The sequence below is a fragment of the Pollachius pollachius genome (genome assembly GCF_949987615.1).
Source record: "Pollachius pollachius genome assembly, chromosome: 19".
Taxonomy (NCBI): domain Eukaryota; kingdom Metazoa; phylum Chordata; class Actinopteri; order Gadiformes; family Gadidae; genus Pollachius; species Pollachius pollachius.
Window position 1 is genome coordinate 16,851,727 of NC_136952.1, and position 59,949 is coordinate 16,911,675.

General features: G+C 43.6%; 3 protein-coding genes across 3 annotated transcripts; all 3 read left to right on the forward strand.

Annotated features, from left to right (window-relative positions):
* Window positions 1–11,135: 11,135 nt before the first annotated feature.
* LOC307090760 (gap junction gamma-1 protein-like) lies at window positions 11,136–12,602 on the forward strand (the record flags this gene model as incomplete). Its single annotated transcript, XM_079757527.1, has 1 exon — window positions 11,136–12,602. One exon carries the CDS (start codon window positions 11,136–11,138, stop codon window positions 12,600–12,602), a length of 1,467 nt encoding a protein of 488 aa, XP_079613653.1.
* Window positions 12,603–14,424: 1,822 nt separating this feature from the next.
* dbf4b (DBF4B-CDC7 kinase regulatory subunit) lies at window positions 14,425–24,358 on the forward strand. The gene is made up of 12 exons (XM_079757178.1): window positions 14,425–14,532; window positions 15,949–16,083; window positions 16,786–16,956; window positions 17,549–17,599; window positions 17,721–17,787; window positions 18,414–18,478; window positions 18,572–18,611; window positions 18,772–18,817; window positions 20,340–20,471; window positions 21,054–21,192; window positions 21,564–21,697; window positions 21,896–24,358. Exons 2-12 carry the CDS (start codon window positions 15,955–15,957, stop codon window positions 23,304–23,306), a joined length of 2,385 nt encoding a protein of 794 aa, XP_079613304.1. The 5' UTR covers window positions 14,425–14,532; window positions 15,949–15,954; the 3' UTR covers window positions 23,307–24,358.
* Window positions 24,359–26,045: 1,687 nt separating this feature from the next.
* Window positions 26,046–55,747, forward strand: LOC307090754 (disintegrin and metalloproteinase domain-containing protein 11-like). Its single transcript, XM_079757518.1, has 26 exons — window positions 26,046–26,383; window positions 27,204–27,379; window positions 28,851–28,927; window positions 29,154–29,223; window positions 37,466–37,548; window positions 38,717–38,780; window positions 40,573–40,636; window positions 41,648–41,733; window positions 42,438–42,512; window positions 42,927–42,998; window positions 43,545–43,711; window positions 44,097–44,181; window positions 44,655–44,745; window positions 45,011–45,062; window positions 46,055–46,154; window positions 46,821–46,892; window positions 48,146–48,238; window positions 49,032–49,112; window positions 49,665–49,715; window positions 49,897–49,960; window positions 50,347–50,452; window positions 51,877–51,996; window positions 53,695–53,863; window positions 54,161–54,275; window positions 54,811–54,901; window positions 55,288–55,747. Exons 1-26 carry the CDS (start codon window positions 26,326–26,328, stop codon window positions 55,334–55,336), a joined length of 2,331 nt encoding a protein of 776 aa, XP_079613644.1. The 5' UTR covers window positions 26,046–26,325; the 3' UTR covers window positions 55,337–55,747.
* The last annotated feature ends 4,202 nt before the right edge of the window (window positions 55,748–59,949 follow it).

The window sequence follows — 59,949 nt, forward strand, 5'->3', positions numbered from 1 at the left end:
TTCCAGGAAAAGTGTTGTTTTCATAATATGTGCCCTTTAAGGCAGAGTCCTTACCCCAGGGACCCGGGTTCGATTCCTGCCCGTGGACCTTTGCTGCATGTCCTCCCCTCGCTCTGCCATTCCTTCCTGTCTATCTCTAAAATAATAAAATACCTTGCAGGTCCCTTTCTTTAGCCCAATACCGGCTGCATGCAGTGCGGCTGCACTGAGGACGCTGGCCGTCTGCTGCGATGCTGCTGATGCCAGCCAGTAGGCTAAAGTTATCCTGCGATTCAGCATTCTCCATGTGGACCATATAAATGAAAAGATGCCTGCTTCATCTCTCCTCTGAACTCGTCAAAGGACATCGCAACAGGCCCAACTCATGTCGTGTTGTCTGTCCGATCAGCAGGAAGTCTGTCGACTAATCTTAAATCTTTAATCTCAATCGATTTGACTTGTGTCTCTCTGTGTGTACGTCAGTGAGTCATTTTGTACTTCAGTGATTGTAGGCTTAGGTCATCCTCTCATACTCATCGGACACCTAATAGTTAGTTTCTGAAATTCTCACTCAATATGCAATAATTGAGACCTCTGCTCATGTTGTCTGTATTTGGGAAAGTGGTTTAATGTAACTTGTTGTCTAATCCAGTACTAAATTATTAGGGATAAGTGAATTGGAGTATAACCTAAAGCAATGGGCTGGAGTCTGCGCGCGCATACGCGAACAAGCGCGTACGCACACACACACACACACACACACACACACACACACACACACACACACACACACACACACAGATTATCGATGATATACATATTTCAGATATGGAATACAGAAAGATATAATTTTTATTTCATTGTGAAATGCATTCACATGACTTGATAATTGATCAATTCAATGATTGCTTGGATGCTCTCCCATCCGCTGATACAGACAGTAGGCCTGTTAGTATGTCCTTCCCTCCGCCCAAACACACGCCTCACAACCATTAAGACACTTTTAAGGGCCAATGTTATCCGATGATTGACTTAGGGGGATAACGTCATTGATTTCTCCCCCATTCAATTACTGGCCGAGGTGAAACATAACTCGGTTAAGACTCTGGGCTATCGAGAGAAGCCAGTCAGTGGCTCCTCATGTCAAAAAGCCTCCATCGTTGCTCACCCAGCTCATCGGCATGCACATGTCTCCATCGGCCTTCTAATTCCCCCTCACTAAATACACGTGAAATAGTGAAAAATATAATAACCGAATGAAAGAAAAGTGGTATTTTATTCCTTCACAGCAAACTTTTAGGTAGTCTGTAAAGGACACACGCACGCACTCATAGACACAAGCACGCACTCATAGACACAAGCACGCACTCATAGACACGCACGCACACGCACACACACACACACACACACACACACACACACACACACACACACACACACACACACACACTCCCCCTCCCTGCGGCTCCTATACTCCCATCAGAGGTTCAGTGGGAGCGGCGGTGGGTTCTGGGTTGCCCACGGTGGTCGGGGTAATACTCACTCACCACTCAGTCAACCGGCGGGTTTAAGCTTCACACTTTGGAGGATTCTCGCAAGTTCACGTTTTAAAGTGTGGCTTTAAGGTAAAACCCTTTCCCATTGAGAGATAGGGGCAGAGAGGATGGACCGTCTCCCCGGACCCTGTCAGGCGGTGTGCTCTGCGAGGTGTTAGTGTTGTCGGGTCCACATGTGGTCGGACTCGGACTCGGAGGAGCCGGAGACACCGTGAGGACGCTGGGGTAAATACACCTTCTCTCCCTTGAAGCCCACGTTTATTCTCAGCGGTCTGGTAAAAGTATATATTTTAAGATGACCAGACCAGTGAAATGTAAAATATAATTGAATATGGTTAATTAATAAAATATAATTGTGTCTAGCTAGCTGTAACACTGCCCTCAGGTCGATATCTCAGGTAACTTTATTTGTTTATTCGTCAGCTTTGCACTTTCTTTTTCAACTTTTAAACGACCCTAAGATTTACATTTAAGATGTGTGTATTAACGTTATTAAGGTCTGACTCACAAACACAAATTCTACAACCCCCCCCCCCCCCCCAAAACATACAGAACAAAGCTTGCAAACTTCCTCATGTCGATATGTATGTATTGTGAACGTGTAGCCTACGCCAAATAGTTTGTTGATTGAATTTTGTTCATCAAATCATCATCAAATATGTTTTTATCTTGGAATAAAAGTTTAAATATTAACTCAAATAAATGTCAGACAGCAACGTTGGTTTCCATTCGTTTCTCGCTGTTTCGTTTTTAATACTGGTTTACTTTGTGCTGAATTGGCAGGTGCTTTAAAATGTCTTCGATTTTTGACCTACAAACACTGGCAACCAAAAAGGCGTAAAGGTAAACAGAACCAGGTAATCAAATGATGCCCTAAATCTCGATATGTCTATCTATCTCTCTATCCATCCCTCCATCCATCCACCCCTCCCTCCCTCCCCCTCCATCTTCCTTCCTGCCTCCCTTACGCACTTCCTATCTCCCCCTTCTGTCTTCCATCCATATTCTGTCCATGGTGCAAGTTACAGGAGTTTGTTTATGATTCAAATGAAAACAGACATCTCACCTTAATACCAATCAAGCTTTGTGACACATCTTAGAAACTCATTCCACAGGGAGTGGGTCACAACACATTGACATTAACTTAACATTACGCAGAAGCACACTTCATGCAAAAAAAATGCACCATTGGATCTGTGTGTGAGGGTAGTTAATCAACATCAATAATTCCAAGCCTTTATTTATTCAGGCTGAAACAACATTGAGAAGGGACATATGATTTAGAGGTGTAGTTTTAAGTGAAATATACAACGGATAAAAAAGTGTCCCTGAGAATATGAAAAGTAAAAGAGCAATGAAATTAGTTGATTTTTTAATGAAAGAACCTATTAAAAACCAGAGCTAAAAACATTTGGCTCCTTGAAATGTTATGTCAGGGTGCCTTAACGAGATACTCAAGTCGAAGTTATGTCATAAGAAACAATTCCCCCATCCTCTGTTACTGTCGGTATAACTGTACCCTCGCATGCTTGAACTCAGGAGAAAAGGAAGTGAAGTATGTGATTACAAGGCTTGTCATTAGCAGTGTAAACAGAGCCCGCACCATCGGCATGTCGTCTTGGCTGGGACATCCCAGCCCTCTACTTTTTTATCTAGCTCTCAAATTAGTCAAGCACCCTAGGCTATAGAAGGTGTTGTTTGGATCTGTTCATAAACACTGGCTGTTTTACTGTATGTGTTGAGATTACCTCAAATAGATTGCTAACATTTTGGCCATGAAGAATCCTGCAGATTCTACTACTGGGATACTGGGACCCTTAATGAATATTGGAGGCCCAGCAATATCTGAACTGAGGAAGAGAACGTGTGTACGTGTGTGTGTGTGTGTGTGTGTGTGTGCGTGTGTGCGTGTGTGCGTGTGTGCGTGTGTGCGTGTGTGCGTGTGTGTGTGTGTGTGTGTGTGATTGTCCAAAATACTTGCATTGACATGAGCCTGTGTAGGGTAGGTTAAGAAAAAACACAAACATAGTCAATGAGAATGATGGATAGAATATGTCATATTGTTCGCTACCTCCCCTTCACCTCTGGTTTCGAATGGAACACATGACAGTCAATCTTTTGTAACCATCCTGTTTGGCTCGTCTTCGCGAGCGTGTGGTTCTTCTTCTTGTTGTATAACTGTTCCGCTTCTGTGGTAGAACACTGGGAGTGTAACCGTTACTGGATGAGTGCCACGGTTCGAAGCCGCGAAGAAGAATAACATTCCGACCTTAGCGTATGCCACCCGGCCCGGTTCTTCAGCCTGCAGCTTCCCACAGCGGGTTGTAAAATAACTTAATTGATGTTTGGACCTTTAAAGAAAACCAAGGTATGGAAAAATGCCTGTCTAAGGGGACGTCACGCTGAGAGAGAAGAGGCCTGGCTTGTTCACAGCATGCGTGCTGATGGAAATTAGTTTTTATTGAATTGTATATTATACAAGAGGTTGTAAAGATATATTCACGATTTTGGCTTGGTCGATTTTGCTGCCTTATGTTTTGAATTGGTGGCAGGATAATCATGGCCAGTGAACAAATGCATGACGAGGAGTGTTTTTTAATACATGGATTGAAACAACATCCTCAGAGTTGTCGAGTAATTGGAAGTGAAAAGAGAGATGCTATATGCTAAAAGACTGATGGGGTGAAAGGGTACTTAACATAACAGGGCTCAACAATAAGGATTGCCCGATGGCCCGGTGCAACTAAAACGCCACGTCGGGCAAGTAACTGTGACAACCGGCTTGCCAGTTCGGGCACGTGAACAACTAAAAGCAAAATAAATAAACATTTTTTTTTTTTTTTTCAATCCTTTTTTCGGAACATCATCGATAAAGTTATCCTTATGTTGGCCCCTCCCCTTGCCCATGTCGGATAATGCTTGGTGATTTTTTTTATTTTATTTGAATATGCCGTCGGCCTATCAAAATCGAGACAGCAAGACTGTCAGCAGGCAGCTGTCTTGTTAGATGATGAAGAAGAAGATGGCTAACTATTTGTATAGGAGAGTTTATAGCCAGTAAAAATGTACTTTGGGCAAGTAGAATTCAGACCCGAGCCTTGCATAATGTTCAAATGCAAAGGCTAAAATGTTCTTCTGCAAAGTGACACAGCGGCACAAACAGAAAAAAAGCAGACGTATACATCATCAGAATCTGAATTAATTTCAGGGGGAAATTGTGCTTCAAACACGGGCAGAACAGTTGCGCAATGCCCACTAGCAATTTTTAGCAAAGAAAACAAAGTACAAAATGTCTGAAGCTGGAGCAAATTGAAGATTTATCTCTCCAGGGTAATGGCCACAAGAGACAGGGGAGGTATCTTTGGTGAGTTCAATCAGACAAAGTCAGGTGTGATTCTAGCTTTAGTGCTGGATAGTGTATTGGCTAGGCTGGATGTCCAGCCGAAGTAGACTGGGCCCATCCGTTATGTCTGCAGGCTACCTGTATGCGTTCTTGAGCACTTTGCCTTAACCCCTACCTGCTCCTTATTAATCTGTATCTGTCTGCTACATTAGGAGGAAAACATACAGTTAAAATGTTTGACTGCATATTTAAGATGATACAATATTTATTAACTGAAGTACATACATTTAAAATACATTTCCGATACTAGAATATCTAATGCTACAGCAGGACTAGGTAATAACATCTCTCCCTGTAGACAGTAAATAGTTTTTCCCTGGTGTGTTGCTCTAGACAGACAGTCCCACAGACTGCTGGCACGTGAAGCGTTGCACAACACGGCCAGATGTGCGCGTCTCGGAGTCGTGCGACCACTAATGATGCTAGTCGTTTAACAGATCAGGCCTCCATGAGCCTTCATTTGTGTATTTATTTATTTTCACCTGACAAAAATGCAGACAGGAAAGCAGGTTTAGAAAACAGTTTGGGGTAGGGCTGAGGAGTCCAGGGCTATGCCCTCTGCTATCCTTTACCTCTCAAGTTTGTATTCTAGTCATTTCTTTGTGCACTGTGCTGAATATTCCTCCAGCCTTTATACCAAAAGTACCACCAGAGGTGTGCAATCATGTTGCTAGCCCTTGTGCACACCTGCTGCTTGTGCTGTGTGGCTAGACAAACAGACAGCCAGGCTGCCTGCAGACGTACTGATGGACAGCCAGATGTGCAGCAAGGCACGCAGACAGATGGATATAGAATGACAGACAGACTGATGGAAGGACAGACTGATAAACAGAAGGACAAGCCAGATGGCAGTCTGCTAGCGAGGTAGGTTGCTACAGACGCTCTACCTCGAGACCTTCATTACCTATCCAGTTTCGATGTCTATCGGGAAGTGACTTACCAACATGATGTCTGTATGTTGGACATCTGGTCAAAATGTTTGCTGCAGATGCTAGTCTAGGCTAAAAGTAACTGTAACGTTTTGGGCAAAGCAAGCTTCAAATCGAGTCTGGTCTTTTCTGATGTCCTCAGTGTTCTCTCCCGTGGGGAGTCATCCTTAATGCCAACCGTTGACAGTTTGACCTCCAAGACACTGTTTGCTTATTCTAACATATATGTTGTCTCACACACAGTGTTGCTGAAACATAGCTGGCCTGTGACCCCATTTTAAGTTCTGGCAATTCTCATGACCCCCATCTTCCTCCCCCCATGGTATTTACTATATCAATAACATCCGTTGATCTCTACGTCTCAGAGATGGTCTGCACCATGGCATCACACCAAGCCAAATAGTTTATTAGCTTGTTTATGGCTATTTAATATTTGACTCCAACCACAGACTGCTAAAAATATGAACCTAGCGTCCCTGACAGCCCAAGTTGGTTAAAGTACAAAGTAAATGTTAAATGGCCTTCATTAATTAATAGCTTTTCTAACAGTGGCCACTCAAAGCACTTAACAATATTGCCTAACATTCACCCATTCATGCACACATTCACAAACCAACGGTAGATTCAACCATTTAAGGCGAGAGCAGTTAGGGTTATGTGTCTTGCTCAGGGACACCTCAACACTCAGCTAGGAGAAACCGGGGATCGAGCTTGGCTCACCGGATGCCATCCCATTATATTCAGCATCCACCCCTAGACTAGCCTCCGCCTACCGCATACCAACTAAAGACTGTTTATCAAGAACTTCATGCTTGTTTCTATCGCCAGAGATTCATCTCACTTGGCTTGGCTTGTTCAAAACAAAAGTTGCAGTGCCCTTGTGCACAACACACCCATCTCCAAGCTGCCTCTGGATGAGCTGTGTTGTGGCCTTGTGGGATGACACAAGCTAGATGGTTAGATGTTGTTTTCCTAAGAGGCATCAATAAAGTTTTCTCACCCACACAATCTTCCACAAGTCCTTTGAACAGTGCACGCAAAGATCATGGCTTCTCATGTCCCTGCCCCTGAACTGGTCCAAGGTCCATCTGTGTGGGGATCTTGATGCCTGGAGTTTGTGAGCGGGTGCAGTTGTCTGTGTGTCAGTGGTGGTTATGATGCTTGTGTTAGTCACACTGAGCCTTGGGCAAAGCGCTGCCATACAGTAGTATGACTGGATAACTCGTCTCTTCTTGAATTGATGGTTGTAGAGAGGTTAACTGAGTGATGGTGTAGAGAGAGTGAGAAAGAGAGAGAGAGGGATGAAGAGAGTAAGGTTCACTGAGTCGCCAAGGTCACATAGTTACTGATACTTATTGTTGAAAACATACAAAAGGGTTTTGAGAGGAAACAGTTATTCCTCGCAATGGTGCACACAAGCATTTACAACAGATGTGTTGCACTTTGAATTAGTCTGCCTTGTTTTCAGCTAGGTAGGCTACAATATATTTTCAGACAATGTATATCGGCCATTATCATCCAAATAATTTGAGATGGGGGGAATAAAATATGTAATCTCAGTATTGTTAGTCACAGTTGTTTGTGCTATTTCATAAAATAATTTAAAAAAGATATTTAGGCAAAAGGTTTGCAGTATTTTATGATTGTTTGTATCAGCCAAGAATATTGACATCCCTAATGTTTTCAACCAGTGGGTTTGTTTTTTTAATGTTTGCATGATCTAACCTATACTAATGAAGTGTTTCAGCTATAGACCATGCCATGGCTACAAAATCACAGTGTCAGCGAAAGGACTGTCTGACAAATCCGTTTGTGTTCTTCATTACATTCTCTGTACAGACCAATCAGTCACACACGCACACGACACTCACACAGACACACACAGACACAGACACAAACACACACACACACACACACACACACACACACACACACACACACACACACACACACACACACACACACACACACACACACACACACACACTTCACACACTCACTCAATCACTCATCTAATATATACACACACACTCACTCACTCCCCCACTCACTCCCTCACTCAATATAATAAACACACACACATAAACTCTCACGAACACACACACAATGCAGTGTACAATTCTACTAGAAAGCCTTTCGGTCCCTAACATTCTCTCACAAATGACCACGGTTACTTTGCATGCCTTGATTGGCTCTCCATCCTAGCCCCCCTCCCCTCCCTATTAAATACAACTACAGTATATTGACTTTGAACGAACCCATGCCTCAGTGGAAGGCCAATTTATCATGTCAAAATCAATTCACTCAACTCTAATGTCTTTGCTCTGAGACTCAGGCTCACCTCCTCAATGTTAAAGCAGTCCGCCTGCGTTTGGCAGCCCCTACAGCCACAGAGGATGCCTAGCATCCAGGCTTGTCTGTTGTGTCAGCATGATGCTTTATTTCATTCCATCTGTTGGTTAACCTCAGGATTTCACTTTAGCGCATGGCTATAACACTTGAAGTACCGCCACCTGGGCAATTGGTTCCAATTACTAAATGTTATGTATGCAATGGATAAGTTCATTGTTGTTTTCCATGCCTTAGGGGGCGCTCTACGGCACCTGTTAAGTGTAACCTGTAACATTGTTCTCCCAAATTTACATTTAGGGCATTTAGCAGACGCTTTCATCCAAAGCGAATTACAATTAGTACATTTGTCAGAAGAAAGTGAAACAATATATTGCTGTCGGTACAGTAAGGATGTACATAGAACCAAGTGCAAAGCACTAACAATCGCTAGGTTAACCCATTCCCAGTATACAACAAAGCAAGCTAGGATAAGACTAAAACCTAAACAACACTAAACAATGTTGTTTGCTTCAAGAAATGAACATGGGTACCTACCTAAATCTCATAGCAGGTTTTTATCACTCTGTATAACCGGACGGGTTTTGGTTGGTATGCTAAAAAGTGCTGAGGTTTGGTACCAAGCTCTGCAGTAGCGCCTGCAGACAATGCTGCAAGACAGGTAGACACGTGGCTGGGAGTGTCTCGCACTGTATGATTTCTGATAATAATATAATGTGGAGCACTAATATGCATACAAGAAAAGCACACTTATGTTCATGATGTTGACATCTGAACAGAAACATGAGCAAACAGGGAACACTAAGTCTCTGTAGTGTGTGTGTGTGTGTGTGTGTGTGTGTGTGTGTGTGTGTGTGTGTGTGTGTGTGTGTGTGTGTGTTTGTATATCTGTGTGTGTGTCTGTGTGGTGACAGAGAGAGCATTCACATGTGCCTGTCTGGGAACAGGCATCCGGGAATTTTTGTGCAAGTATGTGCGCATGCCTGCAAAAGAGAATGTGTGTGTGTGTGTGCGTGTGTGTGTGTGTGTGTGTGTGTGTGTGTTTGTTAGTACAGGAGGGTGGTCTGTGTGTTTCCACAGGTTGATAAGGTGTGGTGGTCTCCTGGCCTTGATAATGGTTAGCATGTGTCTCCCATGGAGGGATGCCTAGTTAAAGACGGAAGTGCGGATCTGTGCGGCACACCAAGGCACATACACACCAGTTTATAGATACACATGTTTATAACACGCACCAAGGCACATACACACCAGTTTATAGATACACATGTTTATATCACACACCAAGGCACAAACACACCAGTTTATAGATACACATGTTTATAACACACACCAAGGCACATACACACCAGTTTATAGATACACATGTTTATAACACACACCAAGGCACATACACACCAGTTTATAGATACACATGTTTATAACACACACCAAGGCACATACACACCAGTTTATAGATACACATGTTTATAACACACACCAAGGCACATACACACCAGTTTATAGATACACATGTTTATAACACACACCAAGGCACATACACACCAGTTTATAGATACACATGTTTATAACACACACCAAGGCACAGACACACCAGTTTATAGATACACATGTTTATAACACACACCAAGGCACATACACACCAGTTTATAGATAGACATGTTTATAACACACACCAAGGCACATACACACCAGTTTATAGATACACATGTTTATAACACACACCAAGGCACATACACACCAGTTTATAGATACACATGTTTATAACACACACCAAGGCACATACACACCAGTTTATAGATACACATGTTTATAACACACACCAAGGCACAGACACACCAGTTTATAGATACACATGTTTATAACACACACCAAGGCACATACACACCAGTTTATAGATAGACATGTTTATAACACACACCAAGGCACATACACACCAGTTTATAGATACACATGTTTATAACACACACCAAGGCACACACACACCAGTTTATACACCCACACCTTTATAACACACACAGGCTCACAGAAGCACATACACTTAACTTGGTTATGGTTCTGCAATGTTTTTGTGGTGTACTGTTTGACCTTCACAAAGCAATTACATTTTGGATCCAAATTCAACATACACACTCTTACCCTCCTTTTTGGTGTATCAGATTTCAGGGACTGTGACTCTCATTCTCTCTCACACACTTTTAAATTCGAAGCTCCCTTTCTCTCCCTCTCTCCCATCATCACTGTCTCTCTCGTCAGTCCCTCTCTCTCTACCATCAGTGTCTCTTTCTCATCATAGCCTCCCTTTAATACTATCATTTCAATTGAATCATTACTAAACAAGTCAGGCTTTTTATTGATCCAACAGTTATTCAAATATTGTACTTCTTTTAATTCCTTTTAAAATCGTCAAAACTTAGTTTTTGGTTTAAATTATTACAATAATTATGTACCAATTATCCAGAACCCATTTTTAGAACTCTTTATCATACGTTTAGTTTTAATTTCTTTCCCATTGGTATATTTATTCCTGTAATAATTATTTATCCATAACGAATTGAGGTAAACCTCAGCCCGCATGACAACAGTAATAATGCTAATGTTAATCCAGATTCCATGCACTAATCTTCAGCCCATTATTTTATCTTCGACAGAAGTCCTGCATAGCGCAAAAACTGCTTCAGTCCCTGCCCCCTTCCTTCCGTGGCTCCTTCCTTCCTTCCCTCCCTTCTCCATTTGCTCCTCCCTTGCCTCCTACTTTAATCTCTTCAATACCATCTCCCCTAATTTCTTCCTTACTTCCCCTCCCCCTGCTTCTTCCCTTGTGACTCTTCCCTCTTTCCTCTCCCCTTCTCCTGCTTCCACCCCGGCCACTCTTCCCTTCTCACTCTCATCCCTCCCTTGCTTCCTCCCCTTCCCGCCACCATGAGCTGGAGCTTCCTGACCCGCCTGCTGGAGGAGATCCACAACCACTCCACCTTCGTGGGGAAGATCTGGCTGACGGTGCTCATCGTGTTCCGCATCGTGCTGACGGCGGTGGGCGGCGAGTCCATCTACTACGACGAGCAGAGCAAGTTCATCTGCAACTCTGGCCAGCCGGGCTGCGAGAACGTCTGCTACGATGCCTTCGCCCCGCTCTCCCACGTCCGCTTCTGGGTCTTCCAGATCATCCTGGTGGCCACGCCCTCCCTCATGTACCTGGGCTACGCCGTCAACAAGATCGCCCGCGCCGACGACCGGGTGGGCGTCGGGGGCGGCGGCGGTGTCGGCGGGGACGGTTTTCCCCAGCGCCGCGCGCCCAGGAAGTACCCGGGCGCCCGGAGGCAGCACCGCGGCGTGGAGGAGGCAGAGGACGACCACGAGGAGGACCCCATGATCTACGAGGTGGCCGAGCCGGAGAGCGACGGCGGAGGCATCGGGGGAGCGGCGGGCGGGGGCGACGGGGGCGCGAGCGGGGGCGACGGGGGAGGAGTCAAGGCCAAGGCGCGCCACGACGGGCGCCAACGCATCAAGGAGGACGGGCTGATGCGTATCTACGTGCTCCAGCTGCTGGCGCGCTCCCTGCTGGAGGTGGGCTTCCTGCTCGGGCAGTACGCGCTGTACGGCATGGCGGTGCCCTCAACGTACGCCTGCTCGGGCCCGCCCTGCCCGCACACGGTGGACTGCTTTGTGTCGCGGCCAACCGAGAAGACCATCTTCCTGCTCATCATGTACGCCGTGTCCCTGCTCTGCCTGGCCCTCAACTTCTGGGAGATGCTGCACCTGGGCGTGGGCACCATCTGTGACATCCTGGGCTCCCAGCGCTCCCAAACACCCTCCAATGACGAGGCCTCCCACCCGTACGGAGTGGCCAGAGGGCCGGCGACAGAGCCCGCATACGGGAACGTGCCCTTCTCCTGGAACACGCCGTCGGCCCCGCCCGGCTACAACTTCGCAGTCAAGCCCCTGCTGGACTCCAACGAGTACCAGGAGCCGGTGCTGCAGCCGCCCCCAGCGGCACTGCCCTTCACCGACCTCACCAACGCCAAGGCAGCCTGCCAGCAGAACCGGGCCAACATCGCCCAGGAGGAGAACCAGTGCTTCGCCAACGACCAGAACCTCCCCAAGACCGGTAGCGGCGGTGGCGGCTTGGGCGACGGCTGCGGAGCCCTGCGGAAGGAGCTGCACCTGGCTCAGAACCGGCTGGAGGCGGCCATCAACGCCTACGGCCAGCAGGGGGACTACAACAAGAACTGCAGGTCCCACGGCAACAAGGCAAACAGCGGGGGCCGCAAGCAGCGGGGCGTGTCCCGCCCGGGGTTGGGTCGGGCCAGTGGCAGGAGCCAGGGGGGTAGTAGTGGGAGCAGCTGCAACAGCAAGTACGGAGAAGTGAAGGGGTCTGAGTGGATCTAGGCAGGAGGAGTACGATGGGCTGGAGGGGGGGGCAAGGCAAGGCTGGGTCCATGGTTAACATGCTTCATTTAGATATCAGTTAGTTCAGTGTCCAGTGAATACTTAGCTATTGGCCGGTCTTATGCTCGGCATTGTTTGGTTATGCAGGACTCGTACTGAAGTGTATGCAACCTCAACTAAGTGTGAAATGATGTTCACATCAAGAAGTGATTGATGTGCCAAAAACAATGCAAAATAAACAATGTTAAGATGTCAACATTAAGCAATATTTTCTAAAATCTTTTAAAACAAATTGTATTATTATATTCTCTTGTTATTTTCAAGGTAGACATGGGACAAATGCTCTTGGATAGTGATGTTTTTTGTTTTTTTAGAGGAGGTAAGTGTGTACAATTTTAAAATACTCCCATTAAAGCTCCCTTTATATTACACACATTTACACATTTAATCAAAACATATTTCCGGGGCATTTCATCTATAACCAAACATTTTTCAGTTACTTATATAGCTAATTGTATTGTAACCAAACTATTGTTGTTAAAATGTTAGGCCATTCAAGGAAGCATAATCCCTCACTGATTTGGTATTTATTATTTTTGTATTGTGTGTTCATTAATGGGAAGACGTTTATCTAGACGTTGAGCTATGCTGTGTTATCCAACGTGCCTTAGGTTACCTGCAACTGAAAGAGTAATGTAATTTGGAAACCGCATCCCTAAAAAGACATACGCTATTTTATTTATGATAAGACGGAAACTTTTGACTGACCCCAAGACAACGCGGCCGCCACTCGTGAGTCCATGTGGTTAAAACGTGTATTATCCAATTTTACATCGTTCTTCTCTTTCGACGTGCAATATAATTGTACATGTAAAACTGAACGTTTATTGTCATCATATGAAGTCAAATGCATGAATAATTCCTGAAAAATAAGTTATTCTTATAACTGCTGTCAAAAGTGCCACAAGAAATGTGTGTTGTTTTGCAATACACAACATATTGTCCATGTTGTTTTGTTTAGCAAGCTATTTTTGCGTGAAAGGCTTACATTTTTTGTCAAAAAATATAATTTTTCAGTATAAGATTCTGTTTTGTGAGTGTTGAACCAACTGAAACCACTCAGTGTTGTTATGTATTGTATTGTAAAAGGTTGACATTGCTGTTATCAAACAGGCTGTTTTTAAATGTAGTATACTGTCCAATGTCAAATAGCTTTTTTACAGTAAAGCATGGAAGTTCGTTCTACTCCCTTTCAAAAATGTTTATTAAGGCCTTGTTTACATGATTGAAACTGAATGCATTAAAGAAGAAAGGGAATAAATAATGATCCAGGTACTTCTGGCTTGAGTTAAGTTTCTCAGATGTCTTTAGATTGTAAACGTTATGAAGGGTTGTGCTGTTTTCAATATAGGAAAGTCATTTATTCTGTTGAAATTAAAACCTGCATGTGTTGTTTTTCAAGGGCATTCATAAATAAATTGAGGAAACAACATGTCTGGTCCTTTGTTGCCCCAACCTCCACGAATTGAATGAGAGTGTTACTCAATCCCTGGTAAACAGATGGAAATTAGGGTATTAACTTAACCATAACAATGGTGTTATTGATTGCTAAAATGTACAACTTTTTCAGTACAGACCGGATAGGACAGTTGTTGTTGTTTTCTTTACAATAAATAATATAACTTTTTATTAGAAGTGTTGTTTACAATCGCTATAAAAATGAATTGTCAACATTCATTTTTGCTTCTTGGTGCCTTCTATTTACAGACTTTTGGGCCGTATAATACCGGATGTGACGTTGGCTTTGGGCTTTTGTTTTTAAAAAGCGGCGGTTGCTCCAAACCAGCCGGGCCGGCTGTCTGTACTGCTTAAGTTATATACTCTTCTTAAGTGAGATAATATACCAATATCCCTTTGGACATAACACGAAGTGAGTACTGTTTTATGATTGCAACGGATGGGTAGGACACCAGACGTCCGTTCCCTTGCTAAGTGAGGTGTGTAACCTTAGCCTTTACAACAGGAGCTAAGCTAAGGGCTGTTCACTTAGCCTTCATAAGGGGAGCTAAGCTAAGGGGTTTTAACTTGGCCTTCATAACAGGAGCTAAGCTAAATGGTGTTATATTAGCCTTTACCAAAGGAGCTTAACTAATGTGTGTTACATTAGCCTTAATAACATGGGCTTAACTAAGGTGTGTTATATTGGCCTTAATAACAGGAGCTAAGCTAAGTTTGGTAGAACTTGTATTAGCCTTCAAAAAAGGAGCTTAGCTAAGGTGTGTGCCTGGTTCGTTGACTACATGTTTTTATCATGTAGGTCAGAGCAGTTTACCATGACCGTGTGCCCTGGTGTACATGATCCTGTATGGTTTATATTGCATTAATAATGGTACTACTGATGCATATATGATGGTTTATGTTATTAAGTTATAAAGGTCTTAAACGTCCCAGCTCTTCAAGAGGGGCTCTGTGTTTCATCATGTATCTAAGGGCATGTTTGAGTCTAAAGCCACGATCAGCCAATCGTAATGTGTTGCATGTTGCAGTCAACATGACATTTTAAAATGTAAAATCACGACCTTTACTATGAATATACAGTTCTTGTATTATTCACAATTGACATAGTATGGAAATGGTATGTGGACTTTGCAAAAAGTATCATAACTACAATTAAGAGACAATTTACTTTAGCGGTTACTTTATTAAAACTTATTTCCACAAGACATTCTCGTGTTCATTCATCTCTCTTTTTTAAACCTTTGAAGATATGTATTTAAAATCTGTCAGACATGGCATTACCTAGCTTATTATGTGAAAAAAACATTAAACATCTATCTGACTTCTAAATAAGAAGCTCCAATGTGCTGTTAAAATAACCCAAATTGATGTTAATGTTTTAGCGCCAAGAGGAGTTAAAATTGTCAAATATAGTTAATACAGTTTAAATGCAGTTCTTGTATTATTCACAATTGACATAGTATAGAAATGGTAGGTGGACTTTGCAAGAAATGAAGATGCAAGAATGAAGATATTAACGCTAAGAGGGGTGAAAATGGTTTCCAAGAAAATGCTTAAAATACAAATGTTACATAACATATTGTTAAGTCATAATGTGTAGTTGTTTCCCAGTGTCTATCAATGATGGTCTTGTTGTATGTACATTTTAAGTGCAAGCAAATACAAAAACTCAATAGCTTATGAGTCAACTACTGCGGCGACGAACCCAAATACATCTCTGATGACCCCTGAGATTTGGAAGAACTGCAATAAGTATGCAAAAGTAGAATGGAAAAGATAGCTTCACATTCACACTGTTCTCCTGCATGTTGTTCCTGTGCTGCTGCAGTCAGCCATGGGAGGAGGCCTCCTTGGTGTCCTGCCTCCTGGGGAGAAGAGGCTGACGGGAAAGTCCTTCTTCCTGGACAACGTCAAGAGACGGGCAGCCGCCCTGCTGGTGGAGGCCATCTTTCACCTGGGAGGGGTAGGCTAACTGCTAACACATAGGCCTGTTCCTTCTACAAGCTACCTCTAAGCTACTAGAAAGGTTCTCGTTGGGTGAAGAAGAAAATCCAGAAAGCTTGTGTGTGATTAGAACTCCTAAACTCATAGATGGAGGCATTTACATCCACACTGGTAAAACCACAATGATGATGATACAAGAACTACGATTTTCTACTCCCATTGCCAGTTTAGAGGAATTAATAAATAAGAGTATATGTCATTTGGTAGAGGGTTTTATCTAAAGCATCTTCCAATTCCATGCATGGATGCCTTTGCATGGGAGGCTCCAGTGGAAATTGAACCCCTAACCCTTCCAGTGTTTACCAGCAGTTGAGCCACACTGGACCTCTAGATTCCAAACAAAGCAAATGGGGGAGCTGGTGATCAGCTAACACCAGGATTGTCTTTTTTTCGGGGGCCATGTGGCCCAGGAAGTAGAGCAGGTTGGCTCCTAGCTGAGTGTTGGAGCTGTCCCTGAGCCTTGAGGTGTCCCTGAGCCTCACCCTGACTGCTCCCGACGAGCTGGCCGTCGCGTTGCATGGCAGACACCGCCGTCGGTGTTTGAATGTGTGCGTGAATGTGAGGCAGTATTGTAGAGCACTTCGAGTGGCCACTGGTTAGTTAAGCGCTTTATAAAGGCAGACCATTAACCGTTTATTCTCCTCTTGTTTGTCCCTGATAGAAGGTGGAGGGTTTCCTCCACAAGGACGTGACCTTCCTGGTGACCGGGAGCCAGGAGGCGTCGCCAGAGGAGAGGATCCAGCCCGCCAAGACGGAGGCCAAAGGCGGGCGAGGGGAGACGGACTCCATGGACCGGCCGTGGCCGACCACGCCCCTCCCAGCGCGCCCCACGGTCTGTCCCTCGCCTGTCTGTTCGGTGTCCGTCTGTTTTAAAACATGGAGGTGTTTGCAGAGACACAAACGTGCTCTTGTCTAAGCATGATCTATGCTTGCTAGTGTGTATATTGCGTATTATATTTGTTTGCTGGGTTTGAAAATACTAGAATGGGTTTGATCATAAAATCAAAGCGCTTCACAGTACACCCAATGTAAAGTACATTGGGACTGAGATGGGTAAGATCTCTTTTGCTGCTCTTTCATCCTGGAGCGGGCTGTAAATAGACCTTAAAAAGAAAGGCTGCTGTGGGGAGTTGTCAAAAATGAGTTTGTATTTGTTGCATGTTCTGTTTTTCGTTTTGTATTTTACCCTGTTATTGGCCAGTTCACCCTGGCAAACAAGATTTTTTTATATTGATGTGTTTCAACCTAGATTAATAAAGTAATTGTTGAATAATGACGTGTTAATGATGTGGTCAGTGTTACGTTGCCGTAGCTGTCAAAACTTTCAGAAATCCGCCTCATCAACTAGTCAAATCTTAGCTTGCGGTGAGTGTTGATGTTTATAACTAGACTGTTTGCTTATGTTTTTTTCTTTTTCTTTTTAGTGTTTCGGCAGTCGTGGAATGGCCTTACTGGAGAAAGCCATTCGCAACAATGTGAGTGGTCCTGTAGTCACAATGGTGGTTGACATTTAAGGTCTCTGTGGTTTGGTATGTCTCCTGTTGATGCAGTGGAGTCCTGCTGACAAACAGGCCTTTTGTTGTTATTTTCTTTCAGGAGCGACTGCAGGGAAGTGTCTTGCAAAAAGCCCGCTCGTGGGGTGTGCAGATTCTCTATGTGGATGGTATCCTATTCGACTGATGCCCCCCTTTTGTCTTGTTTTTTAGTGTTCTCTTGGTGTAGTGGGTCTTCGCTTACAGCAGAGGGCACTGTATTCCTGTTATGAGCTTGAACAGTCGGTTAGAATGTTGTGGTCTCCTGGTTTCTTCCTGACAATAGGTTAAGAATGGTGGGGTGCCAATTCAAATATTCAGTAGTAGTTTTGTTTAATAGACCATAACCATTGAAACCGTCTCTCCTGGCTCCATGAAAGCTTCCTCTACTAATTCGACATGTCAACATTACTTCCATGAACCGACTCTTCTGAAAAGCAATTAGCGTGCATGTGCAAGTGTCACAAATGTGAATTAAAGTGCTGTATCGCTATCTTGGCGTCACTATGGTTGATCCCCCGGAGTGGTATGTTTCTTTAATACGAGGCTAAACAAGGGGTATGTGTTAAAAAAAGCCAGTGTACCTCATGCTAACAGACATATTTCATATCAAAGTCCCATGTTAAGGATAATGGGACTATTTCTGATGACTCCAAAGTCCAAACTATGCAAGCCAATACTGTAGACTTGAAGCACAGTGTGGAGTGGAATGGATGCTCTGTATGGTAGAGGAGGTGTTTCTTTAACGGATTTCAAGATATCCTGCTGTACCTACAAAGATTAACAAGAGAGAGCTTCAACACCAAGCAGAAAAAAGCTGAGGTAATTTTCTCAGAAGATGCAAAAATCTATGTATCTATCAGTTTGGTTTGATGGGCTTTGGATGACATTGTATGTTTCATTTTGCTTTATCAGCTGAAGAACTGCAGCAAAGCAGCTCTTCGTGTCGTTAAAGGTTTGTTAATGCTCATAAACACTTTTATTACTGTCTCAAAATATTTCTAATCATATTCTGAATTAATTGTACAAACTCTCAAACTTTATACTTTCTTATATTTATAAAATGAATGATCTATAATAAATGAACCACAATGTTCTGCATACTCTGTCCTTAGCTGCAGATCTGAAGTGCCCCTACCTCAAAGTGGAAGATTTAAGCAGGTGAGTGAGTTTCTTCCTATCATGCTTTTCCCGGTAGAGTAAGTGCTTCCACTGCCTTTGTTTGACATTTAAATCCAAGTGAAATAATACCCTTCAAGATCTTTAAACCATACCTCCCCCCCCTCAGCTTTTCCTCTAAATCCTTTTAAGAAAAGGGATCCAGGCCTTTTTCTTGGAACCTAAGATACTGTACATTATTTGACTATTTAGTAGATGCTTATATCCAGAGTGACGTCCAGTGAAAACACATTAATGTAAATTAGGAGCAGGTATGCAGCCTTGTTGAAGGATGCCTACAGGTGGAAAGCAGGCACTGGGGATCAAACCCAGAATTCTTTTGGCTGGGTAGAACACCTTAACCACACAATATTGCTTTTACAACACACTCTAGCCACTTCACTTTCCAACACTTAAACTTCATTTTGAGTCTTGATATGCGAGAGCCAGCATGAACCAAACCTGGGATAGGCACCGTGTGTAGGGTTCATGTGGCGATCTGTCCCGTGTCCCACGTGTCCACACAACTTAAGGCGACGGGGAATGCAATGGCCATGTGTGTACTGCACTTCACAAGCAGCGCATCAGCGCAACTCTTAGTTCTGTTTTACTCATTTAAACAAGCTAAACGTCTGTCTAGGACTTGGACTGCAAAGCCTGGCTATATATAAGCAGCAGGCGAGAGGCCAGAGAGAAAAGTGATCAGTTTCTAGATCTTTCCATTGGAACAGGAAGGTTGGATGGTTATTATGCCCCGGAACACGCTACGTTCAGCTCCAAATGACAGTAGCGATAAAGGGCGTCGTTGACCCAGGGTGACCGGTCTGCAGCTACCCCCTCCCTCCCACTGTGCGTGGGCTCACCCCGGCGGCTTGAGTTTCGGCCCTGGTGATTTTCCTAATCGTGATTAGTTTAGTGAGTTCAGGCAGCTAGAGTGTCAGGAGCACTGAGTGAAGCGGCCCCCAGGAGCCCAGTGCTCTACCAGTGGGGACAGATACCGTTTCCAGTCCACAGCGACGGCTCTGTACACAAGCCAGGTCAGGGAGGTCTCTGCCCCAGCCAAAGGTTCCATTCAGTGCCCCCTGTCATTTTAGCTAATGAAAGGGGCCCTTCCCTGTCGGATGGCACCTGTGCCCAGGGAAATCCAACCCCACGATATCTGAAACGGTGTGTGAGACTCGCTAGGGTCTGCCTCCAATACAACGCTTCATATGCATTCTTGAACACGCTTTTTTAGAGTTCTATATATTTTGCACCAAAGCATCTGTGTTTTTGAAAACAAATCTTTTGAGGAATAACTTACTTTTGTAGCACAGACTTCAATGTATGTAATCAGACCTTAAGTTTATGTTTCAGTCCACCTCTAGTTATTTTGATTGCAGAGATAGCAAACTATTGCTACCTGACATGCTTGTATTATTTAGTATCATTTGTGTTCCACTCACCAATCCAGAATGCACCCTCTAGTGTTGTACTTCAACAGCCTTCTGACCCTTACACTAACATGATGACTGGTGCTCCACAGGAAGTACAAGCCTCTGTACGTCCAGTCCCTGAGCTTCCCCAGCTTCTGCTTCTCGGGCCTCTTCGGCCCCTCCGAGCCCGCCCCTCCTCCTCCCTGCCCCGAGGAAGGTCCGGAACAAGAATGCGACACCAAGTTAGTAATGGTCTTTTACCTACTGAGATACCAGGCACTAGCCTAGTAATGGGAGTACGACTTGGAAATATATTGTAGCTAGTCGACACACATTGGTTGGACATTTCTATTTGTCAAACCAGAGGGTCTTCTAAACTCAAAGGGCCAAGACTGTACGCAAATATCACTTAATATGGATGAAGGTTGAAGGGAACTGCTACAATTTGGGCGAAGAAGTTAATTTAGGTTATATTGTCTATTTAAACAAAGGGGGTGCAGTCCTTGATAACTATTAAGTGTTTGGTTACTCTTTACAAGGAAAACCAAACCCTAAAACAACCTATTTAAGATAAAGTGATGTAATCAGTAACTTAGTATTATTATATTATTTTTTAAATTGGCCAATGACCTATGGTCAAAGCATCAACAACAACAAACTATTAATTCTGAACAGCGGATGGCATGTGTAACAGCCTGCAGAATGCCGAATTACTGATTAATCAGAATCAGGTATTCAGCAAAGCTGTGTAAAAATCCATTCTACTCTAATGGATACAAATCTGTCCTACAACAGCCTTTCTAATGAATGTTTGTGTTCTCTAGAGAGTCCCATAAAGTGGCCAGCGGACCTCTGGGCCCCCCGGAGCCCCCCCTGCCACTCAAACCCTCCCCATGGCGGGCGCTCAACAAGGTCCAGGGCTACTGTGAATGCTGCCTGGAGGCCTTCACCAACCAGGAGGAGGTAAATGGAGGAAACTATAAAATCATGCAAACCATTTAAAACAAATAAAGTGAAGAGTTAAACAAATAGCTAATGTGATCGATTTGAATACATTTGAGATAAAATATAGAATAGCTTGTTGTGTGTGTGTGTGTGTGTGTGTGTGTGTGTGTGTGTGTGTGTGTGTGTGTGTGTGTGTGTGTGTGTGTGTGTGTGTGTGTGTGTGTGTGTGTGTGTGTCATTTGAAATAGCCCTAATGTATATCGTTTCGAATCCCATTGAAACCGTTGAGATGTGTGTACGATTCAAATGACATTGAAAGTCATTTTCTCCCCTGGCCTGTCTGTCTGTCCTGGGGCGCTTACTGTGTGTGTCTTCACTCTGTTCCTCAGCACCTGGTGTCAGCCAAGCACCGTCGGTTTCTGCAGCAGACCTCCAACTACAGTGCGTTGGACCAGTTGGTTGCCAGCCTGCTCCCGGGCTTCGACCCAAACCCACCCCAGCACACTGACCCTTCCCTCGACAGGTGACCCCTCTAAAACCCTGGCTCTATCTGGCTCTATTTTGATTATTCTAATACCATGAATAGCAGATGTTATATTCATGTAGATAATAACTCAGACAGAGCTCGTGAAACTGGTTTACAGCTCGACCTGCACAGGTATGTACAGTGTGTATATATTAATTTATAGTGTCTGAGGTAATGTGTTTATGCCCCCACCAGTTTACACACCTCAGCGTGCACCCCCAGCCCCGGTGCGGCCGACCTGCTGACCCTCAGTGACGGTGAAGCGGAGAAGGCCGTCAAAGCGCTGCTGAACCCAGTGGCTGCCTTCGACGAGGCCTTCCAAAGCCTCCCCACCAAACCTCCCTCTCTGCCGTCTCCAGCCCCCCGGACCGTGCCTTCAAACCACGCCTCGCATCCGACCTGCGCGCCCATCCTCGCTGCCCTGTTGGCCGCCCCACGTCCTCCCTCGCCAAGCATGGGGCTGCGATCTCTGGACCCCCCGACGCTCACCCCCTGCTCGCCCCTCCGACAGCCCCCTAAACTCGAGCCGCTCTCCCCCTGCAAGCTAATCTCGGATGTGGAAAATTCTGATCCGTATTCCCAGCCCCCGGTCCTCAGTCCCCAAACCCTGGACACCCATTACGAGCTCCTCTTCCTCTTCTCGGACCCGCCAGAGCTAACCCCTGAGCTCCCAATCCTGCCCCGTCCCACCCACCAAGGCATGCAGGTCTCTGGTTCTGAGACAAACCACAGTTTGTTCAATGTTCTAGAGAAAATTGAAGCGTTCTGTCCTGAAATCAGCCCCCCGTTGGCCCTGTGTAGATCTTCCTTCTTCCCCCTGATGTCGTCAATGTCATCGAACTCTAAAAGACGCAGCCGGTCTGCCAGCCCCAGAGGGAAGTCCACGAAGAGGAGGAGGCTGGCATTTTCTGTCGACCAGCAGTCCTTTTGTAAACCAGAGGATGACGTGATTGTGGACCTCCCTGGCCCTGTACACCTCGGCCCAGTGTGCACCAGTACAGACTTCACGGTGGATCAGGCCTGCATGAGGTCAGATCCACCAGGGGACTTAGGTCTTGGCGAGCCTCTCCATCTAAAGTCCCTTCTCTGGGATTCTCTTTCCTGTGGCCCGGTCCCTCCAGAGGGAGTCAAAGAGGCCACAAAACCCACTTTTACCTCGTTCCTTGTGCCAGACACCAAGGCCTTCTCCCAGCCCCCCAGTCGTTTGTCAAGCAGCCATTCCGGTCTGGGGGACCAACCTCCTTCCCCGGTCTCTCCCAACACTCCAGACTGTTCCTTTTTCATTCAAACCCCTCTCGGGTCCCACCATACCCAGTCTAGTCAGTGCTCCCTCCCCCAAGCCGTCTCCTCTGTGTGCATCGAGTCCACCCTGGTGCCGGACGTAGCCGGCCTCTCCCCGTCGTCCTCGGAATCGGACTGGGACCACGAGTTCCTTTCCCGGCTCGCCTCGACAGGAGCTCCCCCCCAGGAATCCCTCCTCTCCACCCGGGGTAGCTGTGGGCTAGACCAGGAGCTCCTTCAGAGAGCCTGTACGTGGGCGCACAACAGCAGCTATGAGGCCCGCCTGCACTCCGCCCTGCAGCCCACCACCAGCAGGGTCCTGTAGCACGGTGGTGTGTTGAGGGTCAACACTGGACACGTTGCCTTTCCTCCTCTCACAGTCCATTCGCTTATTATTTAATGTTTCACATCCTCACCGTTTAGGTTCTCCAAAGAAGCCAAGCAAGTTTACGATGAATGTTTAAAATCATGTGTCAATGAACTCAAGAGTGTCTGGTCAATGGGTTGTAAAAGGTGAACACAATCATCCTCACCATCCTACTCTTCCTGCTTTTGAGCCTCTTACCAGAAGAGAGTATAACCACACATGCACCCTTTGGTGACTGCCTCTCCATAAAGTACCCCCGGACCATCAGGCTTTCAGCCTCTCTGATGCTATTGAGAATTTAATGAGCCTCTGCTCCGAGGGTTATTACTCAATTAGTCCTAAGTGCTGCTAGCGAGCCTCCAGTGCATCCCGGCACTCTGTTGCTGTGGAGCGCCCAGGGTCAGAGCTCTGCTAGGGAGGAGTAGCTGTAGCTCAAGCAGCTGCTGCCTGCCCAGTAAACAGGGTGGTGATAATGGCACCATCGGCTTCATGAGAACCATTGAAGGTGACCCATAGATTTCGGGAGGGGATGGTGCCAGGACTAGCTCTGACCTGCCCCCTGTCTCTAGCCACTTCAGTGGATTGGCTGCACACAGGACGTCTAAGGGGGAGATACTCTGATAGGCCTGATGGGAGACCAAGTCTCATAATCTTAAGTCTTGAGGCTGAAGATTGAGAACCCGAGAATCTATGATAACGAATCGATTATTACTGAAGTGCTTTTGTGCAGTGGACTCTTTTTTTCGTTTTGAGGGACACCCCTATCAGTGACCATGCCGGGAAGCTCAAACTAACTCCTTTTACTTTGGACGGTGTATCACTTAAATGAGCTTAGAAATGGACAACCGGCTTTCCTCTCCATCTCCAATATAGAATAATATATGTAAAGAGAAGAGAACGACGCAAGTGGTTTTCCACAAATGGCAGCTTATTCATGGTGAAAGTGTTTTATTGTTTTGAAATGTGAAATTAATTTGAAATAAATGTTATGATCACTGAGGACCGATTGACCTATTGACTTTCTACTGTTGTGTTTCAGCGTATGTTTTTATCTTTACCATAAACACACCAAACCACTTCGGCATAAATGGATTTTCTTCATCTCGATATACCTCACCTCTAAATTGATAACCATAGCTTGAACATTTCTGAATAAACTATTACCATTTTAATGCACCATGGAAAATGACCACTGGCTAAGTTTCTTTGTTCACTTTCTTTCTGAGCGATATTAATGTGGGATGTGGTGTGAGCGTAGTAGATCGTTCCTTCCTGTTATCCTCTTCAACCTGCTAATGTAGCAATAATCTGGCACCTTATTTATTAACTTCCTTTTTAACTAATATGTTAAATTGTTCCAGGTCAGGCAGGGAGTCTCACAGCAGACATTTGAGACATAATTTACAGAGATTAATTTTGGTAAATCATACATGGATTTCTTTCGTTTATTGTATTCCTACAACATATAATTTAGGTCTGACTAACTGACTGATGTCCTTTTACCTGTAATGATTGAGTCAGCTAAATATATGAAGGAGTTATTCAGCAATATGCCTTCAATTTCCACAGTTTGATATAGTCATTTATTAATACATTTCTGTTAACTAGCTTATCGATGTACATTAATTAGGTGAGTGTGTAAGCATTGCCTAACTATTGTCGTTCCTAGGCTTTATTCTTTATTATTCTTTGCAAATATGGGACCTAACTACTTCCAAAATGTTTCGCCTAGAGACTCAATTCCGCCCATTCTCGGACTTCAGATTCATAACTTGGTGCATTTTCAACCGTTAAACTTTGTTTAACATATAATAAATCAACACACTTTGATCTTCAGATATATCTAAACTGATGTTCGATATAATTTATACTTTTTCCACAATCAACCGTTTAATTTAAAATCCGCTTCGTATATTTTCAGTTGGTCTCGAGGCTAGAGCGTGAGGACGTTTTAGCCCACGGTGGCTATCACAAAAGCTAACCATTGCGGACGTTGGGAGCCTAACAATGTCAATATTTAACCTAGAAACAAAATGTTAAGCTTAAATGGTTATGGTTTTTTTTTTGTTTTACTGGCGCAAAAAATATTAATCAACTGCTTAGAAACAATATTTTTCACGTCATGCTATCTCCATCATCACGAAATGCCGTATGAAAGCTGGGACTCCAAGGAGTCCAACTGGATAATCCTCATCATTTTGTGATCTTATGTCGATTAACTAGATGTGAAGAAATAACCATTAACCATTTCAAACTTTACATTTACATTTCAACAGCTCAGCTATTCTATATTTTATCTCAAATGTATTCAAACTTGATCACATTAGCTACTTCTCTTAGACTTTTTTGTTTCCAACCATTCAAAAAAAAAGTAAATGGTGTGCATGTTAACAATGTAAACATTTAGACTTGAACGCAGTTCAAGCCTTTTCACTTGATTTAGGCCATTCCACATTTCTTATGTGGCTTTATTGAAACATATTTTCAACCCCACTTTGCACTGACTCCAGCACTTACAGGAAATGTCTTTCCTAGTTGCAATGTAATAAATATTATTGGAGGTTTGAGCCTCACGAGCTGTTCTCCAGGCGGGGGTTGCCACGGCAGCGTCAGCGGCGCACGTGACGGCAGGGTGGGCTTTGATCTCCAGGCGCGTTCTGCCGCGCCGCTCCCGTTCGCGCGTCGAGTCGCTCGCTCTCCTCCAGTATCAAGCGTTCATCTCGGAGCCTCGAATACTTCGACCGAGGATATTGGACCCAAAACAATATAAAAACTGAAAATCGTACACAAGTACCTGGCTGTCAGTCACTCGGGTGCGGTGGGTCCTATAGGTTGTGTTGAGCGACACATGTGGAAACCAGAATGTCTTACGGATGTATGATCGGTCCACTGAGATAAGGGGACGCCTATCAACAGCTTCCTTTTATCCGACGCGTCCTCACCGTTTCCTGGAGACCTCAGGGACTATGTGAGCACCATGCTGGCCGTGCGATGCCTGCTGTTCGCCGCAGTGAGCGCACAGTGTGCCGCCACAGGTATGGGGAGGATGGTGATGGAGAGGTGGGCTTTTGACCTGGAAAACGTTTCTAGAATTGGGTTAATCCCCCAGCGGTGTGAGGGATGCTGTGTGTGTTATGGTCCCACCACACGGACCAGCTTTAGTCTGGGTAGTACTGGTTGTAATGGTCCCACTACACGGACTATCTGTCGGCTCCGTTGCCCTCTCCTTATTGAATTAGGCCAACCGTAATTATAGGAGAGGGTACTTTTATTATCCTGCCCTCGGGGATGTGTGCTGTCTGTGTGTTGGCGCATATTATATACGATGCGTATTAAGTTAGTTCGGAAATGTGTAGTAGAGTTGAGATGCGCAGCAGATCACCGTAGTGATTTCTATGATCCTACTACCGGATGGCCGTGTGGTGTCGTCCCCCCTTTCCCGCGTTCAGATCCCCGCCAAATCTAGCGCGGGACGTCGGCTCACTCCCAGCGGTCTGGTTCAGTGAGGCGCTCCCGTACAGCTTCATCAATATTGGATCGATTACTGTTTCAAGTTCTGTATTTCACCGACACGGTCTGCGATTCATTTTAGATTAACATTTAGTGCTAAATGTAGCTATTGTGAAAATGTCATGTTTTCCCTTTTGGTTGACTCACTGACGATTAACTTGAGATATACAACTGTTGATATCAGATGTCTAGTCCCAGGCTGATCCACTTTAGTCACGAGGTTCAGGGATCTTTTGATCTGATCTATTAACGATATTCTACAGCAGCCTTCATATCCACTGTTAGAACTCTTATCATTAATTTGCCTTTTTAAACACCGGTTTATCATTTGGCCGTCGCATCCAGCCGTAGATTTTGACGGTGCTTTAAACGGGCTTAAAGGCGTTTGGGACCGGGAGAGCCACATCCAGGAGGTGGAGGTGGTCCGACCCAAGCGGCTCCTTCACAAGAGCCACTCCCACGAGGAAGTGCTCACCGCACACCTGGCCACGCGGGTGCACAACTACACGGAGGGAGACCAGGCGAGTCTCAGCTTGTACACATCTTACCACCTGAGCACCTGAGCAAGACACGCCTCTTCAAGTGAACTTTTCAAGGGGTGATGCCACCAGGTGTGAGTGTGATTAGCCGTTACAAGCCGTTTGAAAATCTGCCTCTTCCTGTGTTTTAGTTACATCACAAGTAAGTGTGAACACCTATATGTATGATGGATGTATAGATCAGCAACATTTGCTACAGTCCACTGGTTAGGCTGGTAGACTGGTCTATCCAGCATACATGTAGGTTGACACGCCCCCTTGTGATGTCACTAAGGAACAGGGAAGGGCAGATTTTCAAATGGCACACCTGGTGGCATGATATCCCCCCTTTAACTCAAAGTAGACCTACACATTTTACATATTTTATACTTCTTACCACAAAATATTCAACATTATATTCCTGAATATAATGCTTTGCCCTATCGAAAGGTTTCTGTTCTTCATACGATTTAAAACCAGAAGGGCAGGCGCTGATCTGACACCGTCTAGAACATAAGCAGTTTCAAAGTTCAACCGTCGTTTCGCATGACGTCTTTCATGATCCCCTTCGTTGTCCTCTGGCCCTCAAGTCAGATGACCACAGTGGTCACATATCTAACACTTTGTATCACATCATCCACCCCTGAGAATACCCAAGCACAGCACCCTTCAACCCACCGCATGATATTAGGTGATAGGTCTCATATCAATCTGGGCTCTAATTACCGTCTCCATCGCTGCTGTCCTTCAGGCCAGTGGGCGATGAGACCTGCCCTTCATCTGCTCTCTGTGGAAGCTGTCTAGCTGGACTCAAGCCCAGCCCATATCTCAGTTACCTAGGATAACTGTTGAGTCCTCGCATCAAGACAGACCTACAAGTGTGCAATAAGTGTATCCACTTATTGAATTTTTTACATCCTGGTACTTAATGTACGCACTTATTGTATGTCGTACTTCCTGGCACAAAAAAAAAGTATACAGGGAATGGGTTACCTACCATGATTGGTGCTTAGCACTTGGTTCTGTGAACATCCTCATTGTACCGACAGTGATATATGGTTTCTCCTTCTACTGACAATTGTATTTATTGTAAGTTGCTTTGGATAAAAAGATCTGCTAAATGCCCTAAATGTAAATGTAAGACGGACTGGCTTATTCCAGTCAGCTGCCCTCCTTTCCCCTAAAATCCCATGGTTAAGACCAACTGCTTTGGATATACGAATGATACAGACCTATAATTATCTAATGCTAAATGTATCAATTTCGGACAACCTTGTGGCACCACAAATCAGAAGCCATGGCCCTTTTAGACTTAACATAACCTCAAATTGAGATTTTTTTGAAAAAACGGGAAATATCAGTATTACCTACTATTGATTAGTTTGAAATGCTGATCCTATTTTTGGATCTCTTTTATGGCAGCCATAATAAGAGCCATCTCTTCTCTTTTCATACACCACCCTCTCAATCTCAGCCCATCCACCTGGCCCAGGCCAGCTTTGTCCTGGAGGCATTCGGCACCAAGTTCATACTGGACCTGGAACTCAACCAGTAAGCAAAGACACACACACACACACACACACACACACACACACACACACACACACACACACACACACACACACACACACACACACACACACACACACAGACACGCACACCCACGCACACAACCACACACACGCACACCTACACACAATCTCACACAAACACACACACACACACACACACACACACACACCATGTATTTAATCCTAACACCTCTGTCTGTCTGCAGTAACCTCCTGTCCTCAGACTATGTGGAGAGGGACCAAGGCAATGGAAACGGGGGATCAGAGCAGAACGTGGTAGGATGCTCTGAAATAACTCACAACACTCCGCCTTTGGTTCCTTCATCTGTAAGAAGTCCCAAAAGCTAGCCAGATAGGATGAATTCCAGAGGTTATCGTGTAACATCGATGTGGTGCCTGTATTGTGTGGTCTAGGGCCCCGGTGGTATTAGTGTTGGATGACGATATGGTTCTGATTATTGTTATGATAATGATGGTGTAGAATAGTGTAACTATAGGAAAGGTGAATGGGTTTGCTTGAATGCATTCGGTTGGCCTATATATATCATGATTTTAACAATGGGCACTGGCATGACTGACTTAATGAGATGCACATGTTTTTGTTACACCTCTGTGATAAAAGGCCTATCCCCTCTAACCACAAGGTGAGACAAGGGAAAGGTATAGAATAATAAAAGAGGGGTCGTGAGCTGTCAAAGTCATGCCTGTATTATTTTTTGCTTCCTTTCTTCTATCTATCTTTCACCCTTGCTGAAAAGATATTGCCATCAAATGTTGCCATGACTACTAGCAGTCAGCTATGAGGGCTGTCAGAGACTGGTGTTGAATACTGAACACACACACACGCACACACATCCACACACATGCACACACACACACAAACACACACACACACACACACACGCACGCACACCCATTGAACAGTAATTGTCAAGGAACACAATGTCAGAGGCGGCCAGTTTTGTAGAAAACCTGTCCTGGCCCAACCAGGCTCATTCAATCTGGCCCCCTAATCATCCTCCTGTAAAATTGGCTGACTCATTAATTCCCTCACTCTCCACCTCAAGCTGGTGTGTGGTTAGCGTTCTGGTGCAGATTGGCTGCCGTGCATCACCCAAGTGAGTGCTACACACTGGTGGTGGTGAGTGAGGTCCCCCCCTTCACTGTAAAGTGTCTTTGAGTGTCTAGAAAAGCGCAATATAAATTAAAATAAATTATAAAACCGTCTATTTTATTCTGCCATGCTTCAAACACAGAGCAACAAGTAACGCCCCTTTCAGGCCATTGCCATGGATACACCAGGACAGTAGTGTTTAGGGTGTGGTGAAGGCAGTGGTTTGATTCCTATTATTCCTGTATTGTACCTGTTCGTTGAGCAGCAAAGAAGCTTAACCTCCCCTGCTCCTTAAGGACCTATTCCTTGTTACTTAAGATAAAAGCATCTAAATGCATATCCATATACTTTTATGCAAATGAGCGACGGAGAGCAAAAGTATTTTACAACTGCCTGCCAGTCGTTTTTCGATCAAGTTATCGTCGTTCATCACTTATTGATTTCAATGATATGATTTCACAAGACAGTTGAGGAAGACTCTGATTGAAGGAAGTACCTACATAAAACACACACACCCATCCCTTGGCCTGCACTGATACCAGCAGGCTAGTGCGAGTAAAACACTCACATGGACCTTTCATTCTACGATGGGGATTTATCCGTTGTCTCCCACAGATCCATAACCACTCCTTTCATCTCATCCTGATTTATGTCGTTTCATTGGCCGTGTCATAAATGTATCCCGCCTTTTGTGCAGTGGATGGCACCTTTTCTTTTATGGGTCCCTGTGGGGCCAGGGCCCTTCACCAGCGCCATCCGCTCCAGAAGCTCATTGTCCCACCGTCCTACACTGGGATTGCATGTGAGGGTGAGATGGAGGTCGGAGTTACCCAGAGAGGGAATTACCTCGTTATGTTTCTGCATAGGAAAGACTTGAGTAGTACTCGAGTGCCTCCCCAGGAGGCAAGAACTGTTATAATTGAAAAGGATTTAGCATTTATGTTAATTTTGTGTTCATGTAGCGCTTTAAGTGCCTTGAAAAGAGCTACATAGATGCAACTAATGGTTTAAAGTACAACATTGTTTGGTGAATGTGTGTTGGTGGAGGGGGTTCACAACTCAACCACTAACACCATAACAATCTCAATCTATGTCATGGTAACCATTTGCCCATTGTCGATTCTTCCTCCCTTGTTTTAAATTGTCCTTTGAAGCTGATTGTATAACAATGTTCCCTTCCCTAGGCTAAGGCCCCCTCCACACGGGCAAAAACGATCCGTTTTCGTTTTATGCGGTTCAGGAATATCTCCGCAAAGACGGATTCATTGCGAAACCGCATTGAGCTGTAGAAACGCTGTAGTACACATTCCAGGCCATAAGGGGCACTGCTTCTGCTACAGAACTCCAGAAAAGGAAGAAGAGGAAGAGGCGACCATGCGAATAAAGCCTGCGCACTGTTTACAAACATACCCTCCTGGTAGCGCTTCGCGTGGGATCGGAATAGATTTTTGACCCGTCCACACAGGCGAAAACTATCTTTTCCCCTCCGTGTTCCTTTGATACGTTTCAGGAATATCTCCGTAAGACAGACTCATTGCGAGCTGTAGAAACGCTTTAGTAAATACTCAAGTCGCTGGTTCTCCAAAAAAAAGTGGAGCGTGTCAAGCCTGCGCGCATCCAGCCTGCGCGCTGTATACAAACATTCAGTCGAAGAGGAGATCAAACCTTTTAAATTGAACAGAAATACTTTTTAATGTACAGTTAGCAATTAAATGTACAAAAGGGCTGTATTTAGAGCTACAAAAAGAATACAAAAAAAGAATTCAGCGCAACTCTTACGTCGCCCAGCTGGTGGTGGTGGTGGGGGGGGGGGGTGACGTCATAGGGTTAGACCTTATCTCAATCTACATTGAGAAGAGGTCTGGGAACCACACATTCATTTTCTCGTATGTGAGGCGTGGTTTATGATTGCCCGGAGCCGTTTATTGGGCGCTACGAATGTCTATCATATGAGTTTGTGCGTAGCTCATAGCCAATCGTATCAATTATACCACATGACGTATGTAGAGCGACAGAAATTCGATGAGGAAGAACGATGGGTGTGTTGCATAGACGTCGTCATCATCTTGCCGTCCCTCCCCTTCTGTGATTGGTTCCCTATCTCAGGCGAAAATCGGATCCATGGAATCCAGGCTGCCTAGCAGCGCTAAATGAAATCACGGGCAAGGCAGCATGGGTATAGCCAGGCTACATAGGTCCTGATATATTTGAAACCACCCTGGGAGGTGGCTTCAGAAAAGTGCGGTTTCGGGCATCGGATCCGCCGGATCCGTCTGGACGGTCGGCCGAAACGCTCAAGTCTTATGCGGTTTCACCAAAAAACCGGCTCCGTGTGGACGGGGCCTTAGAATGCCCATCACAGCTTGCATCCTTGTTGTCTTTTGATCAAGACAACCATTCACACCTTATATCCCTCACCCTTTATATAAATACACCTCCACACCTCCTAGATGCCCTTAGACCAGAGGTCTTCAACAGGGGGTCCGCAGAGGTACTGCAGGGGGGTCGTGAAAGTTTTGGTTGATTCAACATTTTTTTTATATTCCCCTCGCAAATCTTTCCACAAATTGAAATGTCTTTAAATACACATTAACATGAATCCAACACACTAGCCGCGTTTACATGGACACTTTTGATCTGATTTCTAATCGGAATAGATGTATTCCTATCATGCGATCCAAATGTGTACTATATATAAGGCATTTACAAAAGTGGTAAGCGTACGTTTGTTTGTCTCTCGTGCACACCTGCCACATTTGGACTGGCTGCGACATTTTTACGTATTTGATTTTAATGAAAGCCCAGCAGGAGAGAGCTTTTCTCTGCCTGCTCCTTCAATTAAGAAGGACAGCACAGCGACGTCAGTTTATCGTCCGGTCTTTATATCTACCCCCTCCTCCGCCGCAAACAATACGTATTTGGATGAGAGTGCGCAGCCAAGACTGTTGGGAGAGGGAGAGTGCTGTTATGCAAGGGTTAATGTACAGAACGCCGGTCATTATCGGGAAAATAAGCGATCGGCAGAGAAATAGTCTGCCAAAGACGTTGACGTCGCTTAGCAACCGGACAAGCTGGGGTTGATAAGTTACCGGACTACTTGCGGAGAGATAAGAAAGACACTAACAAACATTTTCATTTTCCACATTTATGTTTTAAAAATGTCTGTTTGAATAGCTTTTATGCATGATTACATGCATACAATTGACAGACATTGTTGATCTTGGCAGGTATCAGTTTATTATGTTATGTTATGTTTATGAATGGCAGTGGCATGGCCACCCTACTCACTGTACCTTGCTCATGTTTAAAATAAAAACATGAATATAGGAACCTGTGTATTATTTACATATCTTAGTATTGAATGCAACATAACAAGGTACGTTTATACATGGCACTATACAACCAGTTTAATATAAAACACAATTTTAAACAATCTATAAGAAGGGGGTCCCTGCTCCATCTCTCCATCAGTTTGGGGGTCCTTGGCCTGGAAAACGTTGAAGACCCCTGCCTAAGACCATTCTGAGTGATCTTAGGTATCCACAGTGTATTTCTATTTGTCTTTCCATGGCCATAAGAAAAAGACTCAGTGTGCGTGTGCTTGTGTGTGTGCGTGTGCTTGTGTGTGCGTGTGCTTGTGTGTGTGCTTGTGTGTGCTTGTGTGTGTGCTTGTATGTGATTGTGTGTGTGCGTTTGCTTGTATGTGATTGTGTGTGTGTGCATGGGATCTGAGGGTCTCACCGCCCTCCACCCTGGTGTTCAAAGGGTGCGCTGGATGATTTGAGGGATGTGTCGGAGGATTGAGCTCATAAAGGTCCATGATGGTTATGGGTGTCCATAGTAACTGTGTGTCTTTAACCGACGTCCCAGATCAGTTGCCCATTGATGATTAAGCTTTGTAGTGCCGTTCTATTTTTAATTCCCTTCTCCCTGTCCCACTTTATGTCATTTCCACAGCATTCTTTGCCAGCTTTGAATATTAATTTCTTAAAGTCGCAATGTGTAACATTTGGTCTAATTAAAGGACACGGACATATCTATTCAATGCTGATTGATAGCATTGATTTCAACAATGTAATCGATAAATATCGCATCCTATAACCCTGAAATATGCTACAAATAAGAAATGCTGGCTAGGCCCTACCTCTTTCTTTTTTCACAAGAGTTGTACAATCCCGTAACCCCTCGTACTCACACAATCCAGCCCGCCGTGCTACGCCAGTTGATCACACAGTGGCACAGCCAGTGAGAATGGAGAGAACACTGTTATTGTGTTATTCTGATTACTTTACGTATCCCGCCTAACCTGGTGAGACTTAATCTTACACATCGCGACTCTAAAGGTAGGTTCGGGCAGTTTGGTTTGACAGCAATCACATTAATATGTGCTGAAGTTAAATTTCCATACAGCGCACATACGATAAGGGAGATTTACATTTCATTTGTCATAAAAAAAAATTATCGGCTTCTCATACATCAAAAAGCAAACAACAAAAATGCTTCAAGCTCACAGGAAATTAAGTCTTCTGTCTGGGAAGCTCATCTCCCCCCCCCCCCACACACACACACATACACACACACACACACACACATACACACATCCTGTTAACGACGTTAGCCGACTGAGAGAGGTCATTACCTCCACACTCAGTCCCGACCAGTTAGTGTTAGTGCCCTGTCAGCCAATTAGATTTACCTCTACTTAGCCGTGTAACGTTGTACATTATTTATTTCATTTATTTTCTTTCTGCTAAATCCTAAGTGCATATTTAATCTACGGGAAATACCGTGTTTCAGTTTTGTCAGTGGAGATGGTTCAGTCTGCCCTGTCTGTTTTTCACTTCTTATTCTTAAAGAAATATTAAGTTTCTTGATCTTGATTAATATTAGGTTATTCCTAACTGGTAGCAGATGTATCTTCTGGGGGTGGTTTTAGTGATTCAGAGGCAAAGATCAATGGGAGGCCCTTCTCCATATTGCCTGACGCAATCATAGCTAGTGTACAAAATCTGGAGGGAGCTCTTCTGCTCTTCACATTTACTTAGCCACAGAACCAAAGGACGGACCCAAATGAGAATACCAACTGAAGAACCTTGGTTAGAAATATGGCAAGAAAATGATTGTCAGTAATTCACATTTAGTTTCTTCAAGACGAAAATATAGATGTTTTTTGGTAAAGTGTGTTTGTGTGTGTGTGTGTGTGTGTCTGTGTGTGGTGTGTGTGTGTGTGTGTGTGTGTGTGTGTGTGTGTATGTGTGTGTGTGTGTGTGTGTGTGTGTGTGTGTGTGTGTGTGTGACCTTTTGGTTTATGCTCTTTCCAGCTTTGTTGCCTGATTGGTTATTTGTGTCAGGCTTACTTTGCCAGCCCAGTACAGAGCTGAAGAGAAAGGGAAGACAAAAGACTTGCTTATACATTAAGAATGTTCCCTCTGATTGCAACAATCAAACCTGCAAACCAATTGCTCTTGGCTGTCGCCTTATCTCATCTACTATAACTATTCAACCCAATACTGTTCAGCAACATTCGTCTTGAGGTGTAAAATGGAGGAGGGGTGAGGATTCAAAGACAGGGTGAAGGGACGCTAAGTTCTCACCCAGGTCATAGATCACAGGCCTCAGCTCAGTGGGGTGGAGGGTCATGGAGGTCTGGGTGGATTCAGATCACAGTCAGTGGGGTGGAGGGTCATGGAGGTCTGGATAATGACGTTCTATGTTGATTCTATGATTCTATGTTGGAATAATCTGGAGGGAAGATAGTGACTGACAAAGAAAGTGGAAGGTTGATAACTTAAGGAAGAGAGGGATCTAATGAAAAGTATCTCAAGGAATCATTTGAAACATTTGATTTGATTTTCAAATAATCTTTTTTTCTATGAAGTAAAGGTTAGTGGACAACTGCATGCCTATGTGTACCTGTGTGTAGTAGTCTGTTGTGATGTACAGTGTCTCTGGTCATCATGGCATTTGGAATGTCCCCATCTAGTCCACTATATTCTTCCACCCCCACCCTGTTATACCATCGTCACAATCTGGAGGGAGACATTGGAAGATGGAGAAAGAGCGCACGTCAATTACTATCTCAATGAATAATTAGAAATGTACAACTGTATGTCTGAACACAAGTACAACTGGTGTTCAGATATACATTTTCACCTTCCCTGCATTAGCATTTTCTAATGGCGGTATCAGTTTATGTGTGTACGCTGAGCAAACAACAGGTTGAGGCAGCAGTAAGGTTGCTGCTAACACTAGAGAATTGTTCATACCTGGAAGAGACAAAAATACCATAAACACACGTTAGCCGTGTCTAGGGAGTACAGAGGGCATTTTAATGTGATCGGTCAGTCCCTTGATCAGGGTTGTTTTTAAACAGATTGACTCAAATAACACCATTTATGTTTGCTGCATGCATACAATTGATACATATACGTATTGCATTGCTTGAAAATGTCCTTTCCCTGACATTATCAATCTAAATAAAATCACAGCCAATCAAAAGATATTGTTAAAACTGAAAGGGGATACGATACTGGGGCACAGCAGAAGATCATCATCATTCTACCCACTCCATCCAGATGGGAGAAATGAGTGGAGAAACTTTTCAAGTGAACAATGGTGATGGACAGAGTTCGACGATAACAATGGCATGTCACCCGTCTTTAATTATGAATGATATTTTCTCCTGGGACAGTGGAGGGGCTGGGGGGGGGGGGCGGAGCTGACTGCCAGCCCAGGTGTAAGAGTGAAGGTTTTTCTCTCTGTCACTTTGCCAGCCTGTGTCTCTCACCCGGACAGACTGCCCTTGGCTCAGGTGGCAGCCATCGCTTATTGGGCTTCATTACAAACACTTGACACTGACCTTCACACACACATACACACACACACACACACACACACACGCACACACACACATGCACGGATGGATGCACACACAAAGGGATACAGAGGCACAGAAATATTAATAAACACACACACGTACGTTTGTGTGTGTGTGTGTGTATGCCGTATATTTATGTGTGTATAGATTAATGTCTGTGTATAAATGTGTGTATTTATAAATTCACACATATAAATATTTTGATAGATAAATATATGTGTCTGTATATATATATATATGTTTATATGTATATATATGTGTGTGTCACTGTCTGAAGACAGATGCACACACTTTCCCTTTCCACATCTAGCTGAAAGGGGTGTCTAGGGGTGTCTGTGGTGCTGGTGTACAGTACACACACACCCGACCAAGTAAAAGGATACGGCAGGTATTATGTCTGCTGTGGGGACACCTGAACCACAACACCAACCGCACAACTGATTGAGATGACCCGGGACTATGGCTTATCATAGAGCCATCATGTTCTGTGTGTGTGTGTGTGTGTGTGTGTGTGTCCACCCCTCCAGGGAGCAGAGCACTGCTACTACCACGGGCGTCTGCGAGGGGAGAAGCGGTCCTGGGCTGCTCTGTCCACCTGCCACGGCCTCCGGTCAGTTCAACCAAACATGTTCTTATACGGTGATATCGGAAATATAATGGTGTATTAATACTTACCCACTCATTTAGCAGAACTTTTATCCAAGGCGACTCACAAAAAGTACATTTGTTGCAAGAAGGAGAAACAATATATCTCTTGTCGGTACAGTAAGGATGTTTATAGAACTAAATGCCAAGCACTTACAATCGCTAGGTTAACCCTAGCGATTGTACTCGCATTATACTATTTTTAAGTGCCAGGACGTACAACATACAATAAGTGTGTAGGAGGGGTGGGAGGGCTATGCAGAGTCTAGGTGAACTAATCAATAGCCCATATAGCCTATGCACAGCTGTAAAAATAAGTAGCAGACCCGGATGGCTGCCGCTGATGGGTCACACGTTTCGTTACTCGATTGATTGTAGATTTATCCGATTGCATCATTTTGGTCTATATTGCTGAATAGAATTAAACGTCCAGTAACTCCTATGCAACACAAACTGTAGTTCACTACTACAGCCAGTAGGCGGAATCTTAATAAAATCCAAGCCATTCAGACAGATTGGCGTGGACATATTTTGCTACTGCGCTCGCAAATCTCCCATGCATTTTTTGATAGTAGCATCGTGTTATGAGCAATATTTCATGTGAGCAGTTCTCCTTTGCGAATGGCTCGGTTTGCTGTCCTGCTTATTTGATCATGTTCTAAATGTCTAAATGTCCTATTAGTTGGATTGGTCAAATTCCCATGGTATTATAATCGGTTACAACGTTTAACCGGCCCAAAGATGATCGATAAAGTTTACAAAAAAATGTCCCTCTCCCTCTCATTTTGAATGTAAAATGATGTGCGAAATACATTATTTGCCCAAGCATTTTAAAACATGATTTATGTTAATTAATACATTAAATACTGGTAATTTCAAATTAAATGATGATAGTAGCATTTTGTATCAGAGTAGTAGCATATAAAATTGTACTACTCTTAATCTGTACAAATATATTTCTCTTACTTTATTATTCAAAAAGTTCTGTGCTTTACTTACGCCTGACACCCTAAGGTCCCATGGGGGAAGAATAACCTATGCTATCGTGATAACGCTAAATAATCCACATTCTTATCAATCTAGAGTACATAATCTCATATGATCTCATACATGAACCCACTGTCATCCTCCAGGGGGATGTTCTCTGACGGGACCTCCTCCTATGGGGTGGAGCCGCTGGACCCTGGAGGCCAGCAGGTAAGCTGAGGCCGGGTGTCTGGGGATGTCTCCGAGGAAGCGCCTGCTTTGTCCGAGAGGTCGAAGGGTCGCAGGAGGCCACGACCCGTTGTATACCTCGGTGTCGCACCTTTTCACTTACCCACTTCACACGTTTATTATATTCCCTAGTTTCGTACATTAATGTATCCAGGATGTCAGATTTATTTTTACGTTCTAATCTTAGAGGAACCCAACCCTGTTACCCATCTTACGCCATATCGTGTTCTGTTCTGCTCTATTTGGGAAGTTATTAAGGAGCCTGAATACTCACACACATCCTGTTGTGTGTCATTGTGTGTGATAATGTTCCTGTTTGTCTCTCTCTACCTGTCTCCGCCTCATCTCCTTCTCTCTCTTTCTCTCTCCTTGCTCTCATATCATCACGTCTCTCTCCCTCTAATGTGGTCAATATTTTTCTTTCTCCCTCTCACATATCTCTCTCTCTCTCTCTCTCGCTCTCTCTCGCTCTCTCTCTCTCCCTCTATCTCTCTCTCTCTCTCACTACACTCTTTCACACTCACTCTACTCTCTCATCTCTCTTTCATTTTCCCCATCGCCACCCTGGCGATGAAGGTGTTACTTTATCTGTATGGAAACTGTTGAGTTGACATTCAATTCCCCAGAAAACAAACATCGTCCGGCCCGGACTGACTGTAGACAAGATATGTATATTCCTCTGAGAGCCAATTCGTGTGAGGTCCAGGAAGGGAGACAGAGGGATATGCAGACACAGCAAGAAGGGGGTCAGAGAGGGTTTAGGGCGTGACACAGTAAGAGGTGACTGGTTAAGAAAGCCCTGCACTAATGGAGTCCATTCAGAAGGTACTCTATCTGAGCCCCATCCCTCTGCTGATGGACCCATGGCCCTTTTCCCATGCCCCATTTAGTCGACCATTGGCGTGTTGACTTTTTGTTTCCATTACGAGGTTAAACCCGACTGCTGAGATGGAGCATCTCCCGAGTCAGGCCAAAACGCAAGACCCGCATCCAAGTGGGATGCGCTTACCTCATATTTTGAGAGACAAAAACTGGTTCTGAACAGCAAGCCCTGCTTTCTGTTCGGAAGCAGTTGTCTGTCAGATTGTAAGAATATAGGCCTAACACTAAAAACAATAACTTTGGGTTCTTGTGTCTGAGATGCATTGTTATGTGGAGAGCAGCTAGAGGTTTCAACACTTTGAATAGTTAGATTCAAGCGCTCAGCAGGGATTTTAGTTTGATGATGTTTGCTTGCAATAGAAATAGCTAAAACAGGTCAGATTAGTCTTGTTCTACAGACTCGACATTAAAAGATATTTCACACTATTATATCGCTAATATTAACAATCATCAATTTTTGTTTGCCATATCAACGACATCATGTTGCACTCTGGGGAATATGTGAGAAACATTGTCCAATATGTAATCTGATATACTTCGGCACTCAATAAGCTATTGAGATGAGAAACCAAAAATGAATATTCAACATCAAATTTAATTGATGTTGTGAAAGAATAAATCTGTCGGCCGTTGTAAAAAATGACAACAGCCTTGAATTTAAAAGAAAATATATTCAGAGTTTGTGTTGTTGTTCAATAAACTCAAGATAAGTGTGTCATCACTTAAAGACACAATTGGGTAGCCCTGTTGTAATGGAGATGCAAACTCCCAGCATATCAATCCCTCTTCCCATTCACTCGAGACCACATGCAGGGAATCCTCCGTCACTTTGCAGGGAAAGACGGTGAAAGGGGCTTAGGTGTGTTTACTGATACGTCAAATGTCTTTACAGGTATACAGGGAGCATGCAGTGTATCGCATGGCTTACGTGGACCTGCTCCAGCCCTCCTCCACAGGTAGGACCTTCCATAGCTCCCACGTTGACACGCCACCCCTCATCCTCCTCCATGACCTCCATCCCACTGCAAACTTTCCTGTTCCATCATCTGTTACAGCCTCCTTCTCCTCCTTCTCCATTCATGTTTCCATCGCCTTATCACTCTCTCTCTCTGCCTTGCTCCTCTCTCTGTCTCCCTTCCTCTCTCTCTCTCATTCTTGCTCTGTCTCGCTCTCTGTTTCCATCCCTCCCTCCCACCCTATCTCTTGTGTTCCCCGATACAGGTCTATCTTTAACTTAGGTGTAACTTTGTTTCCCTCCTCCCTCCCTCTCAATGACTTTATCCGCCTCTTTCTCTTCCTGTTTTTCTTTCTGTTTCTCTAAATACTTTTTATGGTGTGTCACTTTCACCTCATCCCTTTCCCTCAATGACCTGTCTCTCTCTCTTTCCCCCTCTGCCTCTCTTTTGTTCTCAGTGCCCTTCCCTCATTTTTTCTGTCTCTTTTTCTGGCTGTCGCTGGGCTAATCTTGGGCTCGCTCTCACTATCTTCATCTCTCTCACCCTGTCCTCTTTCTCTTCGTCCGTTTTCTCTCTCTCTCTCTCTCTCTCTCTCTCTCTCTCTCTCTCTCTCTCATTGCACCACACCCTGTCCTTCATCAGGTCATTTCCCTCCACATCCCTGCCAACAATTCCCGGCTTAAATCCTCTACTATATCCCCACCTCCTCCCTTCTTCTATCCCCTCTCCTGTGTCCTTCTCTCCTCACCTTTTCCTCTCCCCTCCCTCCATTTAATTATCCTTCTCTCCCTTCCTACTTAATGACACTACTTCTCTTCTGTCCACTTTCTTCTCTCCTTCCCAGTGATCAGGGTGTATTTTGAGAAAACAATTCGATCACATATGGGATAACGCACACACACACACACACACACACACACACACACACACAACCACATATTTTTCACTTGCTTAGCTATCTGCCTGTCTCTCTCTCTCTCTATCTCCCCCTACTTTGTTTGTGCTTGACAGACAACCACAGTGAGAAAGATGCCGAAATAAAGGACACGGGCGAAATTCCCATCGCCACGGAAACCCTCAGACGCTCCAAAAGACAGGTCACACCCAAGACCTGATACTGTCAACCACCACCCACATAAAAACACAAATGTATAGAGCTACACTGTCAACCCTGAGACTGATTTAAATATAAAGAACCATGTTTCAATTCCACCCGTTACAGAAACATGTATATAGAACTACATAACATTAGTCCTTAAAAATATAACTATAATTCTGAATCCCTTTGTTATTGTGAATGTCTTTTAGTGTTTGAATTATTTTAGTGTTTCCTAAATGCTCCATACACAAGCAAAAAACAAACCAGTCTGGTAGAGTGGTGACACCCAACCAGCAGTATATAGTCATGGAGATCGCTTGGTTCTCCAGACAAATTTACAGGCTAGTGTATGTGAAACTTTTTCACATACACAGCAGTGTGATTTGGTCCTTCACTACTGGCCAAGTCTCTCTCAAGGACACACACATACACACACACACACACACACACACACACACACACACACACAAACACATACACACACACGCACACACACACTTATCCTCACGACACTTGTGTGTGGGAGTAAGATAGAGAGTGATAGTCTCACCTGGTGTGTATGTGTGTGTGTGTGTGGGGGATACTGTTCTCACCTGCTGAGAACAATGTGTTTTTGTGTGCCTTTTCTTTCCCTGAGTGAAGGTTATGAGGACGCAAGCTTTGACAACTTTTATCAGTCTGGGTTTCTGTCGCCCCCTGCAGGTGAAACCAGGGCAGCGCACCGTCACGACAGAAACCAAGTACATCGAGCTCATGGTGGTGAATGACCATGACCTGGTACAAACTACACTCATGTTGGCTCTGTCTCCATGTTTTGTAGTAACATTTTTTGTTTTTCAATGTAGGACAGTAACACTATTCTTCATCCTCTCATCCCCTTTCTTCTTGTCTTCTTCTATCCATTCTCCTTTTTCCTTTTATCTTAATTTTCTTCTCTCTCTCCTCCTCTCCTCTCTGCCCCTCTCCGCTCCTCTCCTCCTCTAATTCTCCTCACCTTACCCCTCTCTGCTTCTCTCCCCTTCTCTTCCGGCACTGCTCTCCTCCTCTCTTCCTCTCCTCCTCTCCTCCTCCCTTCCTCTCCTCCTCTTCTCCTCCCTTCCTCTCCTCCTCTCCTCCTCTCTGCACTCTCCTCCTATCTGCTCCTCCGCGCCTTTCTGCTTCTCTCCTCTCCTTCTCTCCTCCTCTCCTCAGTTTGTCCAGCTCCGTCGCTCCTTCTCCCAGACCAAGAACTTTGCCAAGGCTGTGGTCAACATGGCTGATGCAGTAAGTAAGCCTCAAAGACCCCTTAGCAACATTACTCCTCACACATTCTCCTGAGTCATCTCCCCCCACCTCCTTCTCTCCTCTTTCACCGCAGTGACAATGTCACTTTGTAACCACACACTAATGTGGGAGACTGCTGCCAAAGCACAGGGTCATACCACATGCTTCTCTCTGATTGGCTCATAGTCTGCGGTGAGATCAGTTGTCATCAGTTGGATGTGATTAGGGAGTATGTGTTTTGTTGATTTGGATTGATTTGTGATAAACATAATTAGTACTTGGAGCACATTATTGTAAGGTATTCAAGATGTTTATATGGGCTCTTTGTGCTCTCATGGCTGGGATAGTGAGGATAGACAGAAAATGGTTTTGAAAGAGTGGCGGAATGAAATCGTCTGTAAATAAAATAAACAAACCCTAGCCACAAAAGTGTTTCGAAGTTAACTATTTGTATTATTATCTTCATTATTAATATGTTGCTGATAAATGCCAAACTGATTGCTGCCAGCCTCAACAACATCATCTCTCTCTCTCTCTCTCTGTCAGATCTTCAAGGAACAGCTCAACACACGTATCGTGCTGGTTGCCATGGAGACGTGGTCGTTGCACAACATGGTCTCCGTGGGCGACGACCCCTTGGTGACCCTGCGCGACTTCATGAAGTACAGGAAGGAGAGGATCCGGGAGCACAGTGACGCCGTACACCTCTTCTCGTGAGTCGTCGTAACGCCTTTTCACAATAAAAGTCGAAAAAACGTTTGGTGTCTATTTCGGTCAATGGTATTAATAGATGGCAAGTTAGCCTCGATCATCCTCGGCGACAGTAGCTCAGGAGATAGAGCTGGTTGACTGGTAATCGGAATGTTGCTGGTTGGATCCCCGGAGTGTCGAGGTGTCCCTGAGCAAGAGACCTCACCCTCAATGCTCCTGACGAGCTGGCTGTCGCCCTGCGAGGTTGACTCCGCCGTCGGTGTGTGAGTGTGTGCATGAGTGCTTGTAATACGTTCGGGTTAAGAGCGGCAGCGAAATCCTCTAAATGTAATCCTCCTCTTGGCGGAGAGTCAATGTTTTTGCCTGTGTGTGTCTCTCTCTCTCCAGGGGCAGGACGTTCCTCAACAGTAAGAGCGGGACGGCCTACATCGGCGGGATATGCTCCCTCACACGGGGGGGCGGAGTCAATGAGGTCAGAATCCCCGCCGTTCAACAGAATGGGTTATTTCATATTGGCACTTCATATAGATTAGTAACAAGTAGTTAATGTGAGAAAGGATGGGAATGGGTAGGATTCCTATTTAGTTGTGTATTGTCTACTGACAATTTGAGAATTTAGAAAGACTCTTGTAGCCGAATCGTGTTACAGTGTCCAAGGAGCAGTTGGGTGGAGGGATGCCTTAAGTTCGGACTATAGGGATTGAACCCAGAACCATATGATCAGAAAAAACAGGGAAAGATAGAGAAAGGAAAATCGAAAAAAATGTGGCATGATGTCAATGGATTCCATCTGTGTCCATATATGTGCCGTGTCTGTAAACATCGATAGCATAACCTATCTATGTTTATCTATGAGTATGTATGTGTGTGTGGCTATCGCTATGTATCAGTACGGTATCATTGTGTCTACGTCTCTATTTCTATATCTACGTCTCTGCGCTCCAGTATGCCAACGTGGGTCCGATGGCCATCACTCTGTGTCAGACTCTGGGTCAGAACATTGGCATGATGTGGAACAAGCAGAGACCCTCCGCAGGTGACCCTTCACATCCTTCACCTCTCTCTGCAGTTTACAATTTGGCATGTTGTTGTACTTTTTTTTTTTTACACGTAGAGTAACATATCTAGCCTGCTTGTCTAATTGTAACATTTCCCTCTAGTGGTGAAATGGTAACAGTGCAGGGCAGCTTTCTAGAACGTAATCATCAGAAAATGTAAATACAATTAATGGAATTAAAGACACTGTCTAGTGTTTCATTATTTGAAGGTGTATGATGTTTGTTTTTTTATAACTTTACCAGGAGACTGCCGTTGCCCAGACCCGTGGCTGGGCTGCATCATGGAGGACACTGGGTGAGAGAACGGCTCTCTTTGTGCACAGCTGCAATACAAAGTTTAAGAGACCCTTATCAATAATGTGAAATTGATTGAAGACACTACTGAGGAATAAGCCTTGCCTCCTCCCCACAGTTAAACAAAAACATTATCATACTTTACTGTTCTTTTATTCCTCTGCATTGTGGCTGCATTATGGCTGCTAAAGTTGCAGTAAGTAGTGGAGGAGTAAAGAGCGAGAGAATGAAAAAGGGCCGAAGGGAGCAAGGATGTGGAAATAACAATAACTAAAAACACAAAATCTGTTTATACATTACACCACCGTTGATAATAACGCTGTGTGCGTGAAGGCAGGAATTATGGATTCTTTCTGGAAGACATTCCCTGATTTGTCAAAAATCTAAATTGTCTTAAACAGACAGCAACCAGAACAGCTCTTCTCACAGAGCATTTCACTAATCACTGGCAGATGGCTATTGATGGCCAAGCCCATTTCTAACAAATTTTGCATAATAAAAAAGCTCTTAAATACTTATTTAATTTAGGTTCATGATTTGATTGTGACCGTAAACAGAGTTTGTAATGATCTACTTTCACTTCATTCAACTTGTTTGTTGTAAATTTGTCATCATGTTAGGCATAATTGCTTTTCATTGTGACATTAATTTACAATCTTCTTCCATTGGGCTGTTTATCAGACGTTGTTATCCTAAGCAAAGATGTGAAGATTCATACACTCAATGTGGATGATCAATATTAGCGTGCAGAGTAGCAATAGGAATCAGAAAGAGATAACTAGTTGTTTTAAAATGTATTGGTGGTCGTAAATAGGCATAGAAGGCAGAGATTTTAATAATTTACACTTAATTGTTAAATTTATGTTTTATTATTTTATAGTTTTTCCAATAGTTCTTTGTTCATCTAACTGCCAAGCTGGAATAATTCCTTGTGTTCTGATGTCCACTGTCAGTTCAACTAATAAAGTTTCTTCGCTCAATCTATCTCCCCAGGTACTACCTGCCGAGGAAGTTCTCCCGCTGCAGTATAGACGAGTACCTGCGGTTCCTCCAGGATGGAGGGGGAAGCTGCCTCTTCAACAAGCCCAGCAAGGTGAGCTTTGCATGGAGAGGAGCTGTGGCAGGGTGGACCCAACAGGAGTGGATTGATCTTTAATGGGGAGCTCATTTACAAATCCCACTTGTCCTTGCCCTTGCATGCATCAGGTGTTAACGTTAATACAGACGGTAAAAATTTGACGTCTGAAACCTGCAGCACCTCTACTTCATCCTGTTGTTAAGTCAATACCAATACCCGACGCAGGACTGCATCAATTTTAAAGGGGTGATATCATGCCAACCAGAGTGAGTGTGATTAGCCATTGCAAGCCATTTGAAAATCTGCCTTACCCAATATTAACATTGTTTTGGCAGTTCTAGTTAGAAATGTGCCTTTTATTGTCCTTATCTTCATTCAGTGATTGTCTATGGTGTTTAGTTAGTCAGTTAAACTGGTTGTGGTGTTTTTCATGCTTGTTTTGGGGTTTTGAGGGGATTTCATCGGGGTATGCTATATTCTGTTGTCATCAGAAACCATTCCAGGTAGAGGCTCTTCTGCTGGAGTAGAAATAGTGTTATGTACACTATTGTTATGGTCATGACCTACTATGGGTTATAGTCCAGTTATATTCATTTCATCGTCATTTTATATTATTTCATTGTGACGTGATGACTTGGTGGTAATGCTCATGTTACAAGATGCTGTGTCTGTGTATTTCAGCTGCTGGATCCTCCAGAGTGTGGCAATGGCTTCTTAGAGTTTGGGGAGGAGTGTGACTGTGGATCCTACCTGGTGAGTACAACACAGTCGGCTGGTGATGATGATACCGGGATGTACTGTTTATTTATTTAGGGCATTTAGCAGACGCTTTTATCCAAAGCGACTTATAATAAGTACATTTGTCAGAAGAAGGAGAAATAATATATCTATGTCGGTACAGTAAGGATGTTCATAGAACCAAGTGCCAAGCACCATTGATTGCTAGGTTAACCAATTCCTGTATACAACAAAGCTAGCTAGGATAAGATGCAACACAACTAAGTACTATTAAAGTGCCATGATATTCAACATACAATAAGTGTGTACATTAAGTGCCAGGACGTACAACATACAATAAGTGTGTACATTAAGTGCCAGGACGTACAACATACAATAAGTGTGTTGGAGGGGTGGGAGGGGGCGGTTATGCAGAGTCTAGGTGAACTCTGAATAAGTGAGTCTTGAGTCTTCTGCAGAAGAATGTGAGATAGTTTATGCTTCGTGCCATGTGTTGATGTGGTATCCATGGTAAATTCCTATTGGTTAAGAATAGCAAAGTCCAGAATAGCAAATAGCACCTTGTGCATTAAAGGACATTTTAGTCTCCTTATATTTAGAGTAGTTAGTTACTTGTAAGAAGCTATACACTTCATACATCAGCTTAGAGGATTCTGTCGTTTGTTAAGACCCAAGGTTAATTGTTTACATGGTTAATGTCAAGACGAAAACGAGCCGTGGTGTTTGTTCAGCTCACCTCCTCTCGCGGTGTAGAAGCCTTCCATAGTTGTGTCATTGGCTATTAATTGAAAACCAATATCTCCATTAAACTCAGCGGTGTGAGTGTCGATCATAGTGTACAGAGTTGTTCAACACAGTTTCACACCAAGCATGAACGTAACATTCTTCAAGGACACCCAATATGCTCGTTAGATAGATAATAAAGAAAGCTAAATGATAAGGCGTTGAAAAAGGGATTCTTGTGATTTAAAGTCGACATTTAATAATGAAAACATGACATTAAAACCTGTTTAAATTCTTATTACAGTAGTTTAATGCTAATAATAACTGAACTATAAGCAGGACAGACACTTTTATTTTATTTTTGTGGATATCTGAGAGATAACTGAAAAAGGCAATTAAATGGTTAAACCGGTGTAGGCTGATTCAGGAGTTAATTTTGGCCATGGACTAAAATAAGGAATGAATCTTCGAATTGAACTGCCAAATCTGTGGGGCTCTCTATAGTGTGCTGTGAATAGTAAGGCACCCTGGGGTGTTTTCCACAGGAGTGCTCCCGGAGCGGCGGGGCCTGTTGCAAGAAGTGCACCCTTACCCATGATGCAATGTGCAGCACTGGCCTCTGCTGCAGAGACTGCAGGGTAAGGACACAGCGATTTACCTTTAATATTCTGAATGGCAGCAAGTGTGATTTATATCTGACTTATGTTGCATTTATTTTGTTTATTATTCTATTGATATTACTTTAATTTAATTATCATTTCACATTGAATGCAGCAAACATGCATCCTGGTATTTGTGATATGTAAAACTGTATGAACACCCAGAGATCACCTAATGACCACTATGCTTTTCTTTATCACTTTCTTTCGCTCTCTCTCTCCTCAATCCTTCATTCCCTTTCCTCTCTCTTCTCATCCCTTCCCTGTCTTCTCCCCTTCCCTCTCGCCTCTCCTTTTCCTCTACTCTCCTTTCCTCTCTCCTCTTCCCTCTCTGATACTCCTCTCCTCCCCTCTCTCCCCTCTCTCATCTCCTCCCCTCTCTTATCTCCCCTTTCTCTCCTCTCCTCTCTCCCATCTCTCCTTCCCTCTACTCTCCTTTCTTCTCTCCTCTTCCCTCTCCTCTGATACTCCTCCCCTCCCCTCTCTCCCCTCTCTCATCTCCTCCCCTCTCTTATCTCCCCTTTCTCTCCTCTCTCCTCTCCTCTCTCCCATCTCTCCTTCCCTCTACTCTCCTTTCTTCTCTCCTCTCCTCCCCTCTCTCCCCTCTCCCTCATCCCCTCTCTCCTATCCTCCCCTCTTCCCTCACTCCCCTCCCTCCTCCCCTCTCCCCTCTCACTCCCCTCTCTCCTGTCCTCCCCTCTCTTCCTCCTCCCCTCTCCCCTCTCCTCCCTCTCTCCTCTCTGAAATGATGAATGATGCTCTGTGTGTTCAGTATGAGCTGAGGGGTTCGATGTGCAGAGGGGCGGTGGGGGACTGCGATATCCCTGAGACCTGCACAGGAGACTCCAGCCAGGTGAAAGACACTCGCTCATTAATGAACTAAGAACACTTTTTTAATTCCGTATTTTATGAGATGCAAACATTGGTGTATGACCAGGTCGATGCTGCTGCTGAATCCAATTTGACATTGGTCTTTGTTGGGATTATACACAGAGTTTTTAAACAAAGTACTATTGTTTTTGCAGATTATGTTTTGTTTAATCTCAAAATAGAAGGTTTGGCTGTGTTTATGTTGAAGTTTAAAACGATAAATGAAATAGTTGAAATACAAAAACAAATGTATTTAATCAAAGATTGCATCTCCTTAGTATACTCAGGTCAAATACAAATGATGAAATGCTCAGTAAGTAATGAAAATACCTATATCATACATGAAAAAAAAACAGAGATCATACATCCCTGGTTTTTGACTGTATTATGTGGATGACAGAAAAACAGTGCCGTAGTACAGCAAATGAACATAAACATTAATCTGGTGTGTTCTGTGTACATCTACTCATCAACAAGAATAGAACTTAAAACTAAGTATCATTGGATATGAGAATGATTCACATTTCTCTTCCAGTGTCCGCATAATGTCCACAAGCTGAATGGATACACGTGTCAGACTGGGCAGGTATGTCTGTTTATCTTGTTTGTGTAGTTATTATAGTAGTATGTCTCTAGTTTGGCCAAACCCTTTCAATACCACCAATATTTACATGACACCCCTAAAGTACCACAGACTCATATATGTATCTTATCTATGAATTATGTATTTAGAGTTCATCCCAATCTTGTGTCTCCTATCCCATCAGGGCCGTTGCTATGGTGGACGCTGCAAGACCAGAGACGGACAGTGTCTGTCCGTGTGGGGCTACAGTATGTTACACTCACCGTCTTTCGTTCCTTCATCCCTGATTAAGCCAGACGACACACGGCGTCACACATTCCTTCTTAGAACCACTGAGTTAGACATCACAGCTGATTCCTTCTTAAAACCTGTATGTTACACCAGACATCACACAGTTGTGTGATGATGTATAGATAAGCAACATTTGCTACGGTCCACTGGCTAGGTTGGTGGACTGATCTATCCATCATACATCTAGGTGGACACACCCACTAGTGAGGTCACTAGGGCACAGGGAAAGGCAGATTTTCAAATGGCTGACTTTTTACAAAACAATCACCCCTTTAAGTCCCATCGGTGGGTTCCTAAACCTCACCCTGATCTACAGCTCATAAATGGTGTCCCCTGTTCCCAGACTCTGCGGACCGCTTCTGTTACGAGAAGTTCAACGTGGAGGGCTCGGAGAAGGGCAACTGTGGACGGGACCCTAGCGGCCACGGGTGGCTGCCGTGCCAGAAGCTGTGAGTTATACTGACATAGGGGCGGCAGTAGCTCAGGAGGAACTGACAAACTGTCTGTCCCCTTGCGTGGTTGACTCCGCCGTCGGTGTGTGAATGTCTGAATGAATGGCTATAAGTCACTTTGGATAAAAGCGTCAGCAAAATCACCTCAATATAAATGTAAATGTAATACCGTCTCCATCAAATAAAATGGACAGCACAGCAGAGGGGCTTGAGTGGGTGAGGGAGTGAGAATAGCCCCCTGCATCATGTATTGAAAGCATACCATCATGGATTCCTTGGTAAATACTTTTTGAACCTCAAAAGTAAGGTTTCAATATTTAAGAGTGGATATCGGGGGGTCTATGTATACCTTATCAAACATATGAGGTGTCTTTTCCTACGTTTTCAGGGTCGACCTTTTCAATAAAACCTTTTGAACCTTTTTCAGAGGATATTCTCAATTCTCATACCAGTATTTTGTGTACCACTACCACACCCCATTTTATGGCCACGTTTCTCACTTACTTGCCACACTGCTCTGGTGTGTCTGCATAAACCCACAATGGTTTGATCCGCTGCCTCAGCCCTTCATTATATGAAAACAGTGTGTTTAGAAGCAGCGATTCGCAGTTCTTGGTGTTGCGTTGTTTCAACCCCTGAATTACCTTTGAGACACAGATTATACAATGGAATACTTCAAATACGCCATTTGAATGTCCCTAGGGATCTCATAAAACCTTGATTGATGGCTATTGCAATTACCCTTGGGTAAAAGCAGGGATTCACTGGACTATTAGGATAGTGATGGTGACCACGCCCTCACCCTTGCTCCACCTAGCTACAGTCAATACAATGCCAACTCACGGGCACTTAGAGCACTAGCGCATGTGCACTCGCCTCGGCACTGTTGTGCTGGGAGCTGTGGTTGGGAAGTCTTTGAAGACATCCATGAGTCATGTGCCTGCTGGCATTCAGCGGCCTACTAAAGCACACTCTCCCAATATAGCCATAATTATTCTGGGGCAACGGGGAACATCGTCTAGGCTGCCTTGTTTAGCTCGGGAGCTGCTTCGTCGAAATGAATGACGCTGAATCCAGTTGTTGTAACACATCCATGGGTCTGACCCCCAGACAAAATACTTTCAGAGTTTGATCACCCAGGTCCACCGGTTTACCTCTAAATGTCCTGCAGCAAGACGCCTCAACCCTACCTGCTATCATTGTATGTCTCTCTAACTCTCTCTTCCTGTCTCTCTACTTCTCTCTTCTTGTCTCTCTACTTCTCTATCACTGTCTATATCTCTCTACCCATCTCTGCTCCTCTACCTCTGTGTTTCTCTCTCTCTCTCTCTCTCTCTCTCACACTCCCCCTCTCCCTGTCTCTAACTCTATGTCTCTCTCCCTCTGTGTGTGTGTGTGTGTGTGTGTGTGTGTGCTATCAGGGACGTTCTGTGTGGCTTCCTGATGTGCACCAACCTGACCTCCAGGCCGCGCTTCGGGGAGCAGCAAGGGGAGCCCACCAGCCTGACGGTGTACCACCAGAACCGCTATATGGACTGCCGGTGAGCTCATACGTAGAACTCCCAGGGTCACGGGACTCAAAGGACTCAAAGGATTCCATCAGCCAAGCTCGGCAGCCGAGATTTTTGAACAAACTTTGTGTGTAGCAGTTGTAGTCCACTCATGTAAACTGACCAAAAGATACAGCAAAACCTGACAATCTACACTTGGTTCACTCAGCGGAGATGACCCCTTTTCAATAGAAGGCCATCATTACCGATCAAATTATACATTGTGTATTTTGAACTGTTGAATATATACATACTACTGAATGAACTAAATAGAAAGTTAAAGATTAAAAAATTAAAAGTTTTTTCTGAACGGCATTCACGCATGAGACATGAACGCAATAAATAAATATAAAGAACAAACAGAAATCGAGTTAGGGAATTGCAATCTGACAGAGAAAATGTCTTTGTTTTTCCACATCAAAAATATAACGTCACCTATTTCATCAAACAATCGGCGAGGTTCCTCTCCTTTAAATGTGTTAGATGTGTCAGGTGGCAAATGTGTGCTAACTTCACACTGTGTTTGAATGTCGGGGGTTTTATGGGTTGAATTATTTCAGGTTCTAGCTGCGACCTGACTAATGTCACATTCCTGTAGTGTTGATTGAGCCGATGCTTATTGAAGCTGGAGTCTGTTGTTGCTGCTCACTCTTAATCTATTGTAGCCAGAGCCAGCCCGCCACTGCACAAGCTGGTCCTCAACACAGCCAAAGTCTGTTCAACCAGTCTGCCCTACACTCCAGATAGAAAGTGGAGATAATAGTTGGAAGGGTAAGACAGAGAGATAGTGAGAGAGGATGAGTCCGAACATATAGGAGGCAAGAGGGAACAAGAGGATTAATATGAGATGTGGAATTCCTCCAGATTTTCCCTGGAGCTAAACCTCTCCACACTAAACTGTGCCGTTAGTCTACTCAGCTGTGGTTGTGGAGCTTAAGCATTGATTGTGCTACAGGGCACATTGTAGATGCAGACATTAATAATCTGAGATTGGGGAACTGGCTGAGGATATTTAATAGTTGGATCAAGATGATTTTTAATAGGGGTGTAGTTAAAAGTCGAGATAGATTATTATTCTGAATCGTTCACAACTTCAAAAAAATCGATTGATTTATTATTTATTTTTGTATTATCATTATTGCAACATTTAGCTGAAAAACATCATCGCCTTTACTGATAACTTTACTCTGCTTTCATGCCATAATTTGCAAATTATCCTTTTAGAAACCTCATCAGTTTAGCTTTGGTCAACAGTTAGGAGAGTGTGGGTGTGTGTGAGTGTGTGTGTATGTGTATGTGTGCGTGTGTGTGTGTCTTTACCCTTTGTTTACATGCGTTGACCCCTTCTAACATAGGATGCCTGGAAGTGTCCTGCCATAATCCACCTGGGGAGTTATATAAATCAATATGAAATAATGAAACTATTATTTATTTCAAATGTTAATGGGGTCAATCCCCTGCTCAGCCCCTAATGAGGGGCCACGACCCACTGACGGGTCGTGACCCACACATGGGTCACGACCCAGTGATGGGTCCCGACCCAATCAGCGGCCACGACCCAATCATGGGTCAAGACCAACTGAGGGGTCCCGACCCACTATTTAAGAGCCGCTGACCTAGAGACCCTTTCCTTCTCTTTTCTCACCTGTGGCTCCCTGACGACCTTTGACCTTTGACCTCTGTCCTAAGCGGCGGCCACGCGGTGCTGGAGGACGGGTCCGACCTGGGCTACGTGGAGGACGGGACGCCGTGCGGGCCCAACATGATGTGTCTGAACCGCCACTGCCTGGCCGTCAACACCTTCAACCTCACTCTGTGCCCCGGCTCCTCCCCCGCCCGGATCTGCTCCCACCACGGGGTCCGTCGCCACGGCACCAAGCCTGTTGTCTGTTCTGCTTTCAGTTTCACATCGACTTAGACAGCGTGTCTGCCGGTGGTTTAGGACTGCCAGTCGTATGGGTCTGTGGGTCCCTATTATTATGTCGGGAGTTAAAGCCAAAACATGGTGACTTGTGCAATAGAATGCGATTAACCAATCAATAGAGGGCGGTTTGAGTCCACATCTACATCTTATAGCACATTTCTTTAACTTTCTGAATTTAAGTTTAGGTTTTAAACCTACATTAGATCAACCTGCCCCTCTCTGTCCCTCCAGACGTGTAGCAACGAGGTGCGGTGCATCTGTGACGCGGACTACACGGGGAAGGACTGCAGCGTGTTCGACCCCGCCCTGCTGCCCACGCCAATGGAGGGCCCCGAGAAGCACAAAGGTAGGGGTGGAGGTGCTTCCTACTTTTGGGCGTCATGTGGCTGCGGAGGTAGAGCGAGTTGGCTGGTAACCGGAAGGTTGCTAGTTCGATCCCCGGCTCCTCCTAGTGTTGAGGTGTCCCTGATCAAGACACCGACCTCACCCTGACTGCTCCTGATGAGCTGGCTGTCGCCCACCGTCGGTTTGTGAATGTGTCCATGAATGGGTGAATATTAAAGCGCTTTGAGTGGCCACTGGTTAGAGAGAGCTCTATAAATGCAGTCCTTCTACCTTTTACTTTTCTCTTCTCACCTGTATTTTACATTCAAACTTCTGTTTTGCTTTCCACGCCTATCACTGCAGGTTTTCGTTTCAGTTCAAATCTATGTAAGATTAGAAGAACTAAAACAATCCATTCACGACCCTACTTTGCTTTTTTCTCGTCTCTCTCTTTGTGTCGACAAGCTCATCTCCGGGCCAAAAAGCCGATTCTAGATCTGGCCACCAGAGGCCGTTATTGTGCACAGTGACATTAAAGCACCTCTGTTCCCCTCCAGGGCCCAGCGGCACCAACATCATCATCGGCTCCATCGCTGGGGCCATCCTGGTGGGGGCCATCGTCCTGGGGGGCACTGGCTGGGGCTTCAAGTAAGACCTGTCTCTTAAATAAGCTCATTACGGTCATTTTTGTGAAATAATGACCAGCTTGCTGTACTTATTCCCTTTTATTACACGGATACTTTTTATTTTTTTATAATTGTAAATGTATTTTATTGCTCCTGTGTAAAGAAAAGTATATAACGTTCTACAGTTGAATTCAGAAAAGACAAATACTTACAATGGTCATATTGTTATCAAAGTGATCCCATATGTCCAGAACCCAGTGTTTAGCTGTATGTTACAGCTTCCTTGATGCCAGTCAGTCAAGGAGGAAATGGCTGTTGATTCTGACTTTGAACTCTTTTTTCCCCATTGTCACCATGTTCTCCGTCTTCTGTTCCTCCTGCTCTTCCCACCATTCTCTGGGGAACCAGGAACATCCGCAGGGGAAGGTATGAGTCTTCTGAACAAGAGACCTTCTAAACATCTTGTGTCTGAAACACAGCGCTCACCCTCCACCTCCCTCGATTCCATCATAAATATATCCAAAGCGTCTAACAATATATCCAGCGTCTGTGAGTGCATACATAACAGAACCCTAGTGGGAATCAAACTCAGATCCCCAGAGCCATGCGCTATATCAGTTGGCCAAGACGGGAGCTTCAGGATCTTAACTTAACTTCACCTAACTTCTCCGATATTTAGTTTCACCCAACATTTACAAACACGGTGCATTTTCCCAATGCAGATATTCTTCACCTATTTGTACTGTTTTTTTTTTTTTTATCATAGACGCATTGCTTTTAAATGCCCTGTTTTTAAATTGTTGAACTTGAATATTTAGATTTATATTAGAGACTTGTATATGGATGTTTAACTCAATAGATTTTTGTCTTTCACAAAACCCTTTAATTAGTTAATTAATTAGTATCGCGTGCTTAGATATTTGATAAAGTCACGTTGTTATTTGTAATCGCCCAATATAAGAATAAATACATAGGAGTAATGCTTTCAAGTGTTTCGTTTTATTTGAATAACGTTTCATGATTTAGCATAATGTCTGTTTCGAATGCCTATTTTTAACCATTCTGAATTTTCTTAACCACTACCTTTTTCCCGCCTCTCCTTCTAGATCTGGGGGTGGGTGATCCACTGGTCATCCCCCTGCTCTCCTCTCCAGCTGTGATCTCTCTGAGGAATCTATCCTCAGTCTAACACGTCTTCCATTGACCTCATCCCCACCTTTTATTCCTACCTTGGACCTTACATTATCCCGTAACCCTACCTTAACCTAAATCCTACCTTCAAATACAGCTAATTTACCTTACGTAACCTTAACTTTAACCTTACCTATAATCTTAACTTTAACCTCACCTTAACATTTAACCTGAAATCTAACCTTAACTTTGACTTCACTTTAACCTTACCCTATCTCACCTTACTTCACATTACAATTCTTCCTCCCACCTCTCCTATCTCCTACAGAGAATATAATTAACTTAGTCAGAACATCATTAACTGTCATAATTTTCTCTCCTTCTCTGTTAAAACCTAACTTTCAGCACTGGCCAAAGGTTCAAAAATACATTCCGGTTATATGCTGTATATCAGGGAAACACTTTCTTTTTTTCAACTCACCATTGTCAAAATGTGTCTATTAACAGCCTTTCGTAATCTTCAACTGGTGTGTGTTCCAGAAAACCCACATACTCCAGTTGAATTTGTCTTACCCCTGAATGCTCAATATGTTTAAAGCACACAAAATGTGTCTTCTCCCTGCTCTGCCGGCTGTTACAATTCCCTACACCTTTATAATGACTTTAGGTGATCAGGATTTAGTAAGTAGCCTTTGCTTGTCCAACTAGGTAATTGTTTATGCAGTATCTCAATCTGATATATACACCAGTCAGCTCTTCATATATTACAAACATTCATATCTCATTCACTAATGAATGTATACTTATTCCTGTAAAGATTGAAAAGGATGTCTGCAGAGTCTAGTTTTTCAGAAATAGTTTTGTGTGTAGTTTAACACTGACCATTAATCCAGCTTGTTTGACAACTCTCTTGGCTAGTGACCATTATTTTGGCTAGGTTGAGTTTTGCACATACACACAGAATGCCTTCCAAAACCAGTGTGCAGTATATATTATCTAGCCAAGCTAAGTATATGTATACAATATAAACAGTACTTACATATACGTAATGCAAGTCTCAAATTCTGCAGTTAGTGTATCAATTAATACTCAATGTTGAATCTTTCTTATAGCTAATTATTCTACAGTAAAATATTAACATTTACTAATTGTTTTAATTTCACTTGCTAAATAGTTTCTCTACCATATTTACTAAAATACTATTATTTTCCAAAGCATGCCTCAAGCTTTTAGGATAAGGATCATTTGAAATGTACAAATGCCATTTCTCAAGCCAAATATTCCCATGGTTTGACAGTCAGTTTTGGGATACTGGCTGAAAGTGGTACGTATGTATTATCTGGTGGCTGTGTAAGGCTATTACATTGCCATTGGAAAGGTGCTAAAGAGTTGGAAAACTACTTAACAGTCAGAGTTGTTTTTACAAAGGGTGTCCTGTTTTGTAAAACCACCATGGTACATCCCAAAAATAACTAATTAAACTAAAACAATTTTCATAAAACAATTGTCATTAATAAACCAGTGTGGAGCTGGTTTCACTGTCACATCTTTCCTGGTTAAGGCCGGTGATGATCCACAGCCCTGTATGCCTGTCCTGACTTAGCCCCTTGGATTTCTTTTAAATGTAATTTTGAGGGAAAACCTGTAACGACTCCCTTTTCTGTCATTTTTACAAAAACAAATGTTCAAATGTACTTTGTCCATGCTTTCTCTGGATATAGCGGCCCATAATTTATTTGTAAAGATATAGCAGAAGGAAGTTGTGGCAAAATATTAATAACATACAACACAAAGAGCACTTAAGCGATTTAAGAATAGCTTACCATATACTGTAAAATATGCTGACATTTTGCCTATTTGTACAGAGATAGACCGGTCTGTACAATAAACCAGTGTCATGCTGGTTTTCCAAAGCAGAAAATATGGAGGAATTAACCAAATACGCAATTTAACATACAAGTGACCTAGATGACACAATCTCACGGAAAATTGTGCACCTTTTCTATAGCCACCATCTTCCTTGGATAATATAAGCATAGCCAACTCAAATTGGTTAACTATTCCATTTCCAAATAGTGATCCAAATGAACACAACTAATCTAGTCATGATGTCATTCCCAAACTCATTTATTTGTGTGTCTAAATGGTAATATATGTAATGAGCTCTAATGTTAAAATGAAAGACGACTAGACAGAAAGGTAGGTACGGTTGTTAAGGAATGTTAATGTGTTTATAAATTACCATTTACAAATTATCTGTAAAATAAAGTTAAGAATGACTCCTAGATGTAGGATTTTTTTTAATCTTATTTTCTGAGTTTGTTTTCTTTGGCATTTAACATATGGAATAGCTCTAAAACAAATGATTGATGTGAATCTGTAATTACATCATTAACCTAAATGACGGAAGTTAGTGAGAATGTTCAGAAGTAACAGAAAAATAAAATCCAAAAAAATATCAAACTTGTCTTTCTCTAGTTTTTTCTTAATTATGTAAAGGTATACCTGGTAAATGTTTTTGTTTTTTTTACTATTTATAATTTGGTGGCTGGGGATATATGTGACTGTAGAACACACGTTGCTTTAGGCCTGAACAGCACCCCCATCCCACAGAGAGGTGGTATATTACCTGTTACAGCTGTTGCGTTTACCAAACTCTTCAGTAGATAAACTAAAGTTATAACTGTTCATTCGTTCACTTCAGTAAACGTTTATGGGTAGCTTAGTAGGCCTACTTCTACTTGTATATTACTGGAATGCATCTCGAAGTCACAGTTATCTCTAAGTCTAAACAGCCTATATCTCTAAATCAAATTTCCATTTAGGAGAGATCCAGCTCTGTTTACTGCCAATGACCCCTTCCCTCCCCCTCCCACTGCAAATCAAACATCACGCAGGAAGGTGAAACCTAATTGTTTAAACGTGGCCGGCCTGGCCTAATGTTGCATTATAAAACAAAGAACAAACGAGAAAATGCATTTACCGCAGACAATGCGGTGACTGCTGTAGTGCAAAGTGAGGTTGAATATATGTTTTAGCAAAGCTACGTAATTTAAGACAAAGAAATGTTAATTTGTTAAAATCAAGTGAAGGGATTTGAACAAAGTCAAAATGGAGTAGGCTAAACAATGTAAACATGCACACCATTTAAGAAATGTTGGAAACAAATAAAGTGAAGAGTTGAACAAATAGCTAATGTGATCAAGTTTGAATACATTTGAGATAAAATATAGAATAGCTTATCTGTTCTGATAGTGTGTGTGTGTGTGTGTGTGTGTGTGTGTGTGTGTGTGCGTGTGTGTGTGTGTGTGTGCGCGCGCGCGCTAAAATTGGAAAAGTGTGTTATTGACCTTATTCCTTCACATCTAGTAAATCGAAGTTGTATTAAAGGAGTCTAAACTTTCACATGGCATATCGTTTGTGGAGATAGCCTGACGTGAAAAAGATCGTTTAAGCATTGTTGTTAGCAATCAGCTTCTACCGGGAGTAAACCGCTATGAGGCAAGCACCTAGCAACGGGAGTCCCCACAGACACACGCCAGATATATAACAATACTATCCAAACAATAAATAATTTTAGAAACATTGCTCCGCGACGTCCGCAATGGTTAGCTTTTGTGATAACCACCTTGGAGCTAGAGCGGGGACATCATCACGCTCTAGCTCCAACTGAAAATATACTAAGCGGGTATGAAATTAAACTGTGATTCTGAAAAAAGTATAAATTATTACTATTTTATCTTAAAATAATTGAAGACATAAGTGTGATGATTTGTTTGAACGAAGGTGAACGGTTAGAATTTGACCAAGTTAGGATGTCTTTAAGTAGTTTAAGTGTCAGAGAATTTACACATTGACATTTGACTTCCATTGTAAAAAAATATGTTTTAAAAGTAGAATATCTTAAAAGTTTATATTTATAGATATATTTACAATTTT

What these genes read in the sequence shown, in the direction of transcription:
- dbf4b (XM_079757178.1), top strand. Translation starts at nt 15,955, where the DNA reads ATGGGAGGAGGCCTCCTTGGTGTCCTGCCTCCTGGGGAGAAGAGGCTG. An exon ending in GCAGATTCTCTATGTGGATG is followed by an intron (nt 17,788 to 18,413) that starts GTATCCTATTCG and finishes ACGGATTTCAAG; the next exon opens with ATATCCTGCTGTACCTACAA. An exon ending in GAACAAGAATGCGACACCAA is followed by an intron (nt 20,472 to 21,053) that starts GTTAGTAATGGT and finishes TGTGTTCTCTAG; the next exon opens with AGAGTCCCATAAAGTGGCCA.
- LOC307090754 (XM_079757518.1), top strand. Translation starts at nt 26,326, where the DNA reads ATGCTGGCCGTGCGATGCCTGCTGTTCGCCGCAGTGAGCGCACAGTGT. An exon ending in CTGGACCTGGAACTCAACCA is followed by an intron (nt 28,928 to 29,153) that starts GTAAGCAAAGAC and finishes GTCTGTCTGCAG; the next exon opens with TAACCTCCTGTCCTCAGACT. An exon ending in GCTCCAGCCCTCCTCCACAG is followed by an intron (nt 40,637 to 41,647) that starts GTAGGACCTTCC and finishes TGTGCTTGACAG; the next exon opens with ACAACCACAGTGAGAAAGAT.